Consider the following 71,898-nt stretch of genomic DNA (forward strand, 5'->3'; position numbering starts at 1 on the left):
TGAATTTAAGTAGTTCAGTTACAGTATTTGATCTTGAATAAGTTTTATTCAAAAATTAGTGTTTTATAAGCTGTTATATGCTTTTAAATATTTTGTTTTGCATGCTGTCAAGTGGAATATCCTTTAAAGGATATAGGAAAAGAAATTCTAGTTAATTATCAGATAAATGGCAGCAGAGTTTTAGCGTTTACAGAAATTCAGTTATTCAGCAGATTTTCTTCAGAAACTTTATATTTTCCTTAACCACCTTAGATACCTAGATATACAGATGTTGCCTTTGGTAAATAAGTTGCCTTCAGATCAAATGTTGCCTTCTGATTTTATTGGTTGCCTTCGGTTTAGTCAGCATGCTTGACAGTTGCCCCACGAGTTCTATGGTACCCGAACTTGTGTGGAGCAAGTAATGCGGATCAGGCTGACTACGGTCCCCTGAATCCTATGAGTTGCGGCTCGGAACGACCTTGTGTCACTGAGACCTGCGAGTACGTGTCACCCATGGTGATGCGAGGAATTGACGGAAATAAAAGGTACACCTAGGTGATAGTTTTAAACTGTTTTCAATGCTTTTAAGAAATTAATGTTGACCATGAGTATGATTGGCATATATATATGTATAAATATATGAGTGCATTGATTTCAGTACGAATATAATAAAGAGAATGATTTAGTTTGTATAACTGTTTTTACAGTGGGGTTAGTATGTTCATATGTATTGTTCTAAACTTTGTTTTTGGGTTCACTCACCTTTTTAATGTTTTGCACCCCCAGGCAGTAAGCGTGCACAGTGATCCACCACCGGGCCGTTTTCCACCTTCTGTGCTTTCCTTTCTGATGTAGGACTTTTCTGTAAAAGAATTGACTCCTTTTGTAAATTCTTAGTAGTCACATTGCCCTAGAATTAGAATTGAACTGTTGTTGGAATGTATATACGTATGCTGGCAGTTGGTTGTGTGTATATATGCTTGTTTGGCATGTGTAAATTTTTGGGTATTGATCTAGTTAAAAGGGAGACTCTGTCGATTTTTCGGTAGGAGTCAACCTTGTTATTTTTTCATGCTTTGTAGGGAAGGACAATTAGGTCATTCGTGCCCGACATTCGCCAGGTGTCGGACACCACAGGGTCCGGCTCGGATTCCAAAGTGGAATTTCGGTCGGGTCCTGTCATCTCAACTAACCCACCTATAGCAAACAATAGTCGAGGAACTTTGGCATTTGCGAAGTCCACCCCCATCGCAAGAACACAATACCCAAGTCCCCACCATTAGCCCACAACCACCTTCATCTTGCATTTGTATTCTTCGGCACAATGCACACCCCCATTCCATCCCCACCTTAACCATCCTTCATTCGTCCATACACCACCCCCCAAGTATACAGTTATCCTAACCCACATCTCATCCACCTCTGCCTACACAATGCACATGAAACCCCTTAAATTGGATGTACAATGTTTTTCCAGCGAGGACCCATATGACTAGCTTGCCTCTCTGAGCATTTTCTTATCTATTATAAAGTTCTTGAGGACTATAAAGTTCTTGAGGACTATAAAGTGACATTCGCTGGTGTTCATTTTAGCAGTGACGCCTCCTTATGGATATGCTGGTTTGAGCAACGATTGCCCAAGGATTGGACCATTATTTTCACTTTGTTGTTTCAACATTTTGGCTCAGCATACATGAATGCTTTCAAATCCACCTTTTCTCACATTCAGCAAATGGGAACTCTGGAGGAGTATTTTGCCTTATTCACCAAACCAGCATGTCAAGCCCTAGATTTGACCGAGTCCCAGCTCAAACATGTTTTTGATTGGGGGCTAAAAGAATTCCGCTTTGATGTTCAAGCCTTGCAGCCCATAACCTTTCTAAGGCAAAATGCCTAGCCTTGGTTCAATACTAAAAATCAAATATGACGAGTGCATCACAATCCTGATTTTAATCGTTCCTTCTTTTAAATGCCCTTCCTCCTCCACCACAACCCAAGCCCCCATCCCTTCACCCTTACTCTCACCCACTCTACCCCAACCATCAGCACCATGACGCCTGATACAAGCCGAGGCCTAAGATTAATGAGCGAAAGGCCTTTGTTTTAACTGCAACGAAAGGTACATTATGGCCTTGATTGACGTCGTTGAACCACATAAGGAACCTTTGGAGTTGCATGACTGTCCACTAGCACCCAAGACCCCTGAAACACTACAAGCACAGGTGGATATGGAATTTACCATTCATTCCATCACTGGTCTTGATTTTCCCTACCACATAAGGGCTTATTGTTACTAGCATCTACAGAAGACTAGAATTGAAATTCTTGTCTAGGAAATATTGAATCTGGGTATAATCCGGCCAAGCTCAAGTCCATACTCGTCTCCTGTCCTCCATGTCCGAATAAAAGATAGCTTTTTGTGGCTATATGTTTACATAAGTAGGGATTTCCTGAGATTTCATCAGTTGAAATTAAGGAAATTTAGATACAAAAGCATATGGCCATATTCCATAATGAGGTCCCTGAATATTCGCTCCTACACTAATTCCATCGTCATTCCTATAGAATCCAAAAGAGGAAACATATATAGGGAGATATCTCAAGATTTTCCACACAATTTGTCCAAGTTCTTTTCTTAGGGAATGAATATTAAACCGAGGCTCTTCTTTTGCATAAATATTTCCATGAAAGTCCATGAAAAATAAATATTTGGTTACATTTATAGTGCCATTGTAGATAATAGTAAATAATAAATTATCATAAGAAATATGAGCCAAATAGTACATATCATTATGCAAACAATGGAATCCTTAGAAATTAGCAGAAGAACTAGTTAGCCATACAAATCCATCATAAGTATTACCCATATCATATTTCATCTTCATCACGTCAAGAGAAGACCTAGATTGAGGAAAGAACTTTTCATGCAAAAGTTTAACCTCTTCCTCAAAATTAAAATCAGTAATGTGAATGATTTCCTTAGGCTAAGCAAACTTATTAGTTGAGCTAGAAGCACCTCCCAAAGAGATAAGCTCAGATGGATGATGAGAAGAAGTGTGAGCATGGAGGCCTAGTTTGCAAGTCATTGGGAAAACATAAATAACATCATAGTTAGGAAAAGGCAAATCAAGATTATTGATACAAAAAGCCTCATGTAGATAGTGTGGTTCGTCATCAAGTCGATGCACCAGCAGATAATGCTTCTCAAATTCCCTAAAAGGACAAGAATCGTAGCGGTATGCTAACCCTGCACATAAAAAATAACACTAAGCATCGTTTGGAAAAAAAAGAAGAAAGATTTTTCATGCTTGTTGAAGAAAGGAGGAGGAGAGGGAGAGGGAGGCGGAGGAGAGGCTAAACAACGTTTTGTTTTTTGCTCAATTAAACCTTTTGTTTTTTACAATTCATTCAAATGGGTCCTTTCTGGGTATTCTTTTCTTTGAGACAAGAAACGAATAGATATTGGGTATTCTTATTATTAAAATAAAAATAAAAATACTCCATTGAACTGTAGGTTGCTGCCTAGTGTCAAAGACAAGGTTCAATTGAGCAAAAAACAAAATGTTGTTCAACCTCTCCTCCTCCTTTCTTCAACAACCATGAAAAAAAAATTCAAAAAAATTCAAAAAATATATATATATATTACCTGCAAGTCACCCTCCCCTTCATCTCTTCCTCCTTAACTTACCCAAATTAAAGAAAACTAGCAAAGAGACTTGAGTTAAAGGAGTTGAAAGAAAAACAAACACGTGTTGCTTTGTAAAGAAGCCACGTTAGTTGTTGAGGAGGAATGGCTCTTGATATATCAAGAGCCAAGCATTGTCCTTTTTGAAATTATGGAAGTTTCATTAAAGTCTAGCGTGTCCTTAAATTTGATTTTGGCATAATCAGAAAATGAAAGCACCTAATGAGTTGCTTTCTCTAATTGCTTTCTCTCACAACAATTATTCACAATAAATGAATTTTTTTTTTTTAATCTCTTACCAAACATGGTGAGCTTTAAAAAATTTCAAAATAATCACCTATAGTCCCAAATAAGCAATTCCAAACAGGCACTAATAAAATAAACAAATTAATTCATGAAGACATATATCTCCCTATCATAGAAAAAAAATGAAGAACCAAAAAAAAAAGGGGGAGAATGTGTTAGTATACTTCAAAAAAGAGTTTCCAAAGTGTTTTATCGGAAAATAAGGACCAATAAGAGGAAGGAAATGAAAAGTAGGACGAAGAAAACTAGGGAATGAGGAAATAATGAGTGGAAGTAATAATGGGGCAGAGGTAATGGGGGTGGAACAAGGTGAACTGGAAGGATAGAAAGATGAATATGAAAAGAGAATGATAGGGCGAGAGACCTTGAGAGAACATTTGGACCTTTTCATTCATATCATGTTTGCCTAAAAAAGAGGGTAGACAATGTGAGCTTGGGCTTAAACTCGACATGAATAAGGCTTACGATAAGGTTGAATGGGATTTTTCTAATACCACGATAGTCCAAATGGGCTTCGATTATCACTGGGTTGAGTTTGTCATGTGTTGGATTCAACATGTTTGTTTCTCCTTGCTCCTAAATAGTAAACCTATGACTTTTTTTATTCCCCTCCCATGGTTTGAGACAAGGAGACCCTTTATCCCCTATCTATTTCTCTTGGCCAACGAGGTTTTATCTCGCAACATCACTGGGGTAGTGGATCAGGGCAGGCTTCACAGTATCCAAATTTGTAGAGGGGGCCCTGGTATCTTGCATATGTTATTTGCTGATGATGTTTTATTTTTCTTAAGAGCTACCAGACATAATTGCATGAATTTTATGAAATTACTTTATGCCTATTGTGAAACGTCATATCAGGTAGTTAAATATACATAAATCTTCCATCTTTTTGAGTGCAAATTATCCTACTCAGCATGCTTTGGAGATGAGAAAAGTCTTGAGGGTTCCAATTTTGGACAATCTATTGATCTATTTGAGACTACCCTCAAATTGAGGAAAGTCAAAACAACAAGCACTAAACTATATTGAGGAAATGATTACAAAAAAGATACAAGGTTGGAAAGCTAGTCTCCTCTCAAGGCAGGTAGAGAAGTTCTTATCAAGTCTATGGCTATAGTTGCCCCTTGTTACCCAATGTCTTGTTTCAATTCCCAAAAGGCATTTCCAAGAAAATCAATAATGAATTAGGAAGGTTTTGGTGGGGGTCAAATAATTCATTGAAAAAGTTGGGATGTGTTGTAAATTATAGAAGATGGAGCCCACATGTTGGAAGGCTTTGCCTACAAATAGAACACATCCCTCATTGTAATATACAGATAACAAAACCTTCAATAATGAGATTAGTTTCTCTACTTTCCATATATCAATTCTCTCCCTTCAGTTTCCTAATTCTCTCTCTCCAATTTCTCTAGATTTATAACACGTTATCAGCACGAATTTGCTTTCAAAAATACTAGCTGAATTCTCGGATGAATTCCATCTGCTTCAATACCTTTCTTTCTCAAATTTCCAGCAATAGAAAAAGCAAGGACCTTGGACCCAGAGAAGCAAACACTCCTGAGTTAGCACACAGAGAAACACTTCACCGCTGGAGAGATCGTCCGTGACATCATCATCGGCGTATCCGACGGTCTTACCGTGCTCTCCACCTCTCACAGCACCCTAATAACCCCACTGCTCACTGGCTTGATCTGCCCTTTTGTGCTCAAGCTCTTTTTCAGCTTCAGCCTTGTTCATCAAACCTACTCTGACTTGATCCATCAGTCGAGGCTCTTCTTCTTCCAGCTCAATGAGATTGCAGCAGCTGACAATTTTGATGATGATCTTCAACAGCAGCGGCCAGCTGCTACTAGATTCTTGCAGCGAGCTCTGAGGCTACTGCAACAGGTTGTGATCCATCAAAGAAACTCACAAGCATCGGAGGAGAAAGAGAGAGATCCTCAGCAGCACCATGACTTCCCTCCTAATTATGAATCAAACTGGACAGAAGCTGATATGTCTGCCATGGTTTCTGCTCTTACTCAAGTTATTGGAACCACCGAAGATCATCACCAAGGAACTGTGGTGCAGTCAAACCCTTCATCCATCTCTCACTCTATAGTAAAAGAAGAACCGGACCGCCCTCAGCCGGTTCAAGAACAAGAGAGAGAGAGAGAGAGAGAGGGATATGCAGAGGAAGGGCTTCTTGCCTTGTGGAAAGGACTGCTGCCTCGGCTCATGAGGATACCACCTCGGCAGGCCATTGTGTGGACTGTGGCTGACCAAGTAATAGGATTGTATGAGAGATTGGCAGCTTGGCAGGAATCCATGCACCTGGTATGAAGTTACATGCTCTATGGGCCGTGAGGATCCGGAACTAGAGGAATAAATCCGGTAGCTGTGCTTTTGCCTATGTCGGCAACACCCAACAAAAGGAACATAATGAGTGTTGAACCATTGACTTTAAAGTCCTTTTCAGAAAGGAGAAGTGCTAACGCCTGTTTTGAGAACAGCAAACCCACTTACGCTTTCTATTACTTTATTATTTCTCTATAGTATTTAATAAGCCAATTGGTGCAGGTACAGTGGCTGCAGTGGAAAAGGAGGGGCATGGATTCAAACCTGTACAAAACTACGTTGGAAAGCATTTGATTTGAGAGACAATCATGATGCCTTCCACAAACGATAATAATATTATCTACTATATTATTTGATCGTGGTGTTGATAAGAACCCACCAATAATTGCCTTTACTTTATCGTAAATTTACTTTTACTTAAAGTATGATGTGGAATTGACCCTCATACTTTAAGAAATTACTTTACTGTACATTATTAACTGTATGGTGTAGGTTTATTACCCATACAACAATATTTATTTAAAAGGGTGGTGCGGGTTTATCGTCCACGCCTTTACTGTCATTTAAATGTATGGAGCAGAATTAGTGCCCATACAAGCACATTTACTTTATCGCAAATTTACATTTATTTAAAGTATGATGTAGAATTGACCCTCATACTTTATGAATTTATTTTACCGCACATTTACATTTATTTAAAGTATGGTGCGGGTTTATCGTCCATACCAGTAATTTATTTACCAGCAATTTATTTTATGGATTAATTGTGCTGTATGATGAGTTTTTACAATATGCAGATCAGGACCAGAAGTTCCTTGATCCTCATCATACAATTACATCAGGACTTGAAGATCCTTGATGATGATATTGATATGAGAGCTGGCAGTCTCTCCGGTACTATACTTGTAAACAAGAGATCGGACTTGAAGATCCTTGATCCTTGACATGTAAATAAGGACCTTGAGTTCCTTAATGATGTAACAGTACCATATTGGTTCATAGTGCCATACACATGGATGATAACTGTACTGGCAAATGTACTGTACACATGAATAGATACGTATTCATGACTTGATGAATAGTACCGGATATATATATAGTGACGTATACATAAATATTAACCATTTTGGGTAAACCGTCACTATATACAAAAGGGAACCTGCAGTTCCTTAAACTCATGGATGAGCAATTACATGAGATGCCAGAAGTTCCTCAAAATATGGACAATTATGTAAGGGTTTGAAGTCCCGAAATATGTACATAAAATTGTAAGAATGTCCATACCATGAGAATATGTGATTTTGGCCTGAAGTTCAAAATCTAACAGTGTTGAGAACCTAAAGTTCCAACAGTTAAATGAACAACCCTTGAGGTATTATTGCAAATTGAGGCTCACCACATATTTTGCTATATCTGGGCCGGAAGCCCATGGATCTAAATATATGAGAGATCCTAAAACTTGAAGTTGTGGGTATATAGTAGTTAATGTTCTTCACTACTTTATTGCAATATTACCGTGGTCTTTACTCAATTCATATTTCATGACCATCTTGAAAAGACGTAAAAACCACAGGTGCAAGTTTAAGAAAGTGCGCAATTATTATAACAGGAAAGGGGAATATAACAGATAGATTTTTTTCCACCTGCAATGAAGGTGAAGGCCCTGTAAAATCTATAAAATTACATTATGTTCTGGAAGCCTATGAAGGAAGAGGACGGCGCCTCTTAAGCCTAGCCATGAGCCTCTCGTGGTCTCCCAAAATTCTTTCGTTGGAGACCTGCAGCATGTCTAGCCTTCTCAGTGTATCAACAGAGTACGAACTCACCAGTTTCAACAAGGAATTATTCTCTCCTTTAAGTTTCTCAACCTCCTGTTGAGACTCATGAAGCATTCTTTGAAGAGACGAATTTTCAGTTGTTAGCCTCTCAACCTCGTTTGCTCTAGCACGCAAACGATCAGCCATGTTAGAAACAGAAGCAGCACTCTGAATGCTAAAAGCCATTGAGTCATCAATAGCCTCTTTCTCAGACCTCCCTGCCAACAACATTTCATCCATTGGAATAATGAAATTCCTAGCTACTATGATAGCAGTAGCATCATTCATCATCACATAATCATTAACTGTGAGATGACGATTTTGGGATACAAAGGATGGACGCCAAACTTTGGCGTCACTGGTTGTTGGGGGAGCATCATTTAAATTGAAATAATTTGGGCAGGAAGAAGAGGAAGCCATTTTAAGAAGGTTTCGAAGAAAGTCTTACAAAAACTAAAGTTTTAGAAAATGAAGGAAGTTGAGTTGAAACGCAGTTGCTCCAATCAAGTTTTGCAAAGGCAATATCTATAGACGAAAATGTGGCAACATTTCCAGGATCCCAATATCTTCTCGAATCCCCATATTATCTTTTTATTTCCCAGAGTCCAAAACTTCACGTGGCCTCTGATAATGCCTGTCGGCACTTTCGGCGTTTTCAAATATTATTTTCGTCAAAGCCGATCTTGCTTTACGGATTTCACGTAGCTATTTTTTCAAAAGTATCCCGAGAATCTCGCAATTTTCCTATGGTTAATTTGAAATTCACCGGTTCTACCTATTCATTGTATTTGTGTATAAATGTGTTACTAACGAAATTTTCTTTGCAGAAGACATCCAGTTTACTCCATATCTAGTGATGCAATATCTACTTGCTTTTCTTATTAGTAAGCACTCAATATGCCCGAGAAGCAAGACTATCCCTGATCATCCATTCAGGAAGCGAGACTATTCCTGATCACGTTTTCGCTGCATTAGGGAACTGTGAAGGCGACCTTATGCTCTAATCTCCTGAGGTCCTTCTAGACTAGGAGAAATGAGAGCTTGCTTGTTTGCTCCCACCAGTTTCCTTCCTTGATTGCTGAGCTGCTTGTCTGCTCCCACCAGTTTCCTTCCTTGATTGCTTACCTTATCTTGCAATCAATATCACAATTTTTTTGCATTTTTTCTCTTTTTGTAACTCTCTGTTCATAAGAGATTTTATTTCTTTAGAATGAACATCTGAAGAAAGAATCCATGAAGTGATCCCAACTCTGAGGGTTATTTGTTTTGACAGAGGCAAAAGAATTGTGATTTTGCTCTTGCAGGATATAACTAGATCATCAAGCGCTACATTATATTTACTGGGCCGATACAAGCATGAATGATACTTGAGAAAAGTTTCTCCCACCTAAGGATGTAAGCAATACTTGTGTTATTTTATGCTTATATACTTATTTGATATTTTATCTAGAAAGGTAACCAAATGGGGAGATAAGTCCGTTCCAAAAGAATGGCTTGTATGTATCCATGAATTATTAATGCAAATTTTACAAATTGCAAGTTGGATACATTGATAATACACTGCACAGATTAAAGTCCCATAAGAACATAATATGGGTATAGCAGTGATCAATATGATGCACGTCTGTTGCGTAGCAAATGATATGGATTGAAGTCCCAAAAGGACAATCCTTTAACATGTCAATATTGATATTGTGCACGCCTAATGCGTAGCAAATTATATGGGTTAAAGTCCCATAATATGGGTTAAGGTCCCAGAAATTAATTAACATGTATGTATTAATCTGTGGCATGCCTGTAGCATGACAGATATATGGGTTCTAAATGTTCCAACTCCCTAAATGGAGATTATTCACGCCCTACTGTAAAATAACGCTCCATTGGAGGTTATAATCCACATTCTCACATCATAAAAGCCCCCTGAAGTAGCTTGGGTACCCAAAAGCAAAGAAATGCTTATAATTGATGCATGCGCATGCACATGAGAATGGTGGGATCATGAATTGATGAATGGCAAATTTTGATTTTGGAGTAGCTACTCAAATCATCAATGGGCTGTGTTAATTGGAACCACGTTCAATTATCAAATGTCGACAATATCATTGGCCAAAATGGAATGAAGTAATTCCATTATAGATAAGAATGAACGTGAAAGAACAAACCCACAATACGAACCCCAAAATTTGTTAATACTGAAAGTTATACTTGGGTGTTCGGAATAAAAGGGAATATACCTACTTTGTATGACACAATGTTTTTGGCATAAACAAAGAATGTTGGGTTTTCTCCATATTTATAGATTCAATTGTGCCCCTTTATTGCACATTTACGGAGACCAACATGTTATCTTTAAGGGTTATTAAATGCACGGAGCATATCACCAGAAGTAATTCCCTAAAGATGTATAAATAGCTGGGTTAAAGCTATATAATGTGTCATAAAGTTTAATCCCTTTAAACAAAATCCTTGAAAGGATTGAAATTGCATAAAGCAAGTCCCTGAATGACATGTACCCCTCTGTACTCAATGTTAATGTACATAAATTGCCTCAGTGAGTATATTGATTATAATGTGTTTGCAACACATTAAAGTTTCTCAAGAGTTCCAGAAATATTTGTCTCGACTGAAAGATCGAGCATTATGCCAACGAGATTATTGCTTATACTAAGAAAGTGTTGAAGCATTTTTATGAGGATTATCCGTTGGACACTTTAAGAATTTTTATATGGTCGTTTACTGGAACAAAGTTAGTCATGAAGTTTTCAGGGGGAGATATTCATCAGGGGGAGCATGGTATTAATAAAGACCTTCATACACTGTACTCTTTTTCCTTCATCAGGTTTTTATCCCAATGGGTTTTTCCTGATAAGGTTTTAACGAGGCAGTGTCGCTCAAGATTGACTCACAGAAGCAGTGTCAACTGTGATATTCAGAAAGATGATCAACAGTATGACTTCAAGATATTTTGCCAAGCATCAGGGGGAGCGTGCTGTCAATAAAGACCTTGACACACTGTACTCTTTTTCCTTCGTCCAGGTTTTAATCCCACTGGGTTTTTCCTGGCAAGGTTTTAACGAGGCAGTGTCGCACGCGTGTCAATATACACAGAATTTTATGTTACACATGGTTATGTACTCTTTTTCCCTTCGACCAGTTTTTATCCCACTGGGTTTTTACTGGCAAGGTTTTTAACGAGACATATTCTATACCATTTGTGGTCTCCAAGGGGGAGTGTTGTAAATTATAGAAGATGGAGCCCACATGTTGGAAGGCTTTGCCTACAAATAGAACACATCCCTCATTGTAATATACAGATAACAAAACCTTCAATAATGAGATTAGTTTCTCTACTTTCCATATATCAATTCTCTCCCTTCAGTTTCCTAATTCTCTCTCTCCAATTTCTCTAGATTTATAACAGGATGCCCGTTGTCTTTCGAAACAAGTGAGGGGTTTGGGCTTTCGAGATATTGAGACTTTTAATAATGCTCTATGTTGTATGTGAAGTGTCTCTGAGGCCCACCCTTAAGAACCCAAAGTGGACTTAGTCCCAGCTCACTTGAGGAAGTGATTGGCCCCCTCTAAAAATCCAGAATTGGCCTCCCCTAACACTACCCAGGCTCAATTGAGACAAGTCAAGGCCATCAAGGCCCATGAAATGACCAAGCACCAAGGCCTCACGCATAAGACCATGTTTTGCTCCTTTGAGAAGGCCTAAACCTTGGCACCAAGGCCCACCAGACTTGATCCCAAAAGGTGTGCTAATCCCACAGCAGAAACAACCACGTGCCATAATCCCATCGAGCCCTCAATCCGAGGATGCTACGTCATCAAAGGTTTAATAGTCACACATCAGAAGAGAACAAAAAGAGGGCTCCTCCTTCCTAATATAAAAAGCAGTACTTTTATTAATTTTTTTTTTTTTTTTTAAAAAAAAAGGTAGCTAGAACTCTCCCTCGACTTAAGAATACTACTTGTAATAATTCTTTTGGGAAAGATCTGATTTAGGCATCAAAGGGTGGTTGGTGGCCCTACCACCACCTCTAGTGACCTTTTCTTGTTTTCTCCTTACGGAAGTCAACATCCATTGCCCATGGCACAACGTTGCTCCCCAAAATACAAGGAAAAGAGAGTTCTACATAAGTGCGTTCTTGAAGCCAAAAGAACCATCCTTAAGAAAGGTTGGGCTGAAAGGGTTTAGGCACTCTGAATTGGTGGTGCAAAAATCAAGCATCAACAGACTCCTTCCCAAGCAGTGTATTGAGGCCCAAAAAATCCACGCTTCGGCCCAAATAAATTCTCAGCCCAATGCGATACCTTACCGAGAAGAAACCCAATTTGGGCACGCGAAAGTTCGCCATATGCGCTTATACACATGCCACGCCAAGCAAATAAACAACATGTCATGCTACAAGTTTAAGTGGGCCCAAGCCACGCAAGATGCCCGGGGCTTGCTTGAGTGGGTTGTGGTATGGATGGTAATAGGTCGTCATGAGGCCCATTGATGGGACGAGAAATGGAGGTTCCGGGTTGCTTGGGAGCCTCGAAACCCAAGCCCATTTCTTAGGCCCAAATATATGGGTGAGCAAAAAGGGGGAAAATAACCCAACCAAAATGACCCAACCAAAATAACCCAATCAAAGAATTAATAGCCCAACCAAAAGCCCAATATTAATAAAACAGCCCACTTGCTTAAGAAACCACTTTGGCCCATACAAAAAAACCCAAGATAAGCCATAAAAATCTCAGCCCTTTGCTGGAAAAAAGATAGAAGCCACGTAGAAATCTGCAGAATCATTGAACAGAGCTGCTGGGAAGTGACAACACATGGGAATGGATCAAGTTCCAAAAACAAAACATCAGAGAAACCAAGGGATGTTAACATGCAAGCTGCCAGGAAGAGAGACACTCTTCAAACCAACATACACACCCCAACTCCTTCCTATCAAACCTAGCTTTGGAAAAATGAAGAAAACAAGGAAAAAAAGATGGCTGAAAGTAGAAATCTTCTACTGAAGCAGCCGCAGGAAAGGAGGCCTTGAGCTCCAAAATCCCTGATTTTGTGCAAATAGATAGAGAAAAATCTCACTAAAACAGGAAAAGTCAAGAGAGGAAAGGAAAAGGGAAGGAAAACCTTGCTAAGATGGGGAAGAGACCATTAGGGTTTCTTGGGGAATGAGGGTTTCCCGCAGCTATAAAAGGAGGTCCCCTCCACCTAGCAAAACCCAACCCAGGCTGAGAGAGCAAGCTTCCTCTCTTACTAGCAAAAATCCAGTAGCCCTATTCACTCTTCTTCTTCGTTCTTCTCTGTTAACAGACTATTTTCAGAGTCTGTCAAGCTGCCGGAAGAAGTAATGCCCTTCCTTTAGCCCCTTTTAGCCAAGATCATCCTGCAAACCTTGTCTCCCTCATCTTAAACACTCCCATTTCTCCCTAGGAAGCCTTATTCTCCTCTTTGGTGCTCAACTCATGCTGACCTTGCTCCCATGCCACAATCTCCTCATGCTAAGCTAAAACTTTATCTGTAAGCAAGCATAAATTACCTATAAGCAGCCATCATTTTCGTTGGTGAAGATAACCAGAACACTTCCTAAGGCTTTACTGCCCTTTCGAAGTGCTTTTGGGCCTTAATTTTTGAACTCAGGCACAGGGGGCAATTCCAGTAATTTCTGCTTTACGGCAGCCCAGCCCATTTGCAGCTGCCGGAAGAAAAAGACCCCCACACAGTGCTGGTGATTTGGTGTAACTCTAATTTCTCTATGGGCTCGTGTGATCAAAAGGAAATATTTCCCAAACTTTGATTTTTCAAAGGCTCAGAGAGGGGAAGGTAATCTTGGGCCTAGATTAGCTTGTTGGAGGGTAGGAAACATTTTTTTGAAGGGTCTAAGTGGTAAATTGGACATGGGAGCCCTGTTCGGATATTGTTGCGTCTACCCAAGTGCAAGTAGTCACACTTAATAATAATCTTGGAAGTTCAAGTATGGTATGGAGCAGGTAGACAAATGTATGCACATAAAGAAATAATTAAACATACCAAAATAAAATTGACAAGCAAAATGGAAAAGTAATTTGATTTTAGTGTTGTAAAGATTGAGTTTATTAAAAATGAAATATCAATAATGGAAATGCTAAGGCATCAAGGTTCAATTCTTTAAGCAAAATATGTTTCATACTCTTTAATCCAAATTATAACTCGATTAAAATTATCATTGAGAAACTTTAACCGGAAGATAAAGAAATTAAAACCAATTTAATTTTTCAATGTTATCTTTTGTTAATGATTGTTCAGAAAATGAAATTGCTTAATATCTAAATTTTTTTTAATTTAAAAGCATGTTAAGTCAATTCTTAACAATGAGAAAAATATAATTGAACTCATGAAAAGATAGTAGCACTTAACATCAATCAAAATAAAAGGATATGAAAATATTGAACAACCAAAAATAAAAGAATTTAGCAGTTTATACCGTATATTGGATTAAAGAACAATTCACAAACTTACTCAAAGGACATTCCATGTAGCCTTAGCTAGAGTTCTAGCAGCTCATTACAAAGAAAAACATAACTAAATTTTGAATGAAATGGATAAAGAAATCTGTCATAGTGGTGTCCTTGCCAAATAAGTTGATGGGTGATTTATAGTAGTCAATGAGGTGAGTGGAAAGTTAATACATTCATGGTGGGTAAAAAAGGATTTAAGTGGAGGATTAATTGGATTAAACATGTGTTGATGGTGGAGAGTTAGTGGAAAAGAAATAATGGTAAGGTAGTGGGGTTAAATGGCTATGAATGACATGAAAAGGCTTTTTAGCTTCAACAGTTTGTCTTTTCTTCTCCCTCTTTACTTCTCTTTATAATCACAATAATCTCAAAATCAATTCTTCAATAAAATCAGCGAGCAATTCTCTTCACACTTGGCTTTAACTTGGACAAATATATATCCTCATCTTTTAGCTTTCCAACTTCCTACAAAAGATAAATTCACCTAATAAGTTCACCAAATTAAATACAGAAAATTCATAAATCCAATTGGTGAGAATGAGATGTAACAACAAGTGAAATTATCTTTATTGAGCCAAATTTCAATCATAAAATCTCCAAAATAATATTAAAAAGATGTCATTTGAGACTCTCGTTAGATATGGTATCATAACTGACTTCCACCATTTGATAAATCTCACATGTTCCCATCTCAGATTGTTTATGGCCCCATACCAATGATGGTGAGCTCCATTATTGACCGGGATGGGAATACTTGGTTGCTCCAAAGTATTGAGCACCTTTTATCTGAAGCTGAGGCATATTGCATTAAGGCTATTCCTCTTTGTAACATGGATGAATCGGACCAATTTATTTGGCCTTAGGAAAAAGGAGGCTACTACTCAGTCAAGAGTGGGTACCACTCGGCTTTTTCTAAACGATCAACTTCTCTCTCGGTGCCTAAATACTCCTTTCATTAAGTGGAAAGAAGAGTTTAGGATACAATATGGAATTTGGCAATGGTCCAGAAAATTAGGAAATTCCTTTAGAGAGTGGTGGCTAATGTTATCCGTGTGAAGGCCAATCTTCGAATCATAGACAAATCCTAAGTGCCCCGCCCACTTGTCATTTTTGTTCTGTCTGTGGGTGGAATGCATTTGGTTCTAGTCCCCTTTGAATTACAAGCCTCCGGCCCATAGCTTTACCACATTTGATTTCTGGCTATTTGATATCTGATCTCTACTGTCTAGGAATAGTTCTGGCATTGATATATTGTGCTTTGTTGTTATTATCTGCTGGGAGATTTGGAAGGAGAGATGCAGTGCTATCTTCCGAGATAACATTCCTAGGACTACTTTGGTGCTGCAAGGAAGCATAGGGGTGTTCATGAGATAGGGGTGGGAGTTGTGGCTTGTGATGACATAGGGGTGTTCATGAGAGGGGAAACACTCACTATGTCAATATCTTCGCCACAGGAGGCTGAAGTGGAGGCGATTCTTGTTGGGGTGAAGATGGCCAGAGCCATGGGAGATAGATGGATTATTATTGAAAGCGATACTAAGTGTGTTCTTGAGCGTGTTTCTAAGAAGCAGCTTAACGGTATATGGAGGAATATCCAATTCTTAGGGAAATATGGAAGTATGTTTCTTTCTTCGAGACAATTTGATGGAGTTGGATTGTTAGGAAAGCAAATGAAGCAGCCCATTATGCTGCAGCTTTGGCCTTTGCGAGGGTGCAACATTAGACCTCCTCCCTCTTTGTTTGGTGTTCTATTAAGGGATGGCTTACCTGCACCACCAGTTTGATATTGTATTTTGGCTTACATTATTTGTCTTGGAAAGTTTTTCTTCTTCTCTAAAGTTATCACCGTTTAGATGATATAATGGACACTAGTGGTTTTCATGCCCTTGGCTTTTCAATAAAGTCGTTTATTGACCATAAAAAGATTAATATCTGCCTTCTCCCTTACAAGAATGAAAGGAAAAATATGTGCTATTAAGGTGTAAATGTTGAACAAATTATATATATAATTTTAATTTTGATATTTAACAAAATGATTGTATAAGTTTATGAAGTTATTGCACTAAAGAATTGCTTATTGGAAAGGCAAAGGCCAATACAAATATAATTCAATATGCCTAATGTTTCAATGACCTTAACCTGATTATGGATGTTTGTTTTGTGTGAGGCTATAATAAGAGGCTATAATGAAGACATCCTTAATAGTCATCTAATTAATGAAAATGTTATTATTAGATGACCCAAACCCCTTAGTTTAAATCGTTCTTTTTCAAGAATAATATGCCAATTTATTATTAGACTTATATAAATAATTAGTTAAGACAGTGTTCCGACCCAATATTATTACTATATTTATATTTATTATTCTTATTTTTTAAGACGCAATCTCGAATCTCTTCTCTTTTTTTTGCCTTTTTTTTTGAGAGAGACATTCTCCAATGTTAAAAATTGTAAATTAGCTCTTCTCATTACAAAAATAATTTTAAAAAACGTAATGAGACGGAAATTTCATAGAAAAATCTACGTCACCATCTTGACAAAACAACATCGCCTAAGTGGACGACTGACTCACCCAATTGTCCAGTGATCCAACGCCACGATAATACCACGTCAGTGAAGGCAAGGCACTTTCATCCGACGACTATTCGTGGGAGCATTGACTGACTACTACAAATGCCAAACGGTCGCATCGCACGTGGTAACAGGAAATTAGTGAGGGAGTGAGTGATTTCTACGTCGTAGCAAATTTAGCTATGGAAGAGGAGGATGCGTCCAGATTCATTCCGAGCCCCAAAAAGAACCAAAAAGGCAAAAACCAAACAAGATGCCTTGAAAACAGGGACATGGGTGGCCATTTCCATTTCCATGCCCTTCTTCTTCTCCTCGCTTCTTCTATTTTTGGCTTTGCCCTCCTCTCTCTTCTCTAGTATAACACTTCCAGCTTTTGGTTTGGCCCTCCCAAGCCTCGGCCATCTTGTTCTTCTCTCGGGCAAATAAGCAAACACTCGTCAGGTATTGTGCATCTCTTTCAATATATCTTTATCTGCTTCTTCGTTTAATAGATGGGTCTTGCTGAATTTATAGTTGTAATATGGTTGTAATGTAGGTTCTGTCTGTTAAGGTCTTATGATCGTGATCTTTTGTTGTTATTGTTGTTGTTTTTTGCTGTTCAATATGGATTTTGGTTAATGGTACATTGGTTTTTTCACAGACAATCAGTTGCTCTTGAAATATTTGATTGTTTGGTCATTTTCTTGTTCAAATGAAATTTTTGAAAATTTGCATATTGGGGGGCCCTGGAGTGAGGAGTTTGGATTACATTGTGATATCTATCACTGTTAGCGGTAACTCCCAAGTCTAACAAGCAAAAAGTAGTAATAAAGGTTGATCATCATCACTATAGAGCAATCAAAACGCTTTTATGAATTTATATAGGAGACTCGGAGGAAAGTCTTTGTCCTACTGTAAGATTTCAGACTTCATTTGGCTTCGGTTTTTGCCTGAGTTTCAGGATATATCTCTTTCTTTGTTGTTGCAGCTTGGAGGACCGCATTTGAATAGGCTCCATCATGGTTTTGTATTTACGTTGGTTGGGTTTTTTTAATAGGAAATTATGTCTTTTCTGTCGAATGTAGTGGACTACTCGTCAACAACTTTGTATTCTTACAAGGCTATTAGTAACTTTTGTTTAAAATAAAATTTACCATGAAGCAAGCAAGAACCCAACAATCAACTATGACTTTTGTTTAAAATAAAATTTACCATGAAGCAAGCAAGAACCCAACAATCAACTATGACACAATTGGTGTTCCTTGCATCAACTTTGTTTTGCAATTAGCTGAACTTATCACCATTACTTCATCCAAAATCTAGAAGAACCTTTATTTTTTTAAAACGTTAAATTGTAACTTAAACAAGTGTTTGTTAGTAAGATTTTGTTTTTTGCTCATTGTAAATATTGAATGTGTTGAGTACATTTCTGGTTTCCCTTCAATGATTTTATTGTTTTAATGAAACAGAAAAATATTATCTGATGTCTACTCTGAACACTTCAACAAATATATTTTGGCAAGAATGTCCTGTTGGGAAGGTTGAAAGGCAGAAACTACTCAACCAAAAGGGATGTGTTGTATGGATTACGGGTCTCAGTGGATCAGGTTCTTTTTTAACTGACTTGCATATCTTTTTTTTTTTTTTTTTCCTTTTATGGAACCAAATACAGCTGCACATGAGAATAAATCTTTCTTTTCATTAGCTTACGTTTCTTTCTACATGATCTTTTTATTTTGTGGTTTTTTGTTGTCATTAATGATTTTCGTCAGACATTTGTACAACAACACTGTTAAGGGACTGGATTTTGTTTTTGGCCTGTCATGGCAATTTGCTAATATGATATCTGTACCATTATTTGGTATGATTGTAAAGTTCTCAGCGTGGTTAATTGCAAGTGTGTGGACTTAACATGTGTTTAGATCATATTTAAACCTCCCTCCTTAGCTCCTATGGTGGAAAGGATTAACACCTCTTGATGTCCTAAATCTATTTGTCATTGGATATTTATAATTTCCATTGGTTAGTCACTGGTACTAGACTACGGTGATAAGATGGAATTGCTTACATCGTATTGCAATAGCGTGAATGGATTGATAAATCTTCCCAGTTTTATCATGTCTCTAGAAGGACCTTTAGAATTTAAATGTGAGGCATTATTCCTTAACGAGGCAACTCTGTGGCTCTGAAAGTCAGAGTATCCCTTTTAGAGTAGCGTGAATGGTCAGAAAAACAATATTCTGCTAATGTTCTTCATCGTTTGGGAGCATGTGTTCGTGCTCTTTAATAAATAAGGTTCTGATAGTTAGAGTATTCTTTTTGTTGAAAGTAAGGTGTGGAGTGCATAAGGTACCAGAGAAAACATACTGTTGGTTATTTTTGGATTGATCAATCCATAAGCAGTGTGTGTAGTGGGCATTGCTTATTGTAGTGCATATGAAGTGGAAAGTGGTGATTTAGGTGTAGTTCAAAATCTGGACAAATTGGAACTATGTAGCTAGTAGACCAATATGCTTTATGGTAATTGAACATCGAACTGCAAGTATATAGAATGAGCATATCTATAATCATGTTGCTGAAGGAATGACCAGCCAGTGAAGATCATCAGACTGAATAAGAAATTTAATATGCCTTCTCGAGAAGGTGGAGGTAATGAGAGAAAGTTGTTAGAGATGGTTCGGCAATGTACAATGGAGGCAAATGACTGAACGTCCAAATCCACAAAAAGAAGCGCAGTTTTGTAGCTTAAGGAGCTGCAAAAGGAGGACTAATGGAATGTTGTCAAGGCAGGGAGAAGTTCTGATGGCTTTTTGATCTGTAGTGAGTATATGGGCCAAAAAGAGTTGCATGCTTCAATTGGATGTGAACCCCCAAGTAGGTCACTGGTCCAGCCATTGGTTGATATCTGCATTTCTAACTTTCATTATATTCAGAAATGTTTTTAATTATTAAAATTCTAATGCCCAGTTTAATAATGTTTTTGTTTATCATTTTCTGCCCAAAAGAAGAAAATCAAAGAGAGGGGAGAGAGATGAAAGAAGAGGGAGTCATGAATGTATGGCAGAGTAAGGGAAAGGAAGAGAGGAGAGATCCGAACTCATTTCAAACTTTACGATCACGCCAATTATGTCTTGGACACTTCCTAGAGAAAGATTGGAAGAAGCCTCAGAACACACCAGCCTTTCACATCACACCAAGGCTTCTGGACTAAATCTAAGTCAACTAACACTTCACACACAAGAGGAAAATCACAAGAACTTTAATTTCTTTCATTTTCACTCCAGTCTATGCATTTACTAAATGCCTTCTTCAACTCTTTTCTGGAATCAGGGAAAAGTACACTGGCATGCTCACTAAGTAGAGAACTGCACTCCAAGGGAAAGCTGTCATACATCCTTGATGGAGACAACCTTCGGCATGGTCTGAACAAGGATCTTGGTTTCAAAGCAGAAGACAGGGCTGAAAATATACGCAGAGTTGGTATGTTTTTCTTGACAACAAAGAATTCTGATAAGGGAACGTAAATTAAATTAATCTTGGATAACACATAAGACATGTAAGCTGATATTGAATATAGCCCACACTGAGCATGTTTATTTAATTTAATTTAATGTAGTTTTGGTATGGCCAAACCTATTCTGGCATGCTTAACTTTTTGAATCAGGATTTCAGTGCCCGTGTTGTGCATGCACAATTGGGTGTGTGTAGGATGCATGAGGGCACTAAGTGTGTGCATCATTAAAGGCAGGTTTATAGCTCATCCAAATGATGGACGTGTGATCTTCCTGTTTAATTGTTATCATTTATATTGTTTCGTTCCCAATAAAAGAATTGCTGTCATTTACATTTAGTGCTAAATAGTTGTTGATGAACCCCCAAATTTGAACAAGCATAGCTAGGATTGGAATTTTAAATCTTTTAATTATTTCTTAAAGATTATTCGATGCTACAATGACTGTATTCTGGATTTTCAGTTATTAAAGTTAAATATAGTGTGTCAGATTTGAATATGGCATCTATTTTATCTCTTTTAATAACGACGCAAGTAAGCTATTAAGTTTTTCATGTAGGGGAGGTAGCAAAACTGTTCTCGGATGCTGGATTGATCTGTATTGCTAGTCTGATATCTCCTTATAGGAAAGATCGTGATGCTTGCCGTGCAATGTTACCAGATGCAAGTTTTATTGAGGCAAGACTCCTTCATATGGCTCTTATTCTTATAATCTGGTATAACAGGTCCACCTATTTTAAACCATGAAGATTTATTTTATTTTATCCATGTCAACAGGTTTTCATGAACATGCCCCTAGAACTATGTGAGTCAAGAGATGCAAAAGGCCTTTACAAGCTTGCACGTGCTGGAAAGATTAAAGGTGTGCTTTTGAATTGTCCATGGACTGTTCTATGTCCCATTTTTAAAAGGAAATAAATATAAATAAAAACAAATATAGAAGCCCGATATTAATATGGTTTGTATCAAAAGACGACAGTATATGTTATCGCATGGAAATCACTAAGTTCAAAATTCATATAGAAGAAATACCATTTTATTTGGTTCCTTACAAGGAGGGCAACTCATTTATTAGTTTCCTGTACTACGCATATGTGAGTGCAAAGGTAACATTATAATACTCAAATGGGTGGTCCGGGAAGGTTAGAGTGAGTTCTGGCTTCTGATACTTATATTACTGTGCTTTGTTTTTCTTTGGCCCTCCAAATGTCCAACACAGAGCATGGAATATCATTTTCTTTTACTCCCTAACCTGTTTGATGCCAGAACTGTATTACATTCATCAATCTTCATTAGTTAAATGAGCATTAGTGCACGTACATGCAGACAAATCTTTCTGATTAACACCTTCGTCTTATGTCTTTGGTTTCTTTCAGCCAATTTTCAAGTAATTATTTTTTCTGATGGCAGGTTTTACCGGAATAGATGATCCATATGAACGACCATTGAACTGTGAGGTATGTATTTGGTGGAGTATAAAAACTAATGGTCATGTCAGCATGGATCTGCTACTTGACATTGTTTAATTCTGAGACGTTACTTATGCCAATCGAACTGAAAAGTTTACCTTTATTTTGTCAGATAGAAATAGAACAGAAAGACGGAGTTTGCCCCAAGCCTGCTGCCTTGGCAGGCCAAGTAGTGTCCTACTTAGAGGAGAAAGGATTTCTTCAAGTTGAGTGATTTACCTTTCTTCACTTAGCCCTGGATCTCTGTCAATCCGATTAGTTGGATCAACCCTGCTCTAAGACCACCTGGCAATCGTTTGGTGGGTTAGTAGGTAGTAATTGCGAGTACATATTTTTGGTTAATATCTTTTGTTTACAGGTATAATAGGGTGAGAAATTGGGAGTTCCACTGTTTCGAATTAGCAGAACATTATGTGGCTAGTTCTTATAATTTGTTCTTCTTTAAAGAGAAAATTGTTCAGTTTCAAATCATTAAAAAGGAGCAAGTAGTTCCTGCTGTGGTTTAGATACTTTTCATAATCCCAGTGTGAGCCTGGTTAACCTTCAAAACAAGGCTACTCTTTTACTAAATCAAAACCGAAGGTTGTAACTTGTAAGCAGTGGAATGAATGAGAAGTGACTCAAATTGGTGAAAATTGGAGATTTGACTACAATTGGTAACGGCTGTAGACCACAATGGTTTCATCACTTGAAAAAGAATTGTAACCAAAATTACCTTGAAGCAAATGAGACAGTAGCAAACCACTCAAATTTTGTTTCGATTAATTCAAAAACCTTTGTAGCAGGACTTGGAAAAGGCACGTTAATTTGATGTTATGAAATAATGTTTGGAAGAAGAAAAAATTACAGCAGGGGGACCTGAAGTGGGAACAACTTTACTGAAAAATCAAAAGGAATTTAAAAACTGAAAGAAGATGCACAACTGGTTTGTATCACTAGTGGTCTATGAACTTTTTAAAACTCCTCGTTTTATTCTTTAAACTCTCAAATCAATTAATGTTGTCTTTAATTTTTTTGTCTACACATCAATTTTGTTCACGTTATCGCATTCCGACAAAATTTTCAATAAAACCGGCCATGTGTCTTTAGTAACCAATTTTAAGGACATTGTCATCTCAATATAGCTCATTTTAGTCTTAAAGCTCATGTTTTTACTCAGTTAGACCATATTCTCTCGAACTACGTTTTGCATTTGGGGTCCGTCAAAGAGAGCATATAGCATTGTTGAGCAAAATACTTGAGTATTACTTTCTGCCAAGGTGAATAGGTTGTATATTGAAGAAAATATCCCTTTAAAGATTTTGGTGGAATGCAATCTGGACCAAAAGACTAATTACCACATTGATTGAATTGAAAGCGTAAGGACTCAAATGAGAACTTGAGAAAAATTCAGGGATTATTCGTGGCAAAAACCTTAATAAAAACTGCCCAATCAAATCCTTTTCTTTTGAGAACAAAGTTTCACGCCCAAAATAACATATATTTTTTTCAGAGCCATAGAATTGGCCCATAGTCAATTTTGTTCCAAACACCAGCCAAAGGTGCTATTTGCACCGACACATCAGAAACGCTCCACATGAAGGGAAAAAAAGAAAGTAAAAATGATACAAACCAGGGAAAATAAAAAGAAACAAACTAATTTGCGTTTATGAAAATTATTTTAATTTAATGAAAAGCATTAATTTTGTTAGTATTTTTATCAACCAATATATTTTTATTTATTTATTAGAAATACAATGCTACAAAAACTATATATACGTTTTAGTTTTGGTGGTGAATATCAAAAGCGTGAAACAAACAAGAGAGAGAGAGAGAGAGAGAGAGAGAGAGAGAGAGAGAGAGAGAGGAGCGGCTGCCTGAGATGGTGTTGAACAGCAATGTGGTGGTGAGAGTAGCAAATATATCAGCAAATATATGCCAATACATAGCCTGCAACCCTGAAAGATTGAGTAGCCACCAAGTGCTGCACCTCCTCTTCTGCTTCCCTTTCCACCAGCTACGACGTCGTTTGGTCGCCTTCATATGCCTCCCTTATCTTTCCTCCTCATCCTCTTCCGAAGACGATGATGACGATGAAGATTCTTCCCATGATTCTTCCGACGATCTCTCTGCCTACGCCAGCAATTCACACTCCGATTGATTGAATGGATCTCCATCTTTGTATTTTCTTTTTCTTTTTTTTGGGTGAAATTCTCTGTTCTTTTTTCTTCTTGTTAGTTTATGAATTTACCCAGATGGCCGAAAAACGAAAAAACAAACATTAGATTTAGATTGGGATTAGGAAAACCCATGTGTTATTATCGATTAAATCAGTGGTTATTAGTATGGTTTTATTATCAGTGTTTCTTGTTTTTTTTTTTAATTACTTTTATTTTGCCAATTCGATTGGTACATTCTTGATCCTTTCCGTTAAATTTCATCAAATTGGAGTGAATTAGGTGCAAATTCGTTTTTCCCTTCAAATTAACTCAAACTTGACGGTATGATTATGGACTACTGGAAAATCCGATTTTTACGTGATAGATATATTAAACTGGTATTATATGAACAAAATTAATTAATCATCTAATATGAAAGATAAAATAGTAAATTTTGTTGTAAATCAATATAATTATTATAGATACCCCTCATATACTTTTACCCGCAATTTCTGCCATTATAAATCCTTAAGTCAATTAATTATCTTAATTAAATTCTATTTAATTAGGGGAATTATAATTGATTTAAGATATGAATATCTCCATAAGGATGAAATTTCCACCGAATCTCCTTGATTAATTTTAATCTCCTTTTTTTGGGTAAGAATAATCCTAATTAAATAAGAATTATTCTTCAAACCCTAACTGATAAGGAGCACTATTAATATATGGTTACATCACACATTCTAAATCCTAAATCCCTATTTGAAACTCTCTCTCTCTCTCTCTCTCTCTCTCTCTCTCTCTCTCTCTCTCTCTCTCATGGCTCCGGTCACCCGGTTTTCTCGTACCACAGAGAAAACTCCAACCACTTTAGCTTTTGTCGTATCTTTTTCAAGGTCTAATCGAACTAACTTAGGCATCGGAACGCCTTTGGCCAACTCCTCCCCGTGTGTGGTCTATTTACTCCAACTTTTTTTCACAGAGATCGAGGGAGAAGAAAGAGAAGAAAGTTCGAAGGTCAAAGAATCTACATGCGAATATTCCCCCGTGCAGAATTTTGCTCAAACATTTTGGTGCTTTCATTGAGAGCATGAGTTATACTCAATGCGTGCTCTTGAATCAAAAGAATATATTTCCTCATATTCATCACTCAACCAAAGCCTTCCAAACAACCATGGTTGGACGCATGCATACTCGAAGCAAGGCCGCCACGACGACACAATCTGCGATGAGCCAAAGCCATACGTCTCGCAGTCCCTCGACCAAGATCATGGCTCCACCTCACGGCCCCGTGGCTGCCACATCCTTGTGGCTACTTGGTCTTGCGGGGGAATCTGAGGCTCATCACCACGACGAAGCTGCGGTTCACGGTGCAGCCACCACTTGCGGCTATCTTGGCGCGGCCGCCTATTATGGCATGATCTTGGAACAACTCCATTTGTTCCTTCATTTACTGCCGCGCTTCACGATTGCTACCTACACCTCCAACGAAACCCTAGTCCTCGTGTAATTAGGCTCCGCACAAGTCTCTCTTCCGTATCCAAGCATTCAAGTATACCTCAGGCTTATAGTAAACCAGCTCGCTCAAAGAGTAGATGACCAAAACAACTTGGTTGAACAGCTCCTCAGACAGATCAATTTGGTCCAAGACCTTGGCCTTGGATCCCATGGTGAAGAGAGAATGATGGAAGAGTGCGCAGGCAGGCAGTTCAAGAGGTCCCAGGCAGGTCGAGCAGGAGGCAAAGAGAAGGATTAAAGCGTACTTCTTAGCACGCTAGTATGTCACATGCATCTGCGAGCCCTGCTCAAAGTAGATCGAGTCTCCGATCGAGATTAGGTCCAAATACCAATGTGCACGAGAGGTTGGGCCCACGATCTGATGTTCATGCCCACTTGGGCCTGCATGGAAGCATTCATGCGAGATTAAGCTCCCGATGAGATCAACCGCTCAATTATCCTTATGAAATGCGGGAAGAAAAACGCTCACCTGCTCGCTTCGAAAAAGCCATCTCACTGCGACAAGCCACATAGGATCCCTCACAAGCGCAATCTACCAATATGTCATGCAGGCAAGATAGCCACAGAGATATGCTCCATAGAGACAACAAGGAGGTAGACAAGCAACGCCCCATCATGGGAGGCACTACATGAATCACAAGCCATACGGGCAGAGGATGTCGAGAGCTCGTGAATGGCCGACTTCGAGACTTGAAGATTGGAGGAGATTTCGAAGATGCTCTGTGCAAGGTGGTGGACAAAGTGAACTCCTCACCATTCACCGCTGAGATCGAGCAGGCGGCTCCACCAAAGTGATTCTCAACTTCTTCTTTCACGCATTTTAAAGGGAATTCCAATCCCAAGAGCCATTTGATGCACCTCAAAAGTGTCATGAACTTATGAGCAGTAGCTCATGATTGGTTCCATACCCTGCCATCTAGGTTGATCAGTTGCTTCAAGGAACTAGCTTTTGTCTTCACAAAGGAGTACACTTGCTACCGGACGATCAAGAAACAACCCGATCACCTGTTCAACCTACGCAAGAAGCCTGATGAGTCCTTTCAAGACTACATCAAAAGATTCAAGGCAGAGAAAACCAACATTGTGGGATGCGATGATCGAATCACATCATTTGCTTTCAAGAAGAGCTTACAAGCTAAGCACGACCTGACTATCGCCCCCAGCCAGACTCTGGCAGATGTTTTCGTGACACGGAACGCTACGTACTCTGGGATGACAATTGAATTGCCACGAAGAAGTTTGCTATGCAAGCCAAACAACTACCCAATGAGGTAGGTTAGAAAAGTGATAAGCCTAGTAGTAGGAACTATAGAGGAAAGCGTAAGGCACCATCCTAAGGTGGTGCACCAACAAATGAAGGCTATACAAAGTTCACTATTTTGATACATAAAATCTTGGTCCAAGTGAAAGACAAGCCATGGCTGAGGAGGTCACTACTTTCGAAGAGAGATCCTGACAAGAGAAGTACCAACAAGTACTGCGCCTTCCATGGGACACATGGGCATGACACAAACAACTGCCGATGTGAAGCAGCCCACCTAATGAGCCCTATCGGACGCAATGTTGGCACAAGCACTAGCACAAGGTTGGCCACAATAGCTGGTTGGCAACGCCACATGGCGCGCAAGAGTGAGGTTGTCATTGGAAACCAACGGCTACATTTGAAGCTGCTTTTGTTTTTGTTTTTTCAAACCTAACTACTACTTTTGATGGTTATTAGTTTATTAATTTTGATTTCTACTTAAAAAAAAAAAAGTAAAATTATATTATGTTTTGGAATTTAAATTTTTTTAATGTTAAAATGTTCATAGAATTAAATCACGAATGTTGAAATAAAAATAATATTAAAAAAATTAACGACAAAAATAAAATTAGAGGTTAACTATTTTTAAATAATTTAAGAAAGTTGCGGACTCAAATAATGAGTCTGCATGGTTGGAGAAAAAACAATTTAAATCCGATCAATACATGAATAGTTGTATTTTGAATAGTGGAATTTTGAGTTTAGCCTCAACGGGTTTGGAGATGGTCTTACAACTTACAAGGCCTTCATCATACCAAGCTTCTTGTTTTTTTTTTTTGGGCAAAGATATTACTCTGTATTTTAATTTTCTATTTAAAAAATAAATTAAGAAATGAAAGAAATAAAAAATTTAATATTTGAGAAAACCATTAACAATACGAAGGCACAGTTAGGTAGGTAGGTGAGGGAAGAAAGAGAATGATGAGGACTGTGGTGACGCCTTGGCAGACCGCCCTATTCTCCCGATTAAATGGCCGTAATAGCCCTCCCTCTCCTCTCATCTTACACTTTCGCCATTCCTCCACCTCCTTCTCCTCTCCAAAAACTCCTCGTTTATCCATGGCTGCTGCCGCTCAGTCAACTACTCAGGTACTCTTATTTTCGCATGATTCTACAAATTGGTTGCTTAGGAAGTGTGGAAAAACAAAGGCCCAACTTTTTTTTCTTCTCAATTTTCGTTGGTTTTATTGATTGTTTTAAATATCTCTATCTAATTATTCAATGTATGAAGGGTTCATTGTGTTATATGATTATATCAAAGCCAAACTGGTCTTAGAAATTAAGGGAAAAAAATTGAAGTAAAGTTCTAATCTTTTAAACTGCAAGTTAAAGCTGAAATTGGGTTTGGTGTTCTTGAATCAGAGTGTTTCAGCTGGAGATGATGCCAATGTATTTCAGTTGATTCAATCTCATCAGGTACATTATGTCATTCCCATATTGAAATGGTCTACATACCTAAAACTTTGGCTTGAGGCACTAATGTACTATTACTATTATTGTAAACATTGAATGTGTGCAGGTAGTTTTTAGCTTTGTTGATCTTTATGTGGTTATTGTTACAGGAAAAGGCTGCTCGGCTTCCCCCTGTTGAGGAAATCAGAACTCTACTTGATCTTAGTGTTCGTGGAACCCTCTCTACTTTTTCACAGGTTTGTCTATCAGTTTTTTTTTTTTTTGGTTAAATGAATATCTGTTTTTTAGTTATTTAATTGTGAGACTAGTGCATGAGCTTCTTGTAAGTAGTATGTTATATTTACAGACCGAGGAATTAGTATCTCCTTTTGGGATTATGAGGAATCAGGATTAGTTACCTTCAAATTTGTGCTTATGGCTTGGTCTAATGAGCCATCCATTGGGGGCTTTATGCATTACAGTTGGATGTTCCAACTGGATTGGAACTCTACGAGAGCAATCCTATTAAGCTGAGAGTCCTCTCAACTGGATAAAGATAAGCCTTATTATAACTTAGAGAAAGAAAGGGTCCCAATCTACTGATTGAGGGTAGGCTTAAAGACCGTCCCTCAGAAGGAAACATTAGTTAATGTTTGGATGCAGCTCTTAATGTCTCTTTCTCTCTCTAGTAATTAGGCTTTTAGAAGCCTTTTGCATTGTTTAGTCTTTGTGGTGGTTCTCGCAATAACCATACACAGTATTGAGGTTATTGGCTTTGTGGAGTATCATTTCTTTCGTACAAAATTCGGGATAATTGGACTTGTGTTCCTTTCACAGCAAGTTAACAAGGGTGAAGTTCTGTTCAAATGATTTTTATTTTTTGGATAAAAATTGGATTCATGACTCTGATCAGTGATGAAAGCAGTGCATAGAATAAGTAATTGTATTTGCAATGACAGTAAGATATTGTATAAAGGATACATGATTCCGAATTTTAAAAAACATAAATACCATTTAAGTGCAACAACCGCCAAGTGAATCAACAGTATTCTGAAAAGGGATGCGGCTGTGTTGAAGAGACAATCATTTCACTTGCAAACATATATGGGCGGAATTAAATAGTGGCTTCAGGAATTGAATCAAACAAGCCTTTTTAACTCAGTGGTAGAGTAACGCCATGGTAGGGGATGCTGGACCAAAAAGCCATCAGAATATGGGTTTCTAATGGGCTTTTTTCCTTTTGTACTGATAATGAAAGTCTGATGCTAATACATGGTTGGGAAATAGATAATACATTTCTTTTTATCATTCCTATGTTTTTATCATCTCATAATTAACCTCTGGTCGATTGTTGTTTATGATTTTCATTGCTGCAACAACTTTGTCATCCTTGTATCATTTTCTTTGATTTTCTTTCATGTGCAGAAGAATGAAGGTTATCCATCAGGATCAATGGTTGACTTTGCATGTGATGCTGATGGATCTCCAATATTAGCTGTTAGCAGCTTGGCAGTTCATACAAAGGTTTGCCCAGAAATTTGGACGTTCTTCATGTTATATATGATCTTTAGATTGCAGATTGCAGATTGCAGATTGCAAATTTGACTTACATTGTCAACAAACAAATTCTAGTTTCCAGTCCAAATATGAAATGTTTTAGTTCAGGTGGTTAAGACAAATTGATCAGGAGTGTGTATCAGAAAATAGGTGGGGTCCAGTTCTTTGCATGTGCTGCGTATGCATATTATTTATTTCAGGTTGAAGTCAGAATGCTCAGTTGTTGTAAACCTACTTAAATTCTTTTCGCATATATTTCTGGTCCTTGTGTTTCTTTATATGGTTAAACTTTTTGTGTACAAATGCAAAAACTTAAGCCTTGTCTTTTTTATTTATTTTTTATTTATATCAATTGGGATTAGTGAAAACCAAGATTCAAAAGAGAAATCACACCACAAATGGAAGAGAATAAATAGACAATAAAAATTATGCACATGAGTTTCACGTGGTTCAACAAATTCCTGCCTACATCCATGAGATATGTTTGTTCTTTACTATGAAAAAAACCATTGGTACAAGAAACAGTTGAGTTAAATCATAATAACCAGAATTTAGGCCCACTATCTCAATACCCCAAAGAACACTATCCCAAGAGATTTATTGACGTAGGAGCCAAGTTCAGATTACAATAAATAAGCTCATCCAGGTCCAAAGCACCACATGATTTATAATTTTTGTACTATTTTTTTGGTAATAAATGCAATTTACACATGTATTTCAGGTTCATTGTTTCAGAGTCTTTAGGTCCATTGTCTGTAAGTCTCTTTATGTCACATGGTCAATATAATAGGTGTTAGGAATTCTGTTTCTTAGCAGTTATAAGTGTACTGATCTTGGCCCTTTTAAATGATTCCTGTACCAATGGCCCTATAAGGAGGCAACATTGTAAGCTTTAACAGTAAGTTAAGTGTCCTTTTCTTTTTTTGTTGATAAAGATACAATTATATTACTGAGAAAACAGAGAAAAAAGATAAAAACCAACGGCTCATTTGAGCTGGAACACTCTGAAATGCAAAATTAATAGGGTAGATGCCTGCCAATCCTACGATATTAAGGAGAGAGGAACTCCCAACTCAGAGAAAACAAATGCCCATAGTGCAGACCAAAAACGAATTCTGCCTCATAGCTCCTCAAAGCGTGCTCCTGTATAATCTTCAAAATCCTTCTATTTCTCTCTGCCCATATCACCCATAACACAGCCATGATCATGCAGCCCCACATAACTTTGGCCTTCTTACCCTTCTTACCCTGCCATAACGATTTATGTGTTTCGCTATGAAGAGAAAAGCAGTCCATTGGGATTACCCAGCTAATGCCCATCTCCCTGAACAAATTGAACTAGAGACCCAAGGTCACCGGGCAATGAACGTATGATCAACCGTTTCCAAATTCTTCTTACATAGGATACACCATTGAGGAGACAAGCAGGAAAACGGATGCCTTCTTTGAACCGCGTCATAAGTCTTCACCTCTTTTAATAGTGTACCATAAAAAATGTTAATGGTGAAAGTTCTTGTGATTTCCTGGTCATGTGTGAAGCATGGGTTGACTGGGAGTGATTCTAATACACCTTTGGTGTGAACCAAAGCCCGATGGGAAGCCTGAATTTTTCAAATTTCTATGGGAGTGGTTCCAATATACCTTTGGTGCGAGATGCCAGAGACCAGAGTCAGTCTGGATCTCTCTTTTCTTTCTTTCTTTCTATTACCATTGTCCTATATCCGTTTCACTCTTGGTCAATGCTCACACTCAAGCGTATAATTGTAACTAAAGCTGCTAGCATAGTTATACAGATGCATAAGCGGCAACCTTTCTTCACATGTATGGATGCTGATCGTCTGTCATATGGAAGGAAGATAATGACTGTATTACTTTTTAGACTTCCAATCCATTACATATAAGTTTCTGTAACACATGTAGCTTTCAAGAAAACCACCAAGTTGAAGTAAAAACTAGCTACTACTTTATTACTTTGTGGGTTCCTCTGCATTTATTCTCATGAATCTGTAAAAACATTCATGTGGTCAATGGGATTCCCTCCTCCATCTTCAGCACGTTTAGTAGCTGATGCAGATGTAAGTTGTTGGTCAAACTCTTATCATGGTAAAATTTTACAACTTCAATACCCTAAGATTATTGATTATGTTATATAGATTGCAACTGAGCTACAAGATATTTATATAGATTCATAGACGGCAACCTTTCTTCACTTTAAATGATACTGACCTTTCATATGAAAGGAAGACTATGGCATCATTACTTTTTAAACTTCCAATCCATGAAATATAATTTTGTGTAAAAACATGTAGTTTTCCAAGCATTCAAACCGGCCAAGTCAAATATAGCTGCTACTTCATTACTTAGTGGATCTCTCTGCATGTTATTTACACCAATCTCAACAATATAATATCCCATCATGCTGTTATTTTTTTGGTTCAATAGGACCTAACGCTTAATCCCAAGTGCTCATTGCTTGTGGCTAGAGATCCTGAAGATAGGACTGATTTGGTGGTCACTCTGCATGGTGATGCTATTCCTGTAAGTAATAATTGTTTACCAATTTTGCATGGTGTTTAAAGTGCACTTTATCTATCTATCTCTCAATCTCTCACTCTCTTTGGCTGCAAGCAGTTTGAAATGTTTTTTTCTTTTAAAACAATCATTTAGGTTCCAGAGAAGGATCAAGCAGCCATACGTACTGCATATTTGGCTAGGCATCCCAAGGCATTTTGGGTAACTTATGCACTCTTGTTTAGCATAATAAATGTATATGGATGATATGTTTCTAGTCAGTAATAAATCATCACATACAATCTGAAGGTTGACTTTGGTGACTTCCAATTCATACGCATTGAGCCAAAAGTTGTGCGATACGTTTCAGGGGTTGCAACAGCTTTACTGGGATCAGGAGGTATTTTGTGATTGTTTATAGTTCAATGCTTTTTTTTGGGTAGTTTTGTCACTCACAAAAGAGAAATATTTCACTTTCTCTAGATATCTTTGGAAAGGAGCATACAAATGCCTTTGATTTTGAATTATTACATGATTTTATTTATTTATTTAATTATATTGTTACATTTATCACACCTATTTTTGTCGTTCTTAACATTTACTTATTTTGCTTTCAGAGTTCAGTAATGAGGAGTATAAAGCTGCAAAAGTTGATCCAATTGCACAATTTTCAAAGCCTGTTGCAGTACTAATTTCTTATCATTATATGTTTTGTGGTTATCTTAATTTGAATTGGTTGTCCTTTCTAACTGAATTTGAAAACTTTTGTTTGTCAGTCTCACATGAATAGGGATCATGCTGAAGATACAAAAGCCATTGTGCAACACTCCACATCGATTCCGGTAATTTCAACTTTCGGAAAACTAACAGGAAAGGAGTTCCTTTTCTTTCCTTCATTTCATTGTTCATTTCTTTCTCAGTATAGGAGATAGAAACTTTGCTCAAGTTAAGTAAAACCAAGGATGAAAATATAAGCTGATATGTCAGATTTTCAAAGTGTCGACACGGATACCTTGGGGTAATCCTATTTCTACACCATGTATCGGTGATATTTCCCCGATATTTGATGATAGTATGGACATTTCCTGATGGTAGCCTAAAAACGCAGAAAAATTTCGTGATTTTTTAATGTATAATTAAGTCAAATTTGAACCAAATTAAACCTTAATTTAATACCCATCTACTAACCCATCCATTTAATCAAACTAAATATCCAATTAATCTAATGATCATTCTGATCCAAATGAACCAACAACATCAATATGAACCGATATAAAAAAGGATATCGGAATATCCCCTGTAATATCTGTAAATTGGGGGCCTGATACTATCTGCACGGCTGACATTTTCATCCTTGGTTAAAACTAAATCAATGCATTTGGTGTCAATATCGCCCTAAGACATGTTGGATATGCCAGGGTGACTCTTTGGAAGCATCATGAATTTCTCAGGTCCATTTATGTGTATTTTGGAATAATACAAGATATATACACAGAGATAGACAGGTGGAGAGAGAATAGTTTGATGCAAGCTTATTTATATTTTTCTCCAGGTGGACTTTGCCTACATTTTGGACTTGGATAGCCTTGGTTTTAATGTTAAGGTACTGCCAATTTAACTTTTTTGTTTTTAATAACCCATTTATATTTTTAATAAAGCATTTTTCTTGTGCCAAAATAATATACAGAATCAGTTTTTTCCAAACTAAATAAAGCCCATAGGTCAAGTGGCATTGGAGCTGGGTGCGAAGTGGTAGAACCTGGTTCAAATTCTATTGTAACTTCGTGAGGAAAAAAATAAACCTCAGCTCATTCAAACTGAAGCCATTAATGTAGAATAATTGTTCTACAATCAAACACTCATTATTTTCTAAGCCTCTTACCCATTTATCAATACTAAACAAATTCTGTTTTACCCAAACCAAATTAATTTGTTTCTTCCATTTTGACATTTATTGTTGACTTTATTATTCTTCTTTTAGGCTGGTTATCAAGGGGAAAATTTCAAGCTTCGTATACCTTTTACTAGACGTGCAGAGGATCGAAAGTGAGACATCTTATTTAAATGAATATTTCCTTTCTTGTGGAAGTCCAGATTTACCTTTTATGTTAATGTTGTACTGCATAGATCATGGCATTGGGCGGAGGATAGTTATTCTTTTTCATGGTTGATGGCTACAGGATGCACTCAATTAATTGAAAATCATAGTTTGTCTTGATTTATTTTTGGTGATGGCGGGTCGAAGCCCGCCCCCCCAACCCCAAAAAAAGCAAAAACTACAAAGAAGCTATTCTAGCCCGAGTTACATACATGGTGTCATTAATAATTTTTCTTAAAATTATAACAAGAAATTTCAGACTAATGCCTTTCAGATTATTCTACTAGGGTTGTATCATTAATGTTAGTATTTTACTTCTATAGATCACAGTATTATTATTCCTGACCTTCATGTGTAGATATCAATATTCTTTTGCATGGTGTAAGTATATTTCACACGGAATTGACTCTTGTTCTCATAAACTGTCTCGTTGTAGAGAACGGAAAGACGGGAAGAGAATTAGGTTCTGGGATGATAAATGGGTTGAGAATTCCTTTGAATTTATTTTTACCGTGTCTTTATAAATTGTCATGTTTTCATAACATATTAATCCCACTTTGCCAATCTCATCCCTTTATTTATTGGGTTAGAAATTTCAGTTCCAAAGGAATTAAATTACATTGAAATTGGTCAGCCTCCCTGTATGTTATTTTTTATTGAAAAGGTTTGTTTGTACCCTTTGTGGGGTGATAGAAGGGTGTGACAACTTAAATCTTCTGGAAATTCTTCTTGAAAGTTCATTCAATAAATTCTATCTGAAAAAAAAAAATGATAATAATGCATCTGAAATGATTGGTCAGTAACGTAGTCCTGAGGGTACATGTAAGGTAGAATTTCTTGTTTGGATGATTTCTCATAGGATGGTTAGAACCTTTGATATGTTCAATGAATGAGTCCTAATGTTTTCTTTTCACATTCTTGGTGTATCATGTGTAGAAAAGGAATGGAGGGCGTTGATTATTCATTTATCCATTACCAATTGCAGTTAGTTTGTAGAAATTTTTTTTTTTTCTGAGACGAGGTTGAGTTGGCTTTTCTGGCTTTTGTATTTGTTATTTGTTGAGAAATTTTGTGCCTTTGGTGGAGAATAAAAGGGCGAAAATTTTCTGAAACTGTTGTCTTTTGAATTTCTTTTGGGTGGCTTGGTTAGAAAGAAATGTTTGACTTTTTAAGGGAAACTGGGAAAAGGGGAGTATTTCTTTTGCTATAGAGTGCAGTTTTGAGCTTTGTTGTAGGAATCACTTCCATTGATTTAGATATTTGGTTCTTCATTTTTCATTTGGATTTGCGGATCTGCAGTTTGCTGAATTTTCATACTATTATAACCATTTTTCTGAGCATTTGAATGTAACTAAAAGGATAGGTTACTTTTCTCTTTGTGTAGGACTGCTTGTCCGCTGGTGGTCCATTATTTTGTACCTTTATGTCTTTATCTAATATAGTCTTTGTTTCTTATAGAAAAACATTTGGATGAGATTGAGTTATAGCAACTCAAAGTTTGTCTTGAAAGTATATGATTACCAAAAGTTTCGATGTCACCAGAGTCATCTGAACCCTGGACTGTGAGACTTATCCCTCAAATACTGGGTACCTGACTGTAGGTCTTTCAGTACAAGGGTGGAGGACAGAAAAGTCCTATTTAAATAATGTAATATTCTAATGTGATCGACTAATGACTTTACTTTTGATTATGAAGTACTGTTTTGACAATTGTATGTTTCTTTTTCTTTTTTTTTTTTTTTTTTTTTTTTTTTTTTTTTTTTTTTTTTTTTTTTTCCAGTTACAACATGTTTTTGGTATGAAGATTGCTACGAAAAGTTCTTGCTGCATAGTTTGAGTTTGTTTAAATTGTTTATAAGAAGTTCAATTTCTTTTTTCTGTGTTAATCTTTTTAGGGATGTGAAGACTCTAATAGTGGATATGCTTCATGCTGCGAAGCCTCAAGGTAGTTGATCTCAGAGTACACAAGAAGGTACCCTTATCTAATTTTTTAGTGATAAATATCGAGTTTGTATAGGCTGGCGTTTTTCTTTTAAATTCTTTTCTCTGCTAGCCCCTAGCCACTGGTAAAAATTGAGACAATAAAACAAAAACTTTAGAAAAAGAAAAAGAGCGAATTGGAGGGGTAAGGCCTCTTATGGTTTTCTCTGCCACTCTTTCAAGTTTCAACTATTTGTCTTTCATGAAGAGAAAGGGAAATTGGATGATTTAGTTATCTTTGTCAGGGATGTTTGTTTGGAAAACCTTCTTTAAAACAAAAACAAATTTTAATTTAATTGATTTAAGGTTTGTTTTGTGCTGATTTAGATGGTTTGGATTGGTTATTAAAAGAGACGGAATTTTATTGCATAAGACAATAAAAGCAGGGGTGGTCAAGATGGCCACAACAGACAAACAGAAAACATAAAAAACTAAAGCATCGTGAACAAAGCAGACCCCTAAGACTCCTAGCCAGGAAAACCTGTATGGACAGTCTTATCCTGAAAAGCTAGTGAATGGAAGCTTTCCAGTCAAGCCAAATAATCCTAATGGAAAGGTCTCTAAATTCTGATGAGGTCGACCCCCTAAGATTGATCTGTTTCGTTCCAATCAACTACCCATAAAACGGCCAGTACAATGCAGCCCCATTAAGTGTTGGTTCTTCCAATTTCCTTGGAGTTTGTCTCTCAGGAAAAAAGGAGGAGCAATCTCTGGATAGCACCCACCTGATTTCAAACTCCCTAAACATTCGCAACCACAAGTTAAAGGTCACAGGGCAATGTAAGAAGAGAGGATCAACCGTTTCTGAGTTCCTTTTGCAGAGAATGCACCACTGAGGACGAAGGCAGGAGCTGGGTCTTCTTCTCTGAATCATGTCGCAAGTGTTAACCTTCCCGTGATTCATAAGCCAAGCAAAAACTTTCACCTTGGGGGGCCTTAGTCTTCCAAATGAAGTTGTGTTGTTGAAAGGTTTTGGTTGGCTCGGTGTTGAGCAAGAACCAGCAGTAAGATTTGACGGAGAAACTACCCGACGCGTCGACGCACCATTTTCTCGTGTTGACCCTTGAATGATGGATTAGTATGACTACATCATCCATTGTTTCTCTTTTTCTTTTCGGTTACTTTGGAAGGGAAGGGATTGAACCCTTGACCTATCCTTGTCCTAACCCATTCCCCCCCAATCACCACCTGGGCTAACCCCAAGGGCTTATTGTTTGTCTTATTTTTAGTTGTGTGGTTTGAGTCACTTCTTCTAGTGCACAAATATGATTTTGTTATGATTTAGATGATTTCAATGTTCTGGTTAAGATTGAGTTGATTATCTCATTTCTGATTTAGTCTCTGGCGTATTGCTGATGTATAATTTATATCTTTTCTGAAGTAGTTTCAAGCCTGAAAATTTCAAAAAGTTTTCAGTACTTTTCTGAAATTTCCGAACTCGTTTGAACAGAAAAGATTTTGATAGTTTGTTTTTTCTAAAATATCTGAAACTTTAGAAATGAAAAGGTGTTTGAGAATTCCAAAATGATAAAAATCTCAATTGTAGTGTTTTTTGGGGTTCCAAAAAGTATGGAAATTTTTCTTAAGTCTTCTATTTCGATCCGATCCGATCCACGAAAAATCAACTCTAATCTTACAATGTAGGTGCTGGATTTGGACTGAGAATTATTGCTACTTCAGTTCTTAACAAAGATAAAAGATAAATTGGTTTTGACCTTTTTCTCATAAACCTCATTGAAATTCTTGAAGGATAGGATGAGTCACTTTAAGGTTACAACTAATGTCTTTTTTATTAAACGTCCAAGAAATTAGTGTAATTTTGCAGAGGAATAAAGAATAATTATCTAAAAGACTAAAACTTATCCTGCAATACTTTTTAACATCATTTTATTTGCTACTTCAGTAAGTTTATTTAACTTCATTTTGGAATAGTGTATATATTTGAATATGAATAAATTGCAATCGTTTTTATACTTCTAAATCAGTGAAGATGAGGTCTAGTGCTGATGGTAAAAGCCTCGTTGGCTTGTTATTGGCTGCCCAGGTTTAAAACCGGCTCTCATGCTTATTAACTTGTAAGCTGTACTCATGAAAATGGAAATTAAAGAGTTCTTGAATGAAGACAGTTCATTTTTCTTTATAAAAAAAAATCACAATTCCTTGATATCTTTTTCTTATCATCTATAGTCACAAAAGTTCTGCAAAATTCTTCTCTTTCCCTGGCTTTGAAACTTATAGCAGGCTAGCATATTTTCTTAATAGTTGCCAAATTCTAGTTGCTGCTGCTGCATAGTAACATGTACAGCTCAGGGTCCTAGTCCGAGGTATTACCATGTATGGAGTTGATCTAGGGTGGCGTTTTGCATTTGTTCCATTTTATGCTGGTATTATTATGATGTTATCCGTAGAGTCGTTTCTTTTATGATATTCTTATCCTGTTTTTCTTTGTAGGATGTTTCAGCACCTCAGAACTGCCTTCTCTGAGGATGGTGAAATCTGGACTTGGAAGAGGTGAATCGAGATAATCGTGGGAAAAGATCGTGTGTTCTCTTGTATTCTCAGGAAGTTAGTCTGCGTATTAGTAAGGGTCATGGTTACAGGATCAATATAAATGGTTTTTAAAATCATACTTGTTTAATGTCAAAAGTGATATTGTATATTCCATACATAGAATACCAACTGTACATCTTTTTCCCGCTGTCGTTGTTTCTTTGAGAGATTGTGTAAAGAATAAATTGCTATAGAAGTTGGAACCCAATTGGGATTTGAAATATATGAGAAGGTGATAATATTTTCGAATAGAATTTGACTTGTTTGGGTTCGGGTGTTCTTATGACGTTCCAGTGAACCGTCTGTTTATGTTGATCTAGTCTAGCAATTAATTTGGTTGACTTTCTATCAGGGGACTGGATATTGATGATCCAAAAGTATGACATTATTATTATGCTTGGGAAATGAAATGATAGTAGCATATTCGAGTTTTTATCAAAAATAGCCAAAATTTACCCCATACTTTTATAAATGTCAGTTTTTATAAAAACTTTCAAAAATAGCCAAAAACTCACTTAAAAATACTCAAATGCCTTCAAAACTAAAACCCACAAAAACCTAAAAAAGCAAAACATGAAAACTGTAATATATGTTTTCATTTGATTTTAAACATAAAAACTCCCCTATGTTAGTATCTATTGTCTTTGTCATTGGGCTCGAAGCTTTGGTATTATTTGTTGTCGTCAACCATGTTGATGCTATCACCATTGGAGGCCACACACAACCCCTTGTTAGCCATATATGGACTTCAAAGTTGCTAATTAGATTCCGATATGAACTTTAACATTGCGGAGATGAATCAATAACTCTATGAATGCCTTGTTAAATATATAATACAAATATATGGCTTATTAGAGATAATTAAGTAATTAGATAATGGAGATGAAGGAGATCATAGAACAAAAGCTTTGCTTCAACTCAATGTTGGGTGGATGCAGTACTAGGACTAACTAGGAATCAAGTCATATTCATGGTTCAACTCCTCCAATGATATAACATGGGATCAAACCTTTGTTTTTATATATGTTTAAAATCAAATTGAAAACAAAATTGCATTTTTTTAAAAAAGTTTTTGTGGGTTTTTACTTAGGAGGGCGTTTGAGTAATTTTAGGTGAGTTTTTTGCTATTTTTGAAAGTTTTTGCAAAAACTGACATTAATGAAAGTAGAGGGTAAATTTTGGCTATTTTTGATAAAAACTCAGCATATTCAGGGCCCCATTGTAAGTTAATCAAAATTAATCGGATCCTAGCATTTAGTTGAGATTAGTAAGAGCATCTTCAACAGTAGTAGTAAATAAAACTCTTCAAATTGAAGTTTGTTGACTTACGTGAATAAAACTCTCCAACAGTAGTAGCTTTTAGTTGAATAATTTTTGCTTTGACACTCTTCAATTCAATTAATGTAATATCAAGGGAAAGAACGAAAAATATGAAAACATGTGAAAAATGTCTATGTATTTATTATGTGAAAAGAAAAAAAATGCATATTTTTAACATTTTCGAGGTATGTTTTGTTTTTCCAAAACAAAATTAAATGTTCGAAGAGCTAAAGTCAACTTACCAAGAGAGAGAAAGAGGTTGCAGCTTTGATGACTGAGGTTGAAAAGGCTGTTGGAGAGAGTTTTTCTGATGTGGCTCATTTATTTTAGAATTCCAAAGCTGTTGAAGAGGTTGTTGGAAATGCACCCTTATAAAATTGGATATGGTACGATTATAAATAATTATAAATCCAAGGTGGTTTGGACCGCAACACAAATAAAACTGGGATTTCGAGTTACAATTAAAAGGCAAAGCCCTCAACGGTTGGTTTACTTTACCAGACCCCTACGTAACCTTAGTCTGGCCTGTCTAAGATAAACTCCCTCCTAAATAATCTTCTAATTTTAATATTGGTATGTATTATATCAATAATCTTCTAATTTTAATCTTGGTATGTATTAAACTAATCAATGATGGCCATGACCTTCAAGTGATATTGAGAAATGGAGAATTGAACCTTGGACTTTGGATGCTGGAGTTACAAGCCTCTAGCATGACCCTCCTATTAAGAGAGGTCACAATTCATGGGGGCGGGCTAAAACAATTTTATTTCTTTCCTTCATATGAAATTAAAATAATTATATGAATCTTTCTTTTATCACTTAATAGTTCTTCCATTATTGAGAAAATCCGACGTAAATTAGGCCAGTTGGTCAAAATAGAGAATTATGCTATGGCTTGAATTTAAAAGAAAATATATTATTAGACAAATAGCTAATTGATTCCTTAACAATTAGATCAAGACTTTAGTTGGGACAATTTGTTTATATAAAAATTTAACAAAAAAAGAAAAACAAATTCCCTATGAGGAAAGGAACAGGGCTGTAAGTAAAAGACAGCCAGTACGGCGGTAGCCAGCATATTTAGACACTACATTTGACCATGAACTGAAAGACATTTGAGTGCCCCCTCATTTCAACTTAGGATGGGAACTCTGTGTGGGCTTTGCCAGCTGGAGCTAGCTCGACTTATAACTACTACATTTGACCTTCACTTTGTACTTGAATATTTCACTTTTGTTAATGTTGTTTTTATCTTTTCCGGATATTCAAGTTACCTCTAGATTATTCCTTCCTTGTCGCAAGTTGACATTTTGGGTCCATACAATTGTGCAGATCACAATGACAGCAAACAACTTTTTTGGTAAGAAAATACAATTGTGCAGATCAACAACACAAATTTAGAATACATTTTTATTATAGATTAAGACACTGCTCATAGTTTCTATACAAAAGCATAACTTATCATTTTCCACGGTCGACCCTAACAAAAGCCTAACTCCATTTATCTTCTTCTTCTAAAACAGAACCAAGAAAACTGTCTTCTTCTTCAACAAAATTCAGCATCTGTCATTCTGAGTCGCTTCCCAAACTCCCCATAGCCTTCAATCCTTTTGGTCTCTGCATCACTCAAAAGGAAGAAAACCCATTAATCCAATTGAAAATATTATTACTTCCAGCCAAAAACCAACAAAAAGAAAATTATTTTATGCAGCAAATCAGACAAGTCCAGTCCAAGTACCTTCTTAGAACTTTTCTTCTCCCTAACTTCATATCTCTCTTGGCACATATCAGTGAGCCAAGCACCAGGGCTCACCAACTACCACCCAATCGAAAATGAAAACAAAAATCAATATCTAAACCAATTTCAAATCTATTTATTAGGCAAGAAATCAAAATAATAAATAATAAGAACAACAAAAGAACTTACAAGTAAGCTTCTTTGGATGAGTTTGGCCCTTTTCTTGGGCCTTTGGGGAAGTTTGCAACCCTTCATGGCCAAAAAGTCCTCCTCTTTCTCTTTGCTTGACAAAGTGATGTAAAGCTTCGGCCACACAAGCCCCCGGTCCTCTCCATTATTTCCATCCATTGTAACCTTCCCATTCCCATTCTCATCCACACCCACTGATCCTCTTGTGGTGTAGTACCTGTCCTCCTTCTCCGGCGAAGATGACTTCCGGTTCTCACCTGCACCTGACCGGAGCATGGTCCCCTCAGAATTCCTGTAACCAAACAGACCCACAATTTTTTTAGCCTTTTCACCCAAAAAAAACAAAACAAAATTTATCCTTTTAAAACTGAACTTTCCTGTTATCAAACCCGTCTTTGATGGGTGGGGAAAGGGTATGGAATTATTTACTAGTACTTGGTATCCAATAGAACCAAAAATAGAATAAAACCCGAGTAAAAAATGAGCACAAATAAAAGAAAATTGGCTTCAAATTGTCTCTTCGTTTTTTTTCCCCTTTACTTTCTCAGCAACCAAACAGGGCGGAGGCGTGGCCCAGAAGAATTATTTAAAATTGTCTCACCTGGTAAGGCGATTGGATTGAAGATGAGAGCTCTCTTTTTCGGAAGCTGAGTCCGGAAAGCGATGGATCCGAGATGATGTGATTTTCCTGAAGATGCCACCATTGAGCCTCTCGGAGATTTCTGTGCCTTTGACTCTCACACATCTGAGTCTCTTTCTGTTCCCCCACTGCAAGAAAAATTGTGGTTCTGAAGCTTTAGGAGCTCTCTGATTTCTCTCTTCCGTCTCCATATCTGCCATTAAAATTAAAAAAAATAATTGAAAACTGAAAATTTGAATGCCGCCATATAAAACCCAGAAGTGAAAAATCAATTTGAACAGTTAAATAGAAATCAAAATTCCGAAGAAAAATTGGGCTGTCTTTGCCAACTGATAAAACCCAAAGAAACATGATAATACCTAAGCCTGAAGATTCAAGATCTACGACTGTAACAGAGAATACCCAAAGCCAAATCCTTCTCAAACTACCCTGCAATCAAAACAACAGAATGGTCACAAAACTAAATCTATTCCCAAACCCAAAGGGAGACAGAAGAAAGAGCTTTGTGTAACAAAGAAACTAGAGATGAAGATAATTTGAAGAAAAATAACACCAAAAGTAAGAAGAAGAAAGCTTACAATGAGATTTTTCCATGCAAATGACACAAGTTTGAGAATTTTTTTTAGCAAAAGAAAAAATTGAAAAGTTTCACCAAAACAATGAAAGCCCAGATGGAGATGAAGATTGGTGTTTCAATCTTGCTTCTCCGCTTCCGTCTTTTGTGTTCTGGTCTTCTTCTCCTTTCGTTCTTCCTTTCTCCTCTGTTCTTCTCTGTCGTCCTCTTTCTCTCTTTCCCCTCGCGTTTTATCCTTTGCCTCGGCCGGACATCAAAATAACTGAAGATTATTACAACCGTCTGATTGGATATCAACGGTCTGATACCACGGGTTATAGGTATCTCATTTTGGAGCCCAATGTGAGAATGCATTTCACACATTTGGGTGTAGCTAATTGGGTTTGAGCTTATTTGGGTGTAGCTAATTGGGTTTGAGCTTATTTGAGAGCAGGAATTTGGGCCCACAATCTCAAAACCCCAAACCCCAACTCTATTTTCATTTCGTTCATTTCCTGTTCTTTGTGACAAGTTGCGACTAAAAAGAGTAAAACGTGTAAAATGTGACTTGGTTTTTCCGAACAGGCAACTTCGATGGTGCACCTGGGGTATCAGTGCACCAACTTTTTAAGGGCTCATTTGTGACTTTTTTTTTTAGAAAGCACTTCTACTTATAAGTGCTTCTAACGAAATTGTTTTTCTTATAAAGTTGTTGAAAATTTCATAAAAAATTAAAATGCTTCCTACAAAAGCATTTGGGAGTGCTTCCTAAAGAAGCACATGGTACGTGCTTCTCCAGAAAGCACTTCTATGGTTCAGAAGTACTTCTAAACTTTTTTGCCAAACACCATCAGAAGCGCTTTCGGTTGTCAAAAAACGCTTTTAGCCCTTCTAGAAGCACTCCCAAACGAACCCTTTAAAAAAAAAAAAAAAAAATCTAAGTTAACTGCATTTTAAGGTAACCGGTCAAAGTGCAATAACGTAGATTTCATGCAATTGCATTTTGCAATTGTCAAAATGCAATTGCAAATTTCAAAATGCAATTTGTTACAATTATTTCACAACACTTGCATATTTTTCCATGATTCATGAGTTACGGGTGGCTTTATATAACTTGTAACTAAAAATAATAAAACTTGGGTAGATTCATGTAAATCCAATTAGCCAAATTGAAATTGTTTTTTTACTGGTAACCAAATATCTAAACTATTCTTCTTCCTTTTTTTTTTTGGTTGTTGTTATTTCTTAAATGTGAATAATTATTATAGGGAACTAAAATATGACTACATTGTATAACTCCTTCACATGTTATAATATCAATCAACGATAAGATATTCAACTTTTAAGACAATACAAATAACTGTCCACTTATATTATAATAAATAATATATGACCGTACTCTGAAGTCACACAATAATTACTTCTCAAGATGACATATTATTATATAAAAATGTATATGTATTCATGCTTATTCTAAAACTAACTTTAAACAAATGTTGTCACATCCAGGGATCAACTCCACCGTAGCACGATATTGTCCGCTTTGAGCCCCCCTCTCTGGCCCTCACGATTTTGTTTCTGGGAACTCACGAGCAACTTCCCAGTGGGCCACCCATCCTGGGATTGCTCTAGCCCCCAACTCGCTTAACTTCGGAGTTCCTACGACTCCGAAGCCAGTGAGCTCCCAAAAGGCCTCGTGCTAAATGGATGTGGGTGTGCACATATAAGGTGTAATGACCCAAACCTAAAATTCATATTTAATTAGTAATTTATTATAAGGAAAGACAATTTTGCCCTTGGGATAATTTATTAACGAAAAGTTGACTTTTTGACCGGAAAGGAATTTGACAATTTTACAGACACCGTTGCGTAGAGCACGACGAAATGAGTTCATAGACACGTAGTTGGCTCGAATCGGAGTTGTAACGAGAGAGATATGGTCAAAAGAAACTCAGTAGCACAATCGTAATTATTTCAAAATGGGATTTTATAAAAATCAGATTTCTCTCTCTCTCTCTCTCTCTCTCTCTCTCTCTCTCTCTCTCGCGAACTCTCTCTCCGAGTCGCCTCTCTTCCCCTCTTCGAAACTCCGGCCACGGTTGTGGACGGGGCCGGTACCAAAATGACCGGGGCATCGTCCTCTTCCAGCCCCAGCCGACTCCTGCCTCCAGCAGCTATGATTTTGCCGAAAAATGAAAAAGAAGCGGCCGGTGTCGTCCGATCTTCACCGCCGTAGATCTCCCTCCTCCGGCCACCGTTTCCGACGAGCCAGGTATGGATTTTGAACCTCTCGAGCTGTTCTAGCTGCCTGTTGGGTAGGAATTAATCGGTTCTCAGTGTAGATATTGGATTTTTGAATTTGAAAGTCGGTCGATTTTCGGCCTCCATGTTCGACCACTTTCGGTCAATTTTTGGGGTAGGTCCAAGAACAAATGTGGTTCCAAATATGGTGTTATACCTAGGGTAGGAGTTTGGAGCCGTGATTTTGAGATTTTCCAGCGATGCGTAATCGCTTTGGACATCCAGTACTGCCGGCTCGTGCAGCTGCGCGTGGGCGAGGGTAGTGTAGTGGCACTGTATCTTGATGTGATCCTTAGGTTGTCACGAGCGCGTAGGAATTCGCGGATCTCAATTTGGATACCGTTTGAGCCTCGAACGGAATTTTCATATTGGATCTCAATGCTGTTGAGCTGTTGGATCGTAATCAATTTTAGATATGTTACTCTAAAAAATTTCAGAATCGTGTAGGATTCAACCGATTGTGAATCGGAGACCCAGATACTCCGATATCGCGAACCCTAGGGCTAGGGTTTGGAAATTATGCGATTACACGATCGTGGTCCATCCGATCGTCCGATTCAGACCAGACTTGCAGGACATGGTTATTTAAATGTGAGGAACTTATAGGAACTCTCGCATTGGTAATTGGAGGTCGTGGACCCCACGAGGTTCCGTATTGACCAATATGGAAATTTATCACTTATTGAGTCTCGGGTCTTTTAAGACAGTTCTAACCATTCGAATTGCTTAAGTGGGCATAAGAATGATTTTAAAGATAGTGCACGCACTTCTAAGAGTCGGGGGTCAGGGTTTTAATTAAATACTTATATCGAGCAGTTTTATTAATTAAATATTCATGGTGGTTTAATCAGGCACCCGAGGCCAGGCAGACCCGCATGAGGGACCTTCAGGAGGTCTAGCTAGCTCGGACCAGGAGTGAGTGGATTTTTCGTTTATAAATGATTTTATGCAAATGAATTTCATTATTTGATCTTGAATAAGTTTTATTGATTGTGGTTTTCCTAGCATGTTTTGTTGAAGTTAAATATCTTTATTTATATGTTGCCTAGTTAAAATGCTAAAAAAGTATGGAAAGTAGAGATTGAGATTTATATCAGACAAAATGGCAGCAAGGTTCTAGATTTAATCAAAAATTCAGTTTTTCATCAGACCTTTCAGAAATCTTATATTTTCTTAAGCCACCTTGGGTACCCAGTTACAGAAACAGGTTGCATTCAGTATATGTTGCCTTCGGATATGACGATGTCCACGGACATCCAGGTTGCCTTCAGTTTGTCAGTGCACTTGACATTTGCCTCACGAATTTCGGGGATGGCCGGACCGTGAGAGCCAGGAATGCGGATCAGGCTGACTACGGTCCCCTGAATCCTGCCAGTTTGCGGCTCGGGTTGACTTTGTGTCACCGAGACTTACCAGGGGAATTGACGGATATCAGGAATTGACGGAATTAAAGGGGTCACCTAGGTGGTAGTTTTAAATTGATTTCAATGCTTTTAAGAGAGTTTTATGGACATTGGTTATGATTGGTATATACGTATATAAATATGTGAATGCATTGCTTTTAGTATGATTCAAATGAAGATTAAATATTCAATTTTTACATAACTATTTTTACAGTGGGGTTAGTATGTTCATATGCTATTTTCTAGACCTTTATTTTTGTCCACTCACATTTTTTTGAATGTTTTGCGCCCCTAGGCTGTAGACGTGCACAGGAATCCACCACCGGGCCGTTTTCCCATCTTCCTCACCTTTCCTTTGTTGTAGAAGTTTTATTTTGTAAAAGGATTAACTCCTCTGTAAATTCTTAGTAATTGCTTTGATATGTTGCCCTAGATTGAGAACTAAACTGTTGGATTGTATATTTACGCATGCTGGCAGTTGGATATATATATATATATGTATATATGCTCGTTTTGACAGGTGTAATTTTGGGATTGAACAAATTACAGGGAAGACTCTGCCGAATTTTCGGTAGAAGTCAAGGCTAATTTGAAATTAAGTTTGTAACTAGAAGGGCAAATAGGTCATTTGTGCTCGACATTCGCCAAGTGTCGGACGCGCACAGGGTCCGACTCGAATTCCAAAGCGAAAATTGGATCGGGTCCTGTCATAAGGCACATCACCCCCTCTCCGTTGGTTGATGTGGGATCTTACAATCCACCCCCCTTAAGGGCCCGACGTCCTCGTCGGCACACTCGCACCACATGCAGAGTGGCTCTAATACCAAATTATTACATCCCGGGATCAACTCCGCCGTAGCACGATATTGTCCGCTTTGGGTCCCCCTCTCTGGCCCTCACGGTTTTATTTCTGGGAGCTCACGACCAACTTCCCAGTACAGTCACCCATCCTGGGATTTTTCTGGTCCCCAACTCGCTTAACTTCGGAGTTCCTACGACTCCGAAGCCAGTGAGCTCCCAAAAGGCCTCGTGCTAGATGGATGCGGGTATGCACATATAAGGCACATCACCTCCTCTCCGTTGGTTGATGTAGGATCTTACAAATGTCTTGTAACAAAAAATATATATGATTTTTTGAAGATGACTCATAGCATCTTCCAACAAAAATTTCCCTTATGATCCTTTTCTAGTTTTCGGTTAATATCCTCGTAATATAACTAATTCACATTCCGATTAATAAAAAAATGTTAAATAAGAATATCTAATAATATAATACTTAAATAATATATATTGCACTTTATAATCAACATATAATACATAAATATGATATTTACATATAATATATAAAATTTCAACTAAAAATACTGAAAATTTTATATAAGTATGTAACATAATAAAATACTAAATGAGGTAATGAAATGGAAGAAAGTGATTGAGTTACCATCTCATTCGCTTCTCATGTACGAAATTTTAGAATTCAAGCTAATTCTAAAATAATTTGAGATAAATGTCTTAAAACTATATATTATTTCTTGAATATGACTAATAGCATATTTAAAATATGCTTTTACAAACTTATTTCTATGCCTAAAAAAATTAATTAATACATTGTCATCCTCATATTCACGTTCCCACAAAAATTTCCTTATGATCCTCTTCTGATTTTTGGTTAATATCCTTGTTATATGGGTTTCCCATTTCCCATCCATAAAAAAACTATTTAATAAGAATATCTACTCATAAATATAGCATATAATATGTATAATTTCAACTAAAATACTAACTTTTTTTATATATGTATTGTAACATAATAAAATACCAAATGGGGTAATGAAGGAGAAGAAAGTTACCAATCTCCTAACTTCCCATGTAAATCCCCATTTTATAAGGACATAGATCAACATTATAAGGAATTAGTAAGTGTGGACCTTAGGGATATAAAATGGGGTCCTTATTCTAGTAAACACGATGGTTTACAAGACTAAGGATCGGTATTAAAATAGTTTATATGAGGGTACCATAACATTGTAAGAGGATCCCAAAACTTAAAGTTACAAGATTTTGGTAGTGATTTACAAGTTTTTGAACCATGATTACAACATTAGGGTTCACCTAATCCATAATGTTGTAAATCCTTATTTACAAGGATATGGGTCCACATTAAAAGTAATTGGAAAGTATGGACTATGAAAATGTAAATTAGGTCCTTATTTTAGTAAAGATGAGGTTTACAAGATTAAGGGCCGATTTTACAAGTTTTCGATATGAGGGTACCACAATATTGGAATTAAGGTCCATAAACATGCATGTTACAAGAATTGGGTCACGATTTATCGAGATTAGAAATTTAGGGTTCAGCCAATCCATAATGTTGTAAATCCTCATTTTATAAGGCTATGGATCCACATTACAAGGAATTGGTAACTCCGGACCATGAGGATGTAAATTGGGTCCTTATTCTAGTAAAATGAGGGCTTACAAGATCAAGGGCTGATTTTACAATTTTGGGATATGAGGGTACCATAACGTTGTATGGAGGACCCATGAACATATAAGGTACACGATTTGAGTAGTGATTTACAGGTTTTTGCCCCACCATTACAACATTAGGGTTCTCATAATCATTAATGTTGTAAATCCTTATTTTACTAAGATATGGATCCACATTACAAATAGTTGGTAAGTGCGGACCATGATGATGTAAATTAAGTCCTTATTCTAGTAAAATGAGAGTTTGCAAGATTAAGGGCCGATTTTAAAATTTTGGATTACAAGGGTACCATAGCATTGTAAAGAGGATACATAAACATGTAAGTTACACAATTTAGGTAGTGATTCACACGTTTTTGCACCACGATTACAATATTAGGGTTCTCATAATCCTTAGTGTTCTTATTTTACAAGGATATGAATCCACATTATAAAGAATTGCTAAGTGCGGACCATGAGGATGTAAATTAGGTCATTATTCTGTAAAATGAGGGTTTATAAGATTAAGGGCTCATTTTACAATTTTGGGATACAAGGGTACCATAACATTGTAAAGAGGATCCATAAACATGTAGGTTACACGATTTGGGTAGTGATTTACATGTTTTTGCATCAAGATTACAACATTAGGGTTCTCATGATTCTTAATGTTGTAAATCCTTATTTTACAATGATATGGATCCACATTACAAAGAATTGGTAAGTGCGGATCATGACGATGTAAATTAGGTCCTTATTCTAGTAAAATAAGGGTTTACAAGATTAAGGGCCCATTTTACAATTTTGGGATACGAGGGTACCATAACATTGTAAAGAGGATCCATAAACATGTAGGTTACATGATTTGGGTAGTGATTTATAGGTTTTTGCACAACGATTACAACATATGGGTTCTCATGATTCTTAATGTTGTAAATCCTTATTTTACAAGGATATGGATCCACATTACAAAGAATTGGTTAGTCTAAACCATGAGGATGTAAATTGGGGTCCTTATTCTAATAAACTAAGAGTTTACAAGATTAAGCCCTCATTTTATAATTTTGGAATGCGATGGTACCAAAATGTTGTAAAAAAAGATACATAAACATGTAAGTTACACAATGTAGGTAGTGATTTACACATTTTTACACCATGATTACAACATTAGATTAGTTCTCATAATCCTTAATGTTCTTACTTTACAAGGATATGGATCCACATTACAAAAAATTGGTAAGTGTGGACCACGAGATGTAAATTAGGTCCTTATTTTAGTTATAATGAGGGTTTACAAGATTAATGACTGATTTTACAATTCTGGGATACGAGGGTATCATAACATTGTAAAGAGGATCCATAAACATGTAGGTTATACGATTTGGGTAGTGATTTACAGGTTTTTGCACCACATTACAACATTAGGGTTCTCATGATCCTTAATGTTGTAAATCCTTATTTTACAAAGATATGGATTCACATTACAAAGAATTGGTAATAAGAACTATGAGGATGTAAATTGGGTCATTATTATAGTAAAATGAGGGTTTACAAAATTAAGGGCAGATTTTACAATTTTGGGATACGAGGGTACCATAACATTGTAAAGAGAATCCATAAACATGTAAGTTACATGATTTGGGTAGTGATTTACAGGTTTTTGCACGACCATTACAACATTAGGGGTGTCATAATCCTTAATGTTGTAAATCCTAATTTTATATGGATCCACATTACATAGAATTGATATTAGGTCCTGATTCCAGTAAAATGAGGGTTTACAAGATTAAGAGCTGATTTTATAATTTTGGGATACGAGGGTATCATAACATTGTAAAAAGGATCTATAAACATGCAGGTTACATAATTTGAGTAGTAATTTACAAGTTTTTGCACAACGATTACAACATTAGGGTTCCCATGATCTTTAATGTTGCAAATCCTTATTTTACAAGGATATAGATCCACATTACAAAGAATTATAAGTCTGAACCCCGAGGATGTAAAATTGGGTCTTTATTCTAGTAAAATGAGGGTTTACAAGATTAAGAGCCCTTTTTGCAATTTTGAGACTCAAGGGTACCAAAACATTGTAAAAAAGATCCATATCCCCCAATATTCAATTTGGATGTAAGGACAATTGCTGCAACACAAAATCAATAAATGTCCTTACAAAACAAGAAGAATTATTAATTGACCTAATTAGTAAAGTGGAAAACCCATAATTAAATTCAGAATACCTACAAAAACTAAAGAAAATAATTTGCCACAATGAAATCGGTCAAGTCATCTCAGCCCTAAAGATAAGTCTGACTACTACTTTAGAAAAGTTTGATCAAAAGAAAGAAATTATCTTGCAAGACCTCCAACTTGAAGTTAAAAACATAAAGAAGGAAATTATCACCTTACCGCAAACAAGTCATGAACTACGAAATGAGAACTTTGAAATAAAACAAATTCTTGTGGAAAAATTAAGATCCAGTGGTCCAGAACAACCCCAAGAAGAAGATGAAAAGGAATCCTCTAGTAGTGACAAAGCAATTAATCTTATTAAACATTTGAATTTTAGAAAATGGTATTCAAAAGTCAGTATAATTATTAACAACTTCAAGCTAAAAACAGTAGCCCTTTTCGACTCAGGTGCAGACCTTAATTATATTCAAGAAGGACTAATCCCCACTAAATATTATAAAAAGTCTAAAGAATCCTTAGGCACTACTTCTGGTAAACCTTTACAACTGAAATATGAAATCCCTAAAGCCCATTTATGCCGAAGTAATATTTGTTTTAAAACATCTTTCGTTTTAGTAAAAGATATCACAGATGAAGTCATTCTAGGTCTGCTTTTTATTGCTCTACTCTAGATGGAGGTGGGCATGTACATATAAGGTACATCACCCCCTCTCCGTTGCTCGATGTGGGATGTTACATGTGGGCATAGTGGGATTACCATATAAGCCCAAGGAGCCCAATAGAGAGCTCATAACCAGTTTTACCTAGAGGGAGACTTAGGTCTCTTTCTTGTGGCTCTATACATATAAACTTTGTTTTTTTTAGAAAAGTTAGGGTTTTTGAGCTAGTTTCAAGAGACGAGTTTGAACACTATCAAGCTCCTCCCACCTAGCCAAAAATCGGCCACCCTAAGAAGTGAGCACTAGCATATTTTGTTTCTAAGTTTGAATCATATCCTCCATCTTCCTTGGTGTAGAAAAGTTAGAGATCACCTCCATTGGTGATTTGATGAATCTAGAAGGCCTTCCATAAGGTGATCAACTCAAAGGATGTCAACCATGAATAGTGCTTCAAGGGTAATTTTTCTACTATCTCTTTCTCTTAGTCTAAAATGTCTGGGAGTGGAACAATCAAAACTAAGTCTCAAGATACTTGGGGTTAGTTATGTTAAAGCTAAAAGATTAAATTTTAAAACTTCCATTGCATAAGGTTAAACTTCTGTTTGTGGCTAAATATAACTAGGTTATCATTTTAGCCATACTGAGAGTTAACGATTGGTAGGTGGTTTAAGTCAATCGGTTCGGTCACTGATTTAAACTCAACCCTGGTCCCTTGAGTTTGGACCTTTTGTCCACCTGACCTCGAAAAATTTAAAGGTTGGCCCTTTCGACCACCTGAACTAAACAAATTTACAAGGTTAGACTTTTCGTACACATGAGCTCAACAAATTTGCAAGGTTGGACCTTTCGTCTACCTGGCCAACTATTAGAGAAACATATAAGTCCCTACTCGGGGGTTGTTAAAGAATCAGATAAAAATTAACCTCGAATAGTCACATAATCGACTCAATTGTATAATTTTTTTGGTAGAAACATTTGTAGAATCAAGTCTATATATAATAATGATGAGAATCTAGATTAGCATAAATAAGAAAATGTGATTATCATATAAAAATAGTAAATAATTTTTTTAAAATAATTTTTTTAGTCTTAAAATAAGCGGCTTGCAATGTCACATCAGTTTCCACACGTGAATCGCTTCTTGCCACACTAGAAAAATCAAATATCCACATCATATACTTCACATTAATAAAAGTCCCCTGGTAGGGAGCCTAAAGATTATGATTGCCTTGTCGGAGGAGGAAAATTCCCCTTTGATATTAATGAAAATGTTTATAAGATTGACGGGAACCATAAAAAAAAGATAGAGAAATATTTTTTTTTTCTTTCTATCACAGAAAATTGCAGGTCCTCTTGATAATAAACTCCCAAAGTTTTGTAGTCCCACTTGGATTGAAATTGCATTAGGAGTTGACGTTTTGATTGCAAACAAGTTGTAATAAAGTTGGATTTGCAATAGAATTTTGTTAGCGAGATCCTAGCTTAATTAAGATATTTATTTCATAGTTTATTAGGATTATATTTCTTTTCTTTTTGTACAGATATTGTGTAATTAAGTTTTTATCTTGTTTCCTAGTTTGACCCTACTATAAATACCTTGTTTTGAAGAATGAAATACAACCTGAAAAATATTCTACCCATATTGTTTGACTTGGCATTAGAGCCAACTTTTCTAGTAACTTGTGTGTTGTGCCCACCTGTGTTCTATCCCCATATTTTTTTCTCTACCTGTGCCGTGTGTGCCCTCCTGGGTTTGTGCATTGTGCTGTGTTGTTCGTGCCATTCTTGTCTTCGTGCATCTGCCGTATTTGTGCATTTGTTGTGTTCCGCTGTGTACTCTGCTGTGTTTGTGCCTGTCTTCTTGCATCTCCCGTATTTATGCCTCTACTGTGTTCCATTGTATACTATGCTGCGATCTATTGAGTTTCTGCTGCCAGCATGGGTGATAACTCCATTGTTGCTCCTACCTCTGCAAATTTGTGTGTTTCTGATTCTATTCCAGGAACTGGCTCTAATACTTGGATAATTGACACTAGTGCTTCTGATCATATGACTTATGATGCTAAATTTTTTGATTGTCTAATAACACCCGTGACCCATACATAACTAGTGCGAATGACTTGCAATCTCCAATTACTAGTGAGGGCACAATCTCTCTCACTCCTACTCTGGCATTGTCTCGTGCGTTATTAGTTCCCAATATCCATTGTAACTTGTTATCTGTTGGTTGATTACTTGATACACTTAATGATTTTGCTACTTTCTATCCAACGCATTGCTCTTTTTAGGATCTCAAGAATCACGAGACATTTGGGCATGGTAAACGAATATGGGGGGTTATATTATTTGACATTACCTTTTGCACCAGTTCGTGATCGTGTCATTAATACTGTTCAAAGTTGCAGTGTCAAAGATAAACAACAAATTTGGTTATGGCATCGTCGCTTAGGGCACCCATCATTTGGCTACCTTAAGCGTCTGTTTCCATCTTTATTCCGCTCTTGTGATGAGTCCAGTTTTAAGTGTGAGATGTGTATTTTGGCCAAGAGTCATTGCACTATGTTTCCTTTGAGTGATAGTAAAGTTGCAAAGCCTTTTGATTTATTGCATTCTGATGTGTGGGGTCCGACTTGAGTTACTTCGAACGGATTTTGTTGGTTCGTCACATTTATTGATAATTGTACCTGACTCACTTGGGTTTTCTTGCTAAAAAATAAACATGATATTGCTTCCATCCATCCAGAGTTCTGTACTACGGTGTCTACTCAATTTCATGCTCAAGTCAAAGTATTCCGGACTAATAACGGAGGCGAATATGTGAATAACACTTTGGCATCTTTCTTCCGTGCTCAAGGTATTATTCACCAAACGACAACCTCATTTACTCCTTAGCAGAATTGTGTGTCTGAACGCAAGAATCGTCAGTTACTTGAAGTTACTCGCTCCCTTATGTTGGACATGTCTGTTCCCCATCATCTTTGAGGGCATGCTGTTTTATCTGCTGCCTATTTGATTAATCGTACTCATAGTCGGGTCCTTGATTTCAAGACTCCACGTGATGTTTTTGGTGACCATGTTTCCCCTATATCAGTCTCCAAGTTGCCCCCTTAAAGTTTTTGGGTGTGTTGCCTATGTTTATGTCTACTCTCATCAACGGTGTAAACTTGATCATTGTACAATGCTATGTATCTTTATTGGTTACTCTTCTACTCAGAAAGGTTATAAGTGCTATCATCCACCTACCTAGAAGGTGCATGTTACTTTGAATGTGACTTTCCATAAAGAAGTGTCATATTATGTTTCTCCCTCCTCTCCAATTCAGGGGGGAGAGGGGGAGTGAATTGGAGAGTCTTGGAATGGAGAATGATGTGTTTGAAGATACTGCTCTCAAGAAGGAAATGACCTGTCGCACTGAAGCAAGTGACCGGTCGCCTATATCTGAAGATGAAACTTGTGGTCCCTATGAAAAAACGACTGATCGCTCATTGGAACTCGACCAGTCACCAATATCTGGAGATGAAGCAGGAGCTCTCGGTGTCAAGATAACCATTCACACTGAAGTAAGTGACCAGTCGCCGGTATCTGAAAATAATGACAGTGATTCTTATATTGATGATGTCACACCCCGGACCGGCTCCGCCGTAGCAGAATATTGTCCGCTTTGGGCCTGGCTACATTCTCACCAGCCCGCACGGTTTTGTTTCTGGGAGCTCACGAAGCAACTTCCCAGGGTGGTCACCCATCCGGGGATTGCTCCAGCCTCCAACTCGCTTAACTTCGGAGTTCCTACGAACCCGAAGCCAGTGAGCTCCCAAAAGGCCTCCCACTATATTGATGCGAGGTGTGCCATATAAGGCACATCACCCCCTCTCCGTTTGGTCGATGTGGGATCTCACAATCCACCCCCTTAAGGGATCCGACGTCCTCGTCGGCACACTCGCACCACACGGCAGAGTGGCTCTGATACCAAATTGTCACACCCCGGACCGGCTCCGCCGTAGCAGGATATTGTCCGCTTTGGGCCTGGCTACATTTTCACCAGCCCGCACGGTTTTGTTTCTGGGAGCTCACGAAGCAACTTCCCAGGGTGGTCACCCATCCTGGGATTGCTCCAGCCTCCAACTCGCTTAACTTCGGAGTTCCTACGAACCCGAAGCCAGTGAGCTCCCAAAAGGCCTCCCACTAGATGGATGCGAGGTGTGCCATATAAGGCACATCACCCCCTCTCCGTTTGGTCGATGTGGGATCTCACAGATGAGGTCGATGCAATACCCCTCTCTGCCCTGCCAGTGCCCCAATCTACTCGTGATAGTGAATCAAGTGAGGTAATTTTTAATGATCTATCTGTGTTAACTTATCAGTTACCCCCACGAACCACTCATGGGAAACCTAAAATATAATATTCTTCTAACATACATGCCAAGTGTAAATATCCCATTAGCCATTATGTGTCAACTCATCGTTTGTCTAAGTCATATGCATCATATTTGTGTCAATTATCTCGTGTATATGTGCCAACTAAGCTGCAGGATGCTTTATCTAACCCCAAATGGATGGATGCCTTGAATGTTGAAATGGATGCCTTGAACAAGAATAAAACATGGGATTTAGTTCCTTTGCCACGAGGGAAGAAAGATGTTGGCTGCAGATGAGTGTTTACTTTGAAGCATAAAGCTGATGGGTCCATTGACCGTTATAAGGCTAGATTGGTAGTAAAGGGTTATACTCGGACCGATGGAGTTGATTATTTGGAGACCTTGGCTCCAGTGGCAAAGCTCAATACTGTGCGTGTACTATTGTCTGTGGCTGCTAACTGCGACTGGCCCTTATTACAGTTCGATGTCAAAAATGCGTTTCTACATGGTACCTCAAGGAGGATATTTACATGGATCTCCCTCCTGGTATTCTTGTAACCTCTAAGGAGGATGTTGTGTGTAAGCTGCAGAAGTCTTTATATGGATTGAAGTAGTCTCCAAGGGCGTGGTTTGGGAGATTTGCAGCATCTGTGAAGAAATTTGGGTATGTACAGAGTAACTCAGACCATACTTTGTTTCTAAAGCGTCATAAAGTAAATTGACAGCTTTAATTATTTATGTTGATGATATAATTGTGACTAGAGATGATCAAGCATAAATGCAAGATCTTCAGAAGTATCTGGCTTCTGAGTTTGAGATGAAGTCGTTGGGTGATTTGAAGTACTTTCTTGGGATTGAAGTTGCCAGATCTAAACATGGTATCTTTCTGTCTCAAAGAAAGTATATTTTGGATTTACTTGCAGAGACTGTAATGTTAGATTGTAAACCAATTGATACCCCTAATGAACAGAATCATAAGTTAGGGTTGTATCCTGATCAAGTCCATACAGATAAAGAGCATTATCAACTACTTGTAAGGAAATTGATTTATTTATCTAATACACGTCCTAATATTGCATATGCAGTGAGTGTAGCGAGTCGGTTTATGCATTCTCCAAGTGAAGATCATATGGGTGCTGTGATGCGCATCTTGAGGTATATGAAAGTAACTCATGGAAAAGGGTTAATGTTGTGCAAGTATGGTCATACAGATGTGGAAGGGTATACGGATGCTGATTGGGGTGGTTCAGTCATTGATAGACGTTCTACGTTTGAATATTTCACATTTGTTGGTGGTAATCTTGTTACTTGGAGGAGTAAAAAGCAAAAAGTGGTGTCTAGGTTTAGTGCCGAGGCCGAGTACCGTGGGATGGCTCAAGGTGTGTGCGAGTTACTATGGTTGAGAAGATTGTTGAGAGATCTTGGGTTTAGACCCCAGAAACCCATGAATTTGTATTGTGATAATAAAACTACAATTGCAATTACACATAACTCTGTGCAACATGATTGTACAAAGCACGTTGGAGGTTGATCGACATTTTGTTAAAGAGAAGTTGGATGCTGAAATTATTTATTTTCCATTTATATCATCCGAGTATCAATTGGCAGATGTTCTTATGAAAGCTGTGTCTACTACAGTTTTTCTCAACTCGCTTGACAAGTTGGGCATGCGTGACATCTTTGCTCCAACTTGAGGGGGAGTGTTAGCGAGATCTTAGCTTAATTAGGATATTTATTTCCTAGTTCATTAGGATTATATTTCTTTCCTTTTTGTACAGATATTGTGTAATTAGGGTTTTATCTTGTTTCCTAGTTTGACCCTACTAGGGTTACATCCTTGTACTATAAATACCTTCTTTTGAAGAATGAAATACAACCTGAAAAATATTCTACCCATATTGTTTGACTGATTTTGTATCATAATCGGAGTTAGAGTCAAACTGTAGTTGGTGTACAAGTTGTTGTTGGAGTCAAGCACTTCTTCAATGAGTCAAAGCCTTTGCTTTTCTTTTTTCCATTTTTTTTTTCTTTTTTGGCAATCCACTAGTTTAACACCTTCCCTTTCTCCCATATACCAATTTGTGTGGATTATATATGATGCATTTATGACCATATGTAAGTGTTGCTAACATTGATTAGGATTGGTTTTCGGCATGTCCAATTGAATTATGGTGGTGACAAAAGTGGCAAACCCAAATGTGCTTCAACTTAGACCAAAATCTCATGTAGTTGGCTGCAACTCCACAGTTGTGTCAATATGGAAGTTGACTATATTCAATGTTTTGGGATCCTAAAAATATGAAAATCTATTAACTGGATCTTGCTTTGTGTGGAATGGTTATATAGAATAGGAATATCATAGGTGGCGTTGACATCTATCTAAGTGGTTGTTGCTTGCTTTTTTATTATTATTATTTTCTTTGATAGATACCTTTGCATATATGTTGTGAAATGCATTGATCAATGTTTGTACAACTTGGCATGTGTGCTCCTGAATCGTCTCAATAAGTAGTGAGTTTTGTATATGGGGATGAGCGCTTAATGAAATACTAGAAGATTGAAAGCAAAACAATTGGAGTTTAATTCCCAGTTGATTGGAGCAATTATATAGTAGTTATTAGCCTTGACTATGATGTCCATCTACCTTCTCACAACATCAAATTGGGTGCTAAAAGTGGAGAGTTAACTAAAACAAGTTTAAGAGAAATCTTGTATGTACCACATTTTTTGGTGAAATAGGAGGAAAGACAACATGGGGTTTCGATCTTAGTGCCAAGTAGGAGGGAAGGGGGAGGGCCACAACCATTATGGTAACCCCGCATTGGCTTTTTTTTTATTCTTAGTTTTATTTTGTGGTGATGTATTCTTTCCTACACATGTGCTTATTCCCTCTGTTGCACCTACTACATGTTCGTGTGGCAGAAGGGACCAAGGGCAGCAAAGTTCAGGTGTTTTGAGTCAAAAATGGCAGGAAACTTTGGTTGTTGAAAAGATGATGGGTTTGCATTCGTAATTTTTCATTTGTGGATTATACAAGCAAATTATTTCACTCTAAGCAGCAATACATTGATGGCTAGTCATACATAAATTTTTTTCTTCAACAAATGTTTTTCAATTATATTGGAACTCAATCACTAAATTTCAATCTTGGGCAGGAATATAAAGGATGAATGTTATTGCTAAAGCTTGTTATTGGTTGAAGATAACCTTCTGGGTTTTGTTGGGATGATTAAAGGTGTTGAATACATATAATGTGTATGGGAAGCTGATGGCAGTTGGCTTCCTGAATAAGATATTGTTGAGCGTTATGTCATTGATGAGCATCATGTTCTGGATTATTCGTATAAGATATTGTTGCTCCAAAAATCTCTCGGTCAATTATTCAATTATAGTGATTCGAAAATAGGATGACCTTCTTGGTGTGTGAGTTGTGCGGTGTGCCAATTCTCATTCCATACCGTGTTCAGCCGCCAATGATCCTTCAAGTTCTCTTTTGAGACGAAATGAAACAAAGAGTTGAGAGAAAAATGGATTGGATGGTGCTCAAACGAATCTCTATGAAGAACAAGGTTGTTTGTTGATATGCTGAATGGATTATTACAATGGTGGTGCTTAAGAACTTTGACCAATCTTCAGAATTCTTAGTGATATCCTATGTTGAATCCTAAGAAAGCAGTAAATTTTTCCTAAGTTGAACAACATTTCAGCTTGAGTTTGTTGAGAGATTAGTTGTCATAAGAAATGAGAATTGGTATGCTATTTATAGGCAAAAGTTGCCGCCTTCAAAAGGTGTCCAGCAGCTCAATCACCGCCCTAATTTTTGCTTAAGCCACTCTCTTTTTGTCGTATTTCTTTTGGATCATGAGTTGGTGATTAAAAGACAACATTAATGTTCTAAAAAAAAACAACATTAATATTGTACTATGCGTGTGGCACTAGCGTTAAGAAGAATGTTTACAATTTTTTTTTTTTTATAGATGAGGACATCCTCACTTAAAAGTTATATTTTTTTTATAATATGTCATAAATAAGGATCCATGATATAGATGGTTAAATTATTCTTTTTTATGAGTATACATACTAGCCTTCTTGCAAGCGCTTTCGAGTGTGTGAGAGACTTTTTTTTTTAATCACGCACAACTTACAAAATTTTCGTAAATAGTTTTTCTCAATTGTATTTATATAGATGTCCATTTCAACAGTTTAATATTTTAATTGCACGCGTATGATAAATCGTCGTCTTAAATTTTTTTTTATTTCCCGTATTTTTCTAGAAGTCCATTTTAGTAGTTTTTTTTTTCTTTTATAGCGTGTAAACTCCTAACATGGATGTCTAGAAAAATACGGGTGATAAAGGAAAACTTTTAAGACGATGATTGATCATACGCGCGCGTTTAAAATATGAAACTATTGAAACGAAGATCTATATAAATACAATTGCGAAAAAATATTTACAAAACTTTATAAGTCGCGCGTAGCACAAATGATTTTAAAAAGGGAGCTTTAGTTTTAAAACACAATATAGTCTACTAATTTGGAAGATAGGAACACAATTTCATCTAATTAGGATAAGGCCAAAGACAAAAATGTAGTCTGTAATTTTACAAAAATATCATTAAAAAAAATCAAAATTCAAAATTACACACAATGTCATTCCTTTTAAGGCAAACATACTGGTGATAAAATAAAATAAAAATGACAACCAAATTTAAGTTTTTCGTGTAATACAGTGGATCGAACACTAAACTAGTTAGAAATAATAATATTTAGCACTCACTAAATAAATTAGTAGTATTTACTTGTTTTGAGATTCCGAACTACATGCTTGAGACTAAAACATACAATAACTTCATATTAGTTAACTTCTTTATAATCCTCATATGTACAACTTTATCTGTTTTTCAAGTGATTAAAAAAGGTCATTTAGGATCACCACTTATATTTACCATATTTACTACAACGGTTTGAGAGTAAAAGACTATTTTTTTTATAAAGTTTAGAATTTCATGTTGTCGCCTAATTAGCGAAAATTGTTAGGTGTTACACTATTTCAATTAATTTTTTCATTGTTTTCAGTAATTTAGAATCACTTCACTATTTGCTCGTGTACCACACCTTTATCGTCACAGTATTATCAAAAGAAATTCAAACCAAGCAAATTATAAGTAAGGAAGTGATGTTATTTATTATCCATTCAAACATTTAACGAACATATTGGATGAACATAAGATTTTTGGTGCACATCATCAATATATGATATATATTAATGCATCAAGTAGCATTGATTATGGCATTTCCTTCTGTGCTTGCGGGTGTGTAGAGATGTCTTGAGGAATGAACTTCAATATTTTATCTGGCTGACACTTACACCAACCCTCGGTGCATCATGCATGAGCATTGGCCACATAGAATAGATGTTTGGCACGGATAACGAACAACTGGATCTCTTGCTTCGACTCCAAATTGCACACCTACCACAATTAATATTTCAATAATTCATAATAAAACTGTTTTTTGCCTTTATTGTGAACATACTGCTTTATGCATAAGTTGACGTTACAAAAATATACACTTAAACTCGAGTTTATGGCTGAAAATATCGACAATTGTTAGGTTAAAATATATAATTTTAACGATGCATCAATGACATATACACATTTTAAAAATAAGTGAAGTCAACCATGTTGGAGAAAAAAAATTCCTATATGCAGTTGTATTGTTCAAAGAAGTCAGCCCTTGAGGTTAGCCTAGGTTGTTAGGATTAACGTTTAGATTATAGTATGTCAAGAATAAATTTCTCTTTCATTGTAACAAAAATAAAAATTGAGAGAAGTATTTTACCGTCATATGAAACAAGAAGAGCACAATGAGGAAAGCTGACTTGAATGAACCTTTCTCCATATCTATTCAATTTGTAGAAAGCAAGGAAGGATTATAGGTTTGTACGTGCTATAAAACTTGAATTCGGAGTCACTAGTTTTTAAAAAGACTGCAATATATATATAGGTGAATTTGAAAACTATTTTCTATGATTGCACATTTCGGTGAGGTTGGATTCAACGAATTGTTCATGCATGAATTTTGTAAACAAATCAATTTATCGAACTATAATGGTAAATAAGTTGTCATAATAAGATTGCGATTTGATGCCTAGTATAATTAGGTGCATATTCAAGTTATATAGCTTAATTTCTAACTTATTTGTGCTCTCAAACCTAAGATTATGTGTAACTTATTTTAATTGGTTTTGTGAGATTTGTGAAGGAATTGTGTAAATAGGAGAAAGTGTGCTAAAAAGGGCAAGAAGATGAATATTGGGGATTAATCAAGTCAAGAAGCCAAGTCATTCCTTTTGTTGCGAGGAATGTTGTCAAATTTCCTCATTCAAGATGGTTCAAGTCTTGTCAAGTCAAACAATGAGAAAAAAAGAAGACCCTATATTAGAAGGGACCCTACTTTTATAATAACTGTAATTATACCTTAGATAGGTAAGATTTATAGGAGTATTATAAATAGGGAGTTTAGGCTATTGTTCAAAGAATCCATCATCATTCATCATCCATCCTCCATCATCCTCCATCAAATTCCTATATATTCATACTCATAGCCGAAACACCCAAAGGAGAATATGAAGAGAGTTTGCGCAACCTTGGCATTCTACTTGGAGAATTCGGTGGCTTCCATATCTTCATCAACCATCATGATTCTCAATAAGTCCTTCATGAACTAATTTCTATACATGTTGAGTGCTTGTTACCGTTCTTAATGCTTTCAATTAATTGGCCACTAATTGCATGATGGGAAGAATTGGGTTGAGACCAGAAGGAGATTCCTAATAAAAAGCTTCTAGTAACAAGTACCATAAATTACATAGCCGACTTGGAAGATTAGGTTACGGTTTGTGTAATCTTCTGTGTTTTCCGCAAATCTTAATGGGTTTTTAGCTATCTAAATCCATAACTAGAAATAGAGAGGGTTGATAGTAAGGAATACAACTAATATAACTCATAAGAGAGTATTGGTGAGGTAAGGGAAAATGATTATCAACATGTTAGGTAATTACGATTAACAAGCTAGAAGGATTTGGGTGGGATTAGCTAGGTGAAATCGGTGTCCTAGTGCTTTATCATCTTTGTTTTCATCTTTTAAATTGTTCACATAATCTCAATTTATTTTACTTGCTTAATTAGATTTTAATCATCATAACTCTCTTATTGTTTAATTCACATATAATTAGAAATAAACCACTCTAATATTTAATAGATTAACTTGATCCCTGTTGGAACGATACACTATTTACTACTATACTAATTTGAACGATATTGTCTACTTGCAATTAATCACATCAGTAGCATAAAGACAATGTTTATTTGAGATACCATCGTCTTTAGGCGACCAAAACCTAGAAATTTTTATTGCTTTTTGAAGAGCAATGTTCTTGGTTTATGTAACATCCCACATCGACCAACAGAGATGGGGTGATGTGCCTTATATGTACATGCCCGTCTCCATCTAGCACGAGGCCTTTTGGGAGCTCACTGGCTTCGGAATCATGGGATATCCGAAGTTAAGCGAGTTGGGGCTAGAGCAGTCCTAGGATGGGTGACCCACTAGGACGTTGTTCGTGAGTTCCCATAAACAAAACCGTGAGGGCAGAGAGGGGAACCCAAAGCGCGACAATATAGTGCTATGGCGTAGTCGAGCTCGGGATGTGACAATTTAGGTAACCTAAAGACAACGGTTATTACAGATACCGTCGTCTTTAGGCTACCTAAACCCAAAAATTTGTATTGCTTTTGAAGAACAATGTTCTGGTTTAGGTAGTCTAAAGACGACAATACCGTCGTCTTTAGGCTATCAAAATCCAAAAAATAATAATAATTCATACAACGGAAGTAGCAGAACTACCGATGTATAACGACAATATAGACAACGGTTTGGTCCATTAACCGTCGTCATAGGTTACAAAAACCCAAAACATAAATATCCAATTTCCAATCATTTTCCAAGAACCCATGTCCAACCAAACATATATGAACCCATAACAGAGACTTATTATGACAAGCATGCAAACACTAAATGGGTTTTTCAAATTCCATTCCCGATTCATAGCTCACAAAACATATATTAAGAACCCATAACTCCCAAAACATATATTAAGAACTCATAGCTACCAAAACCAAAGAAATCATTTATTGATTTAAGAAGACATAATGCAATATCATTAAATAAAGATAAGGTAGACAGAGCTCAGAGAATATAACCAATGCTTTGAGAGGGAGAGCGCAATCTAATACAATAGAGGATGGAGAGCGAAAACTTTAAGATTAGAATTTGAGTTGAAGAGAGAGAGCGAAATGTTTTAGGGTTACAGGGAATTCTTAAAATTTTAGAAAGCGAAGGACTGCTTTTTTTCAAAACGTCAAAAAGTACAAGTAAAATCTCATTTAATATAGATATAAGAAGACAGTTTTTTTAATTATGGCAATGTAAATCTTTACTACATAAGTATGTTAAATAAAACGACGTAGTAAATACTTTTCACAAAGGTCCGTAATAAACCGACGTCTTAAATATTAAATAATTAGGTGGGCTTTGGTTTTTCTGGGATTCGAACAAGCGTTACCAAGGGTCTAATTGACCAAAAACAATCAAGAGAAAACCGGCATCGTTTCAATATACCCTAAACCCTTAATTTTACAACAATTAAAAAAATACACAAGTATGAGAAAGATAGACCGAAAATTACTACAGACTCCTTACGACAATGCCTTCTATATTAGCAGGCTAAAATCAAGATTTCTTATATTTGTATTTATGGCCGCCAATAGATCACATAAACCTTAAGGTTATGTTGCGAAAGTATAAGTACTATTGTGCTTTGTCTATAAACAATTTTGACTTTTGTTATTATTTGTAGTTTTTATAACTAAAATTACATTTTTCAAAGCTTTGGGGGCAAGACAATCTCTCAATGAGTGCATAGTAGTTGTCAGTTTATTTTCCAAATTTTTTTTTTGAATTTATCATGAATATTAGGAATTAAATACAATAAAAAAAATCTTATTAAAATTACATTTTTAAAATTACATTATTATGGGCCCACTACGTGTCTACGAACTCGTGAGAGCGAGCTCTACGTGTAGCACCACATCAAGAATGAAACGAACATTCCAGCGCATATATACCTGTCAACCTCTCGTTTAATCCATATCCCACAAGCTTCCAATACCTTATATGAGTCCTGAATATCCTTGCATACAGATTCATGAACATGCTCAATTTTCTCAATTAATTTATAGAAACCAATTTGTTACTATAAACAACATTCCTCTTCATTTCTGAAAGAATGTTATCCAAAGATCCTGATTCGGGGTCATTAGATGATTCCAAATCATCAGCTCCTTTGGGTCTGAATGTTTCTAATTCTTACTGGTCCTCTTCTTTGCCAGCATTGATACTCTTTTGGTAAAAGGGTTGGAAAGTCAAAGACTGCACTTGTTTGAGTAATGGGCATCTTCTAACATGTCCTTCAAGATTCTCTTTAAGTACAGAGCTATTGAATCACATCAACTTGAAATTTATGACTAGAGAGCCTAATAGCCAAACCAAAAATTAAACATCAACTACTGAAAAACTAATCTAGAATCCTTGTCTGTAAGTGCATCTAAATATAAATCAAACTGAAGATTGAAACCTAAACTCAATTAGAAACTGATGAATGAGCAAATAGTCCAAAAGTAATATGAAATATGCTCACCTTATCTGCATATGCTCTCCAAATAGAAATTGAAAAACCAAAAATCTGCAAAAATCACAGCCCAAGATTGAAACTTCAAACTCCAATATGAATCAAGGTGGGTTTTGAGAAGTGAATTTAGGACAACAACATAAACCAACAATATAAGAGTGGTAGAGAAGAACACCACAATAAACACAAAACAGGACTTCAAATGAATCAACGAAGAACATAATAATAAGAACGAAAAAAAACAAGGGATAACACATTCGTAAAACTAACCGCCTCAATTAGTTGAGTTCATCAAAACGATTTCCTCTTTGGCCTCCCTTGCATACTACCACAACTAATATTTCAAACTTAATAAGTCAATATTTCACAAATAAATCACAAATTTACAATCAAAGCCAAAACAGTGGGACTCATGAAATACAACCAATCTGAAGAAAGAACAATAACCTGGAAGCCATAAATTAGAGCCATGATATCTGACGTTCTCCTCTACATGTAAAACTTCTTTTTCTTTTTTTGGAAAGCATTCGATCTACAGAGTATGTACTATGATTAGTAACAGTGATGTATAAAGAACGCATGACGTACAATTTGATAATTATAAACTAAATTGAGAAACCAAATCCCTTGGAATATGCTGCATAACCAATCCCCTTGGACTATGCTGCATAACCAATCCCCTTTTTTATGTTCATTTGGCAAATAATCAGAGTTTAAGCCCTTTGCAGAAAAGGATAAAAAAATATATAAAATAAAAAATAAAAGCCAAAACTGAAAGCCCAAAAAAAAAAAAAAAAAATCAGCAACAAAGATAAATTTTTGTTCTTTTGGCAGATCATCAGAGTTTAAGCCCTTTAAAGGAGAAAAAAAAAAAAAAAGCCAAAATAGCAAAAACTAAAACCCCCAACACAAAAATCAGCAACAAATAGAAAGTTCCAAGACACAGAAATCACCACCAAATCTGACAAATACAGCACAGGTGTAAGGAACAAAGTTCCAACTTTCTTTCAACTTTAGTTTTTTCCCCAACTTCCTGTGAAAACAAAACCAAAGAACCATCAGTTTTCAGAACCCAGATAGATACCACAACTATCATAAATGATTAATCACATTAATAATCAGTAATTTTTAAAATATAATTAATAATTAAAAAAAGAAAAAGAATCGAAAATAAGGGAGGGGAGAAGAATTGAGAAACAAAACCTGACTGCCATTGGGCGAGATCTGGGAGGAGAAAATGTGTTGAACTAAGGAGAAGGAGATGAAGAGTTTTGGATTAATACAAATGAAATTTTTTGAAAACTGAAACCCTAACGTTACTATGGTAGAATCTGAGAGAGAGTTGTCAGAAAGAGAGAGAGAGCCCCATGATACCCAGAGTTGTGAGAGGAGGGATTGGAGATGGAGAGAGCAGTGAAGATAGAAAACAAGAGGAGATGGGGAAGAAAAGCGACTGAGAACATACCAAATGGAGGAGACAGGAGAGAGAGACGATAGAGTTCGGAGTTCGATTGCAATTGAGGGCGTGTAGGGTCGTCAGGGAAACTGAAATTGTTGGGGGAATGTCTGAAATTTTTTTAGGGAGCGTGAAATTTGTGAGGGAGCAGTGTGGGTACCGCACGAGAAAAGAGAGAGGGATGAAAAAGTTTTAAGTTTTGACCCCAAAAAATAGCAGAGGGAATCTGAAATATTTGCGAGGGAGTGAAAAATTTTGGGAAATTGACACAGATAATCACAAAAGATAAACCATAATCAAATATACTCACACTATAAATTTCAATCAGAAATACTCACTTCGTAACATAAAGTACCTAATTGCCCTCCATATAAATATATCTGTATTGACTCTTTATCCCCCAAAAATTAATTTTCTGAAACTCAATTTCTCCCAACTCTTCTCCTCTCTCGCACTCTCCCAAATCTTGCTCAGCCATGACTTCATAGAAAACAGAGAGAGTAACAGCCATGGCGACGACGTCAGTGGATTCTCCAAAGTCTGACCCGGACACTGACACTGAGCTCGACCAATCTAAACCTTAACCCTAATCCTAATTCTTCAAACCCGTTAGTCCCCGCCTGCTCCAATGGCCCTGCTGTCTGCCTTCTCAAGGTTGCCAGAGACTCCACTGGCAGGGCATTCATGGGCTCCATTTGTAGCTATTCTCTCTCTCTCTCTCTCTCTCTCTCTCTCTCTCTCTCTCTCTCTCTCTATATATATATATATATATATATATATGTATACATGCTTATGGAGTGCTATGATTTAATTGCTTAATTGTGGTGTTTCTATATGGGAATTTGAGTGGTGCTGATATAGAATTTTGAGTGTTTGACAAAATATGATTTTCGTTTATAGTGTTTTGGGCTTTGCGAAAGGGAGTGAATTTTCTCTTTCTGACTAACGAGGTATTGGAGTTTTTGGTGGGTTTTGTTTAGTGCTGCTAATGGTTGAGGCATGCTAGTGTCTTGAGATGTGAAAATGTGGTTTTCTCTAATGGTTGAGGTATGCTAGTCTTTTGTATTTTTCAGTTTGTATCATGTGGGTTTCTGTTAAATATTGATATAGTGATTCTTAATATGCTTTCGGATATGTTTTGTACTGAAATTCTTTATATGAAGTGTATGAATTTTGAATTCAAAATTGTTGCATTTGCCTTATCAAAACCTGATATGGATGCAAATAGGTGTTATTGTGGTTGATTTTGTTATATATGTTTGTGAGTATTGTTTGTTGTGGGTTCCAAATTTTAAAAGTGCTATATTTTGTTATATATGTGTTTGTTTGGTTTTTGGAAATTTTGAGTTGGCTGCCTTTAGTTTGATTGTGTTGGTTTTCTTTTGGTATGCAAGCATACTTGAAAATCTGTAGCCTTTTTAGAAGCCTCCAACTCAGTCTCTGCAGCATAAACCCATAAATAAACATATATCTTGTAGCTGACTGCAAAGTCAGAGCCTTTTCTTATTTTTGTGGCATCAGATCAGCCTGTGAATGTTGTAGCACTAGAATATCAGATAGTTTAATTCAATCGGAAGATTCTATCAGCCTTGAACATTAGTCTTGTGTTTATTTTTGTATTTTAATATAATTGAAAATCTGGAATTTGTGAGAATTGTTTTTTTTTTTGGCTTGCTAAAACCCCATACTGTGGTTAAGGCTGTCAGATAGGCTATGTGTTGGGTCATTTAGGCTGAGTGTGTGGCTATAGTTGCAAGAGCCATATTTTTTTGGTGGAAGAAAGAAGGGTAGGGTTCTAGGAAGAGTAGAAGGATATTTGAGAATGTAAAAGGTGAGGAGATAGATTATCTGTGGTGGATGGTTCGCTTTCGGGCATCTCCATGGACTTCTATCTCTTCAAATTTTTGGGATAATCTTTCCCTGCCATATTTTCATATTGGATGGTTCTTTGCTCCAATACCTTGTCCATTTTTTGTAATATTTATTTCTTTTGAGATATTTGACATTTTTTTTTAAATGACAGTTGGACCTAAATTTTTGCCTTATGGAAGATTGTTGTCGTTGAGAGCCTTCATCAATTTGGCTTCTTTGTATTTTCACATAATTTCAAAAATTCAGTATGTGGGGTGTGTAGAAACTGTCTTCTACATGAAATCAGATAATAATTAAATTCAAATGAGCCTTCTTTGTATGCTTTGACTTATCCAGGTTGTTGGTTGCTTATTACTTACTAGGATGCAATCTGATGAGAATGAGCTGTGTAGCTTTTCTTTCTCATCTCAGAATACAGCAAATGGGTCTATCTAGTCTTTCTTGTGCATAATATTTGTTTAGAGTTCTAAATTTTTATTATCTTGAACTGGATACTCATCTTCCTTGTTGATGGCTGGCTACTTCCTGAATGTCAGTGATCAATGCCTAAGATGTTAGAATTTGTTTTTCCTTTCGGTTATGCCAAACATAGTTGTTGGTTGTTTTTATTTGCCTTGGATTATGCTTAGCAATTTAATGCTGTAGGGAGATAGGTGTGAAGTTCAACCAGGTTCTGCAGATGGAGTTGATTGCGAATGAAGCTGACTCGGTTCCAACGACGGTATTGATTTCTGTTTTAAAATTGGTTTCAGTTGTGATTGAATGTTATGTTTTTGTTTCCCTTGTGATTGCATTATTTGATTCTAATATGCATTTTTTATCCTTTTATACAGATGGAAGAATGTCGTTTCAAGTTGCAGTGTTCTTTTGGGGAGGAAATTGCTTTCAGCTTAAATTAGGGTGTAAGAGGAGATGTCCTGGAATTTTGCTGATAGATATAAAATGTGTTAAACCAAGAGGACATGCAAATTTTTTGTTTTTTGCCACTTTCTTCTGTATATCTTAAGATTTAATGAGATAATATTGTTAGTTCATCAATTTGTGAAAGTCAAGTTAAAGGGAAATTTGTCAATCTCTAGTTTCCATAGTTTCATCGTTTCCTCTTACAAAGAAGAAAAAATATATACAAATGTAACCAAATTATTGATTTAATTGGCAAATGACATGACATATGTATTGCATATGTATAGCCCTTTATTGTTTGTGTATTGCTACTGTATTGCCCTCATATATCTGTTTTTCAAGTCTGTTCATTGTCAGTGTATAACCATTTATTGCCTTTTATTGCCATTGTATTGTATGTTTATTGCCAATTTAGAGCTTGTCATTTTTTGAGGAAAAATTAATATAAACTCTTTAATTTTGAATGTATAGGAGTGTAAGGGCTGGCAATGGGTCGTGTCGTGTCGGAATAATAAACGTGCCAAGAATGCTCAACCCGAACCCAACCCATTTAATAAACATGTCGTGTTGGGTTCGGGTCGTCTTTTATCGTGCGGGTTTCGAGTCGTGTAACGGGTTCATAAATAATAACATGCATGTTACAAAACTCACAACTGAAAAAATTTAAATTAAAAAAAACAGAGAGAGTAGAGAAAATATAAGGAAAAGAAAGAAAAAAAGAAGATAGAGAGATGAGAGAAGAGAGAAGGAAAAGAAAGAAAGAAAAATAGAGAGAGAGAGAGAGAGAGAGAGAGAGAGAGAGAGAGAGAGAGGAGAGAAGATTGAAGGAAAGAAAGAAAGAGAAAAGAGAGATGAGAGAAAACTAAAGAGAAAGAAAAGAAAGAA

General features: G+C 36.6%; 3 protein-coding genes and 1 long non-coding RNA gene across 9 annotated transcripts; 2 read left to right on the forward strand and 2 right to left on the reverse strand.

Annotated features, from left to right (window-relative positions):
* The first annotated feature begins 17,351 nt into the window (after positions 1 to 17,351).
* Positions 17,352 to 22,707, forward strand: LOC117635710 (adenylyl-sulfate kinase 3). 3 transcript variants are annotated; one of them, XM_034370066.1, is made up of 7 exons: positions 17,352 to 17,640; positions 18,648 to 18,785; positions 20,509 to 20,658; positions 21,249 to 21,367; positions 21,467 to 21,551; positions 22,100 to 22,146; positions 22,271 to 22,707. In XM_034370066.1, the coding sequence occupies exons 2-7, from the start codon at positions 18,662 to 18,664 to the stop codon at positions 22,370 to 22,372; spliced, it is 627 nt and encodes a 208-aa protein (XP_034225957.1). In that variant the 5' UTR covers positions 17,352 to 17,640; positions 18,648 to 18,661; the 3' UTR covers positions 22,373 to 22,707. The 3 variants fall into 3 exon arrangements, with proteins under 3 accessions (XP_034225957.1, XP_034225958.1, XP_034225959.1); XM_034370067.1 differs by lacking the exon at positions 17,352 to 17,640 and having other exon boundaries at positions 18,679 to 18,785; positions 20,184 to 20,658; XM_034370068.1 differs by lacking the exons at positions 17,352 to 17,640; positions 18,648 to 18,785 and adding an exon at positions 18,838 to 20,052 and having other exon boundaries at positions 20,184 to 20,658.
* Positions 22,708 to 27,959: 5,252 nt separating this feature from the next.
* Positions 27,960 to 39,462, forward strand: LOC117634409 (glutamyl-tRNA reductase-binding protein, chloroplastic). The gene is made up of 13 exons (XM_034368509.1): positions 27,960 to 28,209; positions 28,483 to 28,536; positions 28,683 to 28,769; positions 29,938 to 30,036; positions 32,512 to 32,607; positions 32,737 to 32,802; positions 32,890 to 32,980; positions 33,198 to 33,265; positions 33,357 to 33,422; positions 34,133 to 34,183; positions 34,562 to 34,626; positions 36,574 to 36,650; positions 39,110 to 39,462. Exons 1-12 carry the CDS (start codon positions 28,039 to 28,041, stop codon positions 36,629 to 36,631), a joined length of 972 nt encoding a protein of 323 aa, XP_034224400.1. The 5' UTR covers positions 27,960 to 28,038; the 3' UTR covers positions 36,632 to 36,650; positions 39,110 to 39,462.
* A 2,408-nt stretch (positions 39,463 to 41,870) lies between these two features.
* Positions 41,871 to 43,888, reverse strand: LOC117634387. The gene is made up of 6 exons (XM_034368480.1): positions 43,677 to 43,888; positions 43,458 to 43,527; positions 43,060 to 43,291; positions 42,459 to 42,750; positions 42,270 to 42,347; positions 41,871 to 42,148 (listed from the first exon to the last, which is right to left on the reverse strand). The coding sequence occupies exons 3-6, from the start codon at positions 43,287 to 43,289 to the stop codon at positions 42,098 to 42,100; spliced, it is 651 nt and encodes a 216-aa protein (XP_034224371.1). The 5' UTR covers positions 43,290 to 43,291; positions 43,458 to 43,527; positions 43,677 to 43,888; the 3' UTR covers positions 41,871 to 42,097.
* An 18,302-nt stretch (positions 43,889 to 62,190) lies between these two features.
* On the reverse strand, positions 62,191 to 68,471 carry LOC117635719. Of its 4 annotated transcripts, none has more exons than XR_004586938.1 (6): positions 67,986 to 68,468; positions 67,739 to 67,815; positions 67,230 to 67,314; positions 67,053 to 67,116; positions 66,792 to 66,836; positions 66,084 to 66,627 (listed from the first exon to the last, which is right to left on the reverse strand). It is a non-coding gene; the product is annotated as an uncharacterized LOC117635719 (long non-coding RNA). The 4 variants fall into 4 exon arrangements; XR_004586937.1 differs by having other exon boundaries at positions 67,736 to 67,815; positions 67,986 to 68,467; XR_004586939.1 differs by lacking the exon at positions 66,084 to 66,627 and adding an exon at positions 62,191 to 62,502 and having other exon boundaries at positions 67,230 to 67,815; positions 67,986 to 68,471.
* Positions 68,472 to 71,898: the final 3,427 nt, after the last annotated feature.

This window comes from Prunus dulcis, chromosome 7 (genome assembly GCF_902201215.1).
Source record: "Prunus dulcis chromosome 7, ALMONDv2, whole genome shotgun sequence".
Taxonomy (NCBI): Eukaryota; Viridiplantae; Streptophyta; class Magnoliopsida; order Rosales; family Rosaceae; genus Prunus; species Prunus dulcis.

What these genes read in the sequence shown, in the direction of transcription:
- LOC117635710 (XM_034370066.1), top strand. Translation starts at nt 18,662, where the DNA reads ATGTCTACTCTGAACACTTCAACAAATATATTTTGGCAAGAATGTCCT. An exon ending in TACGGGTCTCAGTGGATCAG is followed by an intron (nt 18,786 to 20,508) that starts GTTCTTTTTTAA and finishes TTCTGGAATCAG; the next exon opens with GGAAAAGTACACTGGCATGC. An exon ending in ACGTGCTGGAAAGATTAAAG is followed by an intron (nt 21,552 to 22,099) that starts GTGTGCTTTTGA and finishes TTCTGATGGCAG; the next exon opens with GTTTTACCGGAATAGATGAT.
- LOC117634409 (XM_034368509.1), top strand. Translation starts at nt 28,039, where the DNA reads ATGATGAGGACTGTGGTGACGCCTTGGCAGACCGCCCTATTCTCCCGA. An exon ending in CCGCTCAGTCAACTACTCAG is followed by an intron (nt 28,210 to 28,482) that starts GTACTCTTATTT and finishes TTCTTGAATCAG; the next exon opens with AGTGTTTCAGCTGGAGATGA. An exon ending in GGCATCCCAAGGCATTTTGG is followed by an intron (nt 32,803 to 32,889) that starts GTAACTTATGCA and finishes TACAATCTGAAG; the next exon opens with GTTGACTTTGGTGACTTCCA.
- LOC117634387 (XM_034368480.1), bottom strand. Translation starts at nt 43,289, where the DNA reads ATGGAGACGGAAGAGAGAAATCAGAGAGCTCCTAAAGCTTCAGAACCA. An exon ending in TCATCCAAAGAAGCTTACTT is followed by an intron (nt 42,348 to 42,458) that starts GTAAGTTCTTTT and finishes ATTGGGTGGTAG; the next exon opens with TTGGTGAGCCCTGGTGCTTG. An exon ending in AGAAGAAAAGTTCTAAGAAG is followed by an intron (nt 42,149 to 42,269) that starts GTACTTGGACTG and finishes TGAGTGATGCAG; the next exon opens with AGACCAAAAGGATTGAAGGC.